The 72,089-nt window shown below is 36.6% G+C and overlaps 2 protein-coding genes and 1 pseudogene across 2 annotated transcripts in view; 2 read left to right on the top strand and 1 right to left on the bottom strand.

Annotated features, from left to right (window-relative positions):
• LOC143604145 (luminal-binding protein-like) overlaps window positions 1–1,036 on the top strand; it is a 3,740-nt gene extending 2,704 nt beyond the window's left edge. The window contains exons 5-6 of the mRNA XM_077080717.1: window positions 1–230; window positions 322–1,036. The exon at window positions 1–230 is cut by the window's left edge and continues 488 nt beyond it. Of these exons, the coding sequence (XP_076936832.1) occupies window positions 1–230; window positions 322–823 (732 nt within the window). The 3' untranslated portion in view covers window positions 824–1,036. The remainder of the gene's footprint in view (window positions 231–321) is intronic.
• An 11,008-nt stretch (window positions 1,037–12,044) lies between these two features.
• Window positions 12,045–17,688, top strand: LOC143604893 (luminal-binding protein-like). The gene is made up of 7 exons (XM_077081232.1): window positions 12,045–12,050; window positions 12,148–12,347; window positions 15,238–15,528; window positions 15,631–15,842; window positions 15,922–16,164; window positions 16,247–16,964; window positions 17,068–17,688. The coding sequence occupies exons 1-7, from the start codon at window positions 12,045–12,047 to the stop codon at window positions 17,564–17,566; spliced, it is 2,169 nt and encodes a 722-aa protein (XP_076937347.1). The 3' UTR covers window positions 17,567–17,688.
• A 41,660-nt stretch (window positions 17,689–59,348) lies between these two features.
• Window positions 59,349–60,467, bottom strand: LOC143604886 (transcription factor MYB123 pseudogene; annotated as a pseudogene).
• Window positions 60,468–72,089: the final 11,622 nt, after the last annotated feature.

The raw sequence follows: 72,089 nt of genomic DNA, 5'->3' as shown, positions 1-72,089 counted from the left end.
CTTTTGGATGTGGCCCCACTTACCCTCGGTATTGAAACCGTTGGAGGCGTGATGACCAAATTGATCCCGAGAAACACTGTCATTCCCACCAAAAAATCACAAGTTTTCACCACTTATCAAGATCAGCAAACCGTCGTCTCCATTAAGGTTTATGAGGGTGAAAGAAGTCTTACAAAGGACTGCAGGCTTCTTGGAACCTTTGATCTTACCGGAATCCCTCCGGCACCAAGGTAATTAATTTGTTATTTAGTTATAGTTATTACATGTGTTAATATAATAATAGTACCTGTGACTAACTCTGTTATGTTTATGTTAATCCAGGGGTACCCCACAAATTGAGGTTACATTTGAAGTAGATGCCAATGGTATCTTAAACGTGAAGGCAGAAGACAAGGCGTCCGGTAAATCAGAAAAGATCACGATCACAAACGAGAAGGGTCGGTTGAGTCAAGAAGAGATCGAGCGTATGGTTCGTGAAGCAGAAGAGTTTGCAGAAGAGGACAAGAAGGTTAAAGAAAAGATCGATGCACGTAACGCCCTTGAAACATATGTTTACAACATGAAGAATCAAATCAATGACAAAGATAAGTTGGCCGATAAGCTCGAGGTGGATGAAAAGGAGAAGATTGAAGAGGCAACAAAGGAAGCACTTGAATGGTTGGATGATAACCAGTCCGCTGAGAAGGAGGATTATGATGAGAAGTTGAAGGAAGTTGAAGCCATTTGTAATCCGATTGTGACAGCTGTTTATCAGAGGTCGGGTGGTGCCCCTGGTGGTGCCGATTCGACCGAGGACGAAGATGAGGACCATGATGAACTGTAGGCTTTTGTTTAGTATGGATTCAGAAGATTTGTATTACATTTACATGAAATTTAGAAGATTAGGGAGATGACAGAAATGAGATCCCTTTTGTCTTTTTGGTTAATGTGAAGTGATAGTTTTGAATGTGTATCTTCTATGAAACATATACAATTTTCGACAGTTTGACAGCATGTTTATTGCTTTTTAGACGTGTTATGTTACTTGTACGATTGGGTCGGGTTGGTCCGGGCCCGGTCTTGTTGAGACCACACTGTACCAATGTGTAAAACCTGATCTGTGGTCTGGTCTTTAAACTGGGTTAAGTCTACATTCCTAAACACATCGGGGGTCTTTGCTGGTTTGAGCTGCAAGTTCAATTGGTCTGGACCAGTTTATGCACGACCCTAGTGTTTGTGACTCATGTAGCACTGGTTCATCGAAACATTTCCAAAAGTATCCGTTTTAGAAACATGCCATTAATAGTTAGATATCACATAATGATTTGTGAAACCACGTAATGATTCAAGCTTATTTGCGCGCTTGATTGATGCGTTGTAACATGACTCAAAAGAATCTCGAATCCGCATTGTGAATGAATCTCATATCTTCATTGTGAATTCTGTCCAAACATCTCTCATAACAATGCATGTTGTATCCGCATTAATTCTTGCGTTAGAATAAATGTATTCCTAAAAGAAAGTAATAAAGTTTTTCGTTAGAATACGATTTGATTAACAAAGTGTATCACTGTACTCACCAAAATATTAAAAATATGAAAGAATCTCATGTTTGTCTTGTGAATTTGCCCAGACATGCTCTTATACAGTATGCTGTATCCACATTAATTCCTTAAGTTTATAACAGATGTCTTCCTAGAAAAAGCATAAGGTTTTCGGTAAGAAATGATTTAAATAACGATGTGTGAATCTATGACTTTAGACTATTCGAAATGGTGAGGCGCTTTGAAGCCCCTCCCCAGTGCCACCTCAGCGCCACATGTGCACTGGGGGCTTCAAGCCCCACCCCAAAGATGCCCCTCAATGGTGAGGGGGCTTCGAAGCCCCTTATTTTTTTTATTTTAATAAACTAACAAATTTATTAAATACAATAATTATCAAATACAAACTAAATTAAAATTAAAAACATATACATAAAAAAATCAACTAATTTTAGTCGTCGGCGGCGGCGTCGCCGTTTTGTTGTTTGTTTCTCCAAATATGTTCAACCAAATGCGCTCGAATACTGAAATTCGTTTCTTTTTTTCGTGTTCTTAATAAAATAGCAAATCTCTCATCTTCGTTTAGTGTTGTCATCGGATCCGGCGCATCGTCGTACTCGCCTTGACATACTGCTCTACCCGAGTCCTCCAGTATCATATTATGCAAGATAATACAAGTGTACTTTACATTTCTTAACTTATCCATGTGCAGAATACGAGCCGGATGTCTAATTATAGACCAACGTTTCTTTAATACCCCGAATGCCCTTTCGATGTCCTTTCTTTGCCGACTTGTGTTTTTTCTTGTAATATTTTCGTTTATCATCAGTCGGGCACGTAAAGCTATGAACCAACATTGCCCAATCCGGATAAATGCCATCGACTAAATAATATCCGTATTCGTAGTTGACACCATTAGTGGAAAATGAGGTGTCGGGTCCAACCCCGTTTACGAGACGGTCGAAAAGAGGAGACACATTTATCACAGATATATCATTGTTTGCACCGGGCATCCCAAAGAAAGCATGCCATATCCAAAGATCAAATGATGCAGCAGCCTCAAGGATAACCGTTGGTCCATCATGATCACCCCGATGATATTGACCTTGCCAAGCAACTGGGCAAGCTTCCCAAGCCCAATGTGTGCAATCAAGACTACCAAGCATCCCAGGAAAACCGTGCCTCTGTTCATGCACCTCGTATATTTTTTGTAAGTCGGCTTGAGTCGGTTTCCTCAAATATTTTTTATGATATAGTTAAAGAATACCTAATATTAATTTTTAATGTCAGTTTATTAACTTTGCATTTAAATTGAGAGGATTTAGAAATACATATTAAAAAATGATAATACTCACATTCGCAGAACGTGTGAAGGGCTTCACGAGCCATTGTCTCCGACATTTGTAAATACTCTTCCATGGCGTCGCTCGTGGTCCCGTACGCGAGTTGACGAACTGCCGCCGTGCATTTTTGCAATGGAGAATAACCGGGCTTACCTCTCGCGTCATCCCGTTGTTGGAAAAAATCATAATCGCGTTCTAAATCACCAACAATTCGTAAAAAAAGTTGGCGAGTCATCCGAAAACGCCGCCGGAATTGTTCCGCATCAAAAGTCGCGTCCGGCGAAAAATAATCTTGCATCAACCTTTCATGAGCACCGACACGATCCCGTTGTCGATGAGGACGTTTTGTTACTGGTTGTGAGCTTTCGCAATGCTCGACTAAGACTCTGGCAGCATCTAAAATAGCACTAAATATTACCTCATCCCCTGAGTCGGAGTCTGAAATAACGTCGGGATCAGGGTAGTAGTCGGGTGTCGAAGACGAATCGGAAGACATTTTTGGGAGAAAATTATAAAAATTGAGATTGTATGGTTTAGTTTGAGATATATATATATATATATATACATATATCTCAAACGGTCCAAAAAATAGCCGTTGGGAAGGGGAGGGTCCCACACAATTCATCTTCCGTGCCGGCCGTTTGAACGATTTCTCCATCGTCCTTTAGCAAGGAGATTACTCACTACTACACATGATTACAAGTAGAGAAAGATAGGTAAGAGTGCGACTAAGAATGAGATGCCTAAACTTAATAATCATTGCGCCTGGACAAAAGACAATTAAACTTTTAATAGCCTTATCTTCTGTGTAAATGTGCTCGGATTCAAAGTCATTTTGACTTAAAGACCGCGCTTTAGACCATAATGATCTAAATTCATCAAGAGATCAAAAACTAGCCTCCGCCATTAGCCACCAACAATGAGTGTTAATAACAACTGAAGAAACAGATCCAAAATGAAGGTTAACACAAATTAACAACCTAGAAGACGACGCCGCCGCCGGCGTAGGCATTCAGATGAACCGAGCCAACGAATCAAAGCCAGGGTCAGTAGTTATTCCTCGATTTCTGTCACCCGATCTTAGACACGGCATTTTTTAAACCGTTTAATTGAGTCCTGTGAAACCCTAGAACTTGAATCGGCGATTGGAGGTTTTAATTTGTGTTTACCCTAATTTTGAATCGAAACCCCAGGTGGCTTCTACTCCTTAAAACTTATAGCCGTCGTTGGTGTGGTGGTAGCGGGCTCAAACAGCGGTGATGGTGGTGGTCACGGGGTGGCCGGATTCTTTGGTTGTCGGGAACGGGGTTTGTTTGGTAGCCGGATTTTATGTTAGTACGAGATGGGTTGTTTTTGTTGGCCGGATTATATGGTAGTCAAGTACTCATTCAATTGAGCATAAAGAGAAAGAGAATATAACAATCGAAGATATATTCTCAAAATTGGAACTGTCGAAGGAAGTAAATTTTTTGAACCTTCACAGTTACAAGAAGATTGGGCAATTAATATTGCTCGCAATAAACAACCTCTAGTGTCCCGACCTAGACACAGTTTTACTGGAAACCCTTTGAGAATAGGAGAATCCAGTTTTACTGAATCACAATTAATAAGATCTATGTCTGAAAAGGTTGACAGATATGGTGAAATTCTTAAGGAAATAGCTGGGAAATGACTCCATCACAGCCAATCCTTAAAAATTTAGAAATAGGTATCATAAAAATTGATTGTATCTTTGACCTTAATCAAAGAAAATAAACAATCGACAAATGGAATACCGAAATCAGTTTGATTATCCAGTCTAATCTAGAAGAATTTTCCAATGCTAAAGCCTTATTGTTATTAATAGAACATAGGTCCGCAGGAATAGTCCAAGATTTTATTAAAAGAACAAATTGGAAGGAAGAGTTACATGGGGAAGATCTTTTTGATCAAATTATTAATGCCATGTATATTATGTTCTTAGGTCTTGATAAGGATCATAAGAACCAAAAATTGCTTGAAAAAGCAAGACAAACACTAACTCAATCACAACTTTGTGATATAAGTCTTTTAGATGACTTTACTTGTCTTTTTGAACAAAACTTATATAAGCTAGGCACAGGTGAATATCATTCTTGGATAGAAGTTTACCTAATGAAAATTCCTATTATTGGCGGAAAATCCAAAGAACGATGGAATAAGGAAAAGAACAACTTAACAATGCACTCTCTAGGATTTGCTACAAGAATTGTTAAAGAAGAAATTGCTATTTACTACAAGCAAAAACAATTAAGGAAATTTAACAAAAGTTGTTGCAATAAACTTAAAAGTTGTTGCGATAAACTCATTAAAAATCTCAACTATCTTTTGATAAGGAGAAAAACAAAAAATATTTCAAAAGAAATAAAAGGTATGATTCATCTTTAGATAATAGTACGAGATGAATAAAATAAAAACTTTTAAATGGGGGGATGAAGATGAAGACCCAAACTATATACCTTTTTGCAAAAATCTTCAAAAGAAAAATGAATTAGTTTATTCAAATGTAACTAATCCAAATTCCATTTATATCAAAGGAAAAATTTTCCTAAAAGGATATAAAATAATAACTCTACACTGTTATGTAGATACAGGGGCAAGTCTCTGTATAGCAAGCAAACATGTTATACCTGAAGAGCTATGGGAAAATACTCCCAAATACATCAGCGTAACAATTGCAAATCAAGATACAATTAAAATAAATTAGGTTTGTAGAAACCTCATAGTGTATTTCTCAGGAGAACCATTCCCCATTCCTACAATTTATCAATAGGAAACAGGAATAGATTTACTCATTGGAAATAATTTCTGTCAACTATACGGGCCTTTCACCCAATGGTTAGATAGAATATCTTTTCACCTTAATCAGGAAATGATTTTGATAAAAAAGATAACAAAAGCTTTTCAAATTAAAAAACCAGGATTTCTAGAATCAATGAAAAAAGATTCAAAAACAAAACAAATCCCAGGTTCTAATATAAGTAAAGAAATTATAAAACCAGAGGAGACATATTTCCTAGAAAGATATTTTCTTGAAATACAGAAATACCAAAAGATAGAAGAATTACTTGAAAAAGTATGCTCAGAAAATCCTATTGATACGGAAAAATCCAAGAAGTGGATGAAAGCATCAATAGAGCTTATTGATCCTAAGACTATAATCAGGGTAAAACCTATGAAGTACAGCCCACAGGACAGAGAAGAATTTAGCAGACAGATAAGAGAGTTACTCGACTTAAAACTTATTGTCCCAAGTAAATCACCTCACATGTCTCCAGCATTTTTAGTAGAAAATGAGGCTGAAAAAAGAAGAGGAAAAAAGAGAATGGTAGTCAACTATAAGGCAATTAATGCAGCTACCAGAGGCGATAGCCATAATCTTCCTTGCATGCAGGAATTAATAACACTCTTAAGGGGAAAAACTTATTTTTCTACTTTCGATTATAAAAGCGGTTTCTGGCAGGTACTGTTAGATGAAGAGTCTCAGTTGTTGACAGCATTTACATGTCTTGATGGTCATTACCAATGGAAGGTAGTTCCTTTTGGACTAAAACAAGCACCAAGCATATTTCAAAGACATATGCAAAATGCATTAAGAGGTTTAGAAAATTATTGCACCGTCTACGTTGACGATATCATAGTTTTCTCTAACTCAGAAGATAAGCACTATTTTCATGTTTTATCAGTCCTAAAGACTATAGAAAAATATGGAATTATCTTATCAAAAAAGAAAGCTAATCTTTTCAAACAAAAGTAAATTTTTTAGGTCTTGAAATAGACCAAGGGACTCACTGTCCGCAAAAACATATTTTAGAAAATTTACACAAGTTTCCAAATGTTTAAGAAAACAAAAAACATCTTCAACGATTTTTGGGAATTTTAACTTATGCGGAAAGTTATATTCCTAAACTTGCAGAGTTTAGAAAACCACTGCAGGTAAAATTAAAAAAGGATTATGTATGGGAATGGAAACAATCCGATACAGATTATATTAAAAAGATAAAGAAAAACTTAACCAGTTTTTCAAAACTTTATCTACCAAAAGAAAATGATTTTTAATCATCGAAACAGACGCTTCTCAAGATTATTGGGGAGGGGTGTTGAAGGCTAAAACTGCCGAAAAAGAAGAAATATGTAAATACACTTCGGGAAGCTTTAAATAAGCAGAACGAAATTACCATAGTAATGAAAAAGAATTACTAGCGGTAAAAAACACTATTTCAAAATTCTCCATCTATCTAACCCTGGTAAAATTCCTGGTGAGGACAGATAATAAAAACTTTACTTATTTCCTTAAAACAAAAATTTCTGGAGATAATAAGCAAGGCCGTCTAGTCAGATGGCAAATGTGGTTTTCTAGATATTCTTTCGACATTGAGCATCTCGAGGGAACCAAGAACGTGCTGGCTGACTGCCTGACACGAGACTTTCAATAATCGTGAAAAACTATTCACACCTTTTTCACCTATTTAAGGAGCTAAAAACCCCTCAAATTGGTATAAACAATTCTATAAAAAGAAAAAAACTCATGGAAGAACTAAAGGCATTACGTCTCAAAGAAAAAATTCTTCTTATAGAATTAAAGTCGATTAAAGAAAAAATAGCACTCTATGACGAAAGTCTAGAAACAACTGCTAATTCAGAGCAGGAATCCGAAAGGAGACAATCTAAATCTATTCCCTTTCAAACGGCAAAGGGTAAAGAAAAAACAAGTCCGTTTACTCCTGTTGCTTTGGAAAAAAGCAAAAGAAAAGTTAATGAAGAACTAAGATCTTCATCTAGTCCAGAAGCAAACGGCTCTGGTAAAGACAAATCAAATCCGTTGATGGCTGACAATTTGCCAAAAACTGAAGAGGTCTCACTAAGACCAAGTTACTTTCAAATCACACAGAGACCAGAAAATCCAAAAACAAGGTTCTATGTTATCTTTGACAGCGAGCATAGAGGGATATACGAAGACTGGTCAACAGTCAAAAGTTACGTGGATGGAACCAGCTATCCTTTCAAAAAGTTTGGGACGTTAGCACAAGCCCAACAAGAAGCCACTCGCTATTCAGCAAATCTTGGAAAAAGAGAAATACCTTTGAAGGTAACAATTTTTCCTGAACCTTTAAAACCAGGAAAACAAGAAAAACCGTTGAGTTCAGAAAAGTTTCCCCATTTCCTTCAAAATTAAAATTTACTGAAGAGAAATAAGAAGAAGAATCCCAAGATATTGTATCTCTTGATGAATTTAGATCATTATGGTCTAAAGCGCGGTCTTTAAGTCAAAATGACTTTGAATCCGAGCACATTTACACATAAGATAAGGCTACTAAAAGTTTAATTGTCTTTTGTCCAGGCGCAAGCCCAGAACTTATCTCCTTAGCATTCTCTGTTGGGTTAGTTAAGTATATTTACCCTTCCTCTAATTTACAAGAAATTAATTTAATGACCGAAGGAATGAAGAAAGCAATCAAAAACTTTCGGAAAAAGATTGCAGCTGCAAAAGATGCTAACATCTTCATCAAGTGTACTTCTACACTCCCAGATTGGCATCAAGGAAAATCCTTCTAAAGCTACCATCATTTGGAAATCGGTCTTGCTAAAACAAGAACCGTGAATCCGTCCAAAGTCATGGAAGAAAAGTATGAAGACCCAGGCAACTGGGTTGAAATAAGAGTCAAGAGTTTTCTAAAAATTCTTGAAAACTTGCAAAAAATAAAAGCTGGAAGCTTTAATAAAGTGAACTATTACAGTCACCACTGTGTAATTACCAGCTTTAGTAGTCTTCCACTACCAAAGCACGAGAAAGAAGCTTTAGAAAAGATGGAGCAAAGAATCATCTTTAATAAAGTAAAGAATCATCTTTAATAAAGTAGAAGCAGGGCCAGTCACAAAAGAAAGACTATGTCAGGAGCTTTAGCGCAATTATGAAAATCATAATTGCGAATACTGTTCAGACAGTACAAAAGAAGATAATAGCTCTCAACTTTACAGCTATTACTCGGATGAAGACAACAGGGAACTGGGCCCAACACTTGGATATGTCGATTAAAAACGTCATGCATAACGAAATTAGAAGGGCATTTTAGTCCATTATATAAATCTTCTCCTCTATATAAAGGAGAATGATTCTTAAGTTTAGGCATCTCATTCTTAGTCGCACTCTTACCTATCTTTCTCTACTTGTGATCATGTGTAGTAGTGAGTAATCTCCTTGCTGAAGGGGAGTATTATGTAAGAACCAAGAAGTTCTTCCCTCGGGAAGAACAGTTGTGAAATAAATATATATCAGTTCTTATTATCCATCAAGTTCATCTTTAAGAATTTTGCAAAACCTGGAGCCCTGGAGCCATAAGAGTACCGTTGAGGCAGGAGGCCGTAGGGAACAGATTGGTTGGGTTGGTCACTTGAAAAATTCAACTTAAAAGATTCACTTGGCTGGATGAGAAGCAGAGGTATAGTTTATTTTATGACTGTTAATTTACTTCAAAAGTATTTATTATAATCTCTCCTTAAGCATTTTTACAAAAATTTGATTTCTCAAAATAAAACTCGATTAATCTTTGTCGAAACTAAATGAATTCTCATTGGGAACTTAATAAACCTAAGAAAATATATAAAGACTTCATGTCTTTCATGAATCTAAAGACATATACACATGTCTTACAAAAATTAATAAACAAAGAATTGTTGTCAAATAACTTTCATGCAATTGAGGACTTTTGTATGTCTTTCACAACCATGTCTCTTACAAAGACAAAATCAATAAACGAAGAGTTGTCAAATAACCTTCATACATTTGAGGACTTTTCTATGTCTTTCACAAATAAAGAATTCACAAATAAAGTATTCCATAAACGAGACAATTCTACATGTGTTTGTTACATATCTTTCATACACAAGTTGAATATAAAACCCATTTTCAAAAATTGGTTTACAGACATTTATAAATTGCTTAACGGCATAACAGATATTTTTAAATTGCTCAACGGCATAACAGACATTTATAAATTGCTTAACGGCATAACAGACATTTATAAATTGCTTAACGGCATAAAAGACAAAATCAATAAACGAAGAGTTGTCAAATAACTTTCATACATTTGAGGACTTTTCTATGTCTTTCACAACCATGTCTCTTACAAAGACAAAATCAATAAACGAAGAGTTGTCAAATAACTTTCATACATTTGAGGACTTTTCTATGTCTTTCACAAATAAAGAATTCCATAAACGAGACAATTCTACATGTGTTTGTTACATATATTTCATACACAAGTTGAATATAAAACCCATTTTCAAAAATTGGTTTACAGACATTTATAAATTGCTTAACGGCATAACAGATATTTTTAAATTGCTTAACGGCATAACAAACATTTATAAATTGCTTAACGGCATATATATATATACATATATCTCAAACGGTCCAAAAAATAGCCGTTGGAAAGGGGAGGGTCCCACACAATTCATCTTCCGCGCCGGCCATTTGAACGATCTCTCCATCGACGCCCCTGGGCCAACGGCGCCCCACAATGGTGTTCGAAGCCCACCGCGCCCAAAAAAGGGGCCCAACGACGCCCCATAGCGTATAGTCTAAGATAGTTACAGAACAAGAAAATAAATTAATATTGGTGGTGGCCAGAGAGTCCAAAAGAGGATCATTTCAAAATGAGATATGAAGGTCCTTTATATAAAAGACTCATGGCAACCATCATGAACCCTAACCTTATTGGGCCAAGCCCGGTTAGGGGTTACCTCCACAATCCCCCGGCCCATTGGGCCTTAGTTAGTAACCAAATAATAACATAACAATTATAAATGTAATAAGTAAATGGTCGTACCGGGGGTTCGGGGCCCTACCTCTACAAGTCCCCCAAGTCTGTAGTTGCCATTTTAAAGAAAGGGGAGCTATGGACTTATTTGGGTGCTTGAGGGTTAAAAATAATGGGCTTTAAGAGGTTTTAAAATCATGATGGTGAATTTTGGTGGAGTGTGTCCGGGGCGCGTGGGAATCGTGTCCGTCTTGAACATGACATGTCTAGGGCGCGTGGAACGAATCGTGTCCGACTTGAGTTATTATTAGGTTCCCCAACCTTTATGTTTTGGCACATGGCCGTTTGGGATATTATTTGGTTCCCGACCTTTATGTTTGGCGCGTGGCCGTTTGGGATATTATTTGGTTCCCGACCTATATGTTTGGCGCGTGGCCGTTTGGGATGTTATTTGGTTCCCGGCCTTTATGTTTGGCGCGTGGCCGTTTTGATCGGAACGTGTTCGACGCGGTGGACCGGAGCATGTCCGTTTAGATCGGAACGTGCCCGACGCGATGGACCGGAGCGTGTCCAACGCGGTGGAACCGGAGTATTTCTGGCGCGCGTTAAAATAAGTATTATTTAATTAACGCCAATTTAGATTGCCAACAATGGAGTATCGTTTTTATTAATTTTGCGGCTCTTTGCCTGCTTTTATATAAAATGAAATCGATTTACGTATAACATTTCGCAGCTACACTGTGTTATAAACATGCGTGCCATCGAGTTTGTTCAATGCGTACACGTTGTACGTCTCGTTGTTGCGAATGTCGTAATCTCCTTGTCAATCTTAACTTTGGCGTTTTTGGCGGAGCGTGCTCCTTTTGAGCGGATCTTGCCCGTCCTTAGATTTGGCGTGTAGCCGTATGTTTTTGCATTAATATGCGTTAAAACTTTTTATTTTGTTTATTATATAAACAAAATCAATATAACCAAAAAGTTTGAGGTTTTTGTGAAAAATAATTCACTTACATGAAAGATATGTAGCCATCCGTGCTTTGTTTGTAACGCATGTTCCGCATCCGCCATTCATAGTCGCGGTCTACGGCTTTTTCTTGTACATGCAACTCATGTTTTGAGTTGTTTATATGCCATACTTGAGGGGCTGTGCTGGAAGTTTGAAAATTAATTCACTTTCTTGATGCAAGAGTCTGTCACACTATGAAAAGGTGTGCTTCCATCATGCAACATAATCATATTCTGGTCCTTCATAGTAATGGTTTCAAATAGATCTGAGCACAGTTGAGTTCCGTTGTGCGGCGAAGTTGAATACGTCGCCGGATTTAGTTCCAATGCTCACCATAGTGCGGAGTTGACTCGCCGTAGCAAGCACGAGGTCCGCTATGGTGTAGTTTGAATCGTCGATGCAGGTATGTTGTCAGCGGTAACCGGATTTGTACCGCGCCACTCCGCGGTGACAAGTTATTGCCTTTTACTTGTGGTTGGTTTGCACGTTGGGCCAACCAGGTTGGAACTGTGAACCTGCGGTGGCGGAGTTTTATCCGCCGGAATAAGGTGGCGGAATGTGATGCTACTGTGCAGATGCATCATGGCGGCGCGCATGTAGGGTGGCGGAAGGGTGATCCGCGACCGCGCTTGTGGAAGGTGGGCGGAGTGCTGATCTGCGACTGCGCGCATTCATGGTGGCAGTATGTTGATCTACAACTGTGCGCATGCATGGTGGTGATGTATTGAACTGCGGTGGCGCATGCGTGGTGGCGCTCTGTTGATGTTGCTTTAAGGTGGCGCAAGCTCACTTGTAGTGGCGCACGCATGGTGGCGGGATTGTTGTTCCGCCATCTCGAGCATGTATGGCGGCGAAGTGTTGATCCTGAGCAAGCAAGCATGATGGCGGCGTGTTGTTTGGCGACAGTCATGCATGGTGGCGAGGTGTCAAATCGTCAGAGCATGAATACTTCCGCGGTGGCGAAGCACGCTTGCTTCGCGGTGAGGCGCGGACTCTACCTGGCCGGCACGTTTTTTTCTGGTGAGATTTGTAAAAGACACTCTTGGATGACAAGATTGAAGTTGGGACCCACATATCATGTTATTGTCCCCCTCTTACACGATAAAGTTGAACAGGAAATGGAACAACTCCCACCATTTTCTCTCTCTCTTTGTTATTTTTCTTTAGCAGATTTGAAAGCTCCTTTTCTTTGGACGGATGAGATTTTTGAAACGGATCTTGGCTGTATTGTCGAAAAAAAAAATGCAGATCTCGCACCGTGATAATTTTTTGGCAACCAAAATAAAGTAGATCTGGACGTCATAATCAGATCTCGTTAAAACCATCACAGATCCGGTGGTTTACCGTATGAATCTGGTGGTTTTTTTTTAAAAATTCTCAGATCTGAAAGGATTTTCAGATTTATTTCACCCTCTTGTTCTTCCAAAAAACAGATCTAGAAGTCAAAAAGAGAGAGTCGAAGATGAGGTTCGTTTTCGTGTCCCACGGATGACGCCAATGAAGAAACACAAAACCACTCCTCAAGATCTAACACGTTAGTCCGAGGGTTATGGTTAAGTATTTCCCACGATGGGTTATTGAAGGAACATGAGATCTCACCCCTCCTGGGTAAGATGGATGTTGCTCTTCGGTTTTGGAACTAACGAAGCCTCATCTCGATCTTCTTCTCCGGTTGCTTGAGACCTGCCATGGAAAAACCGGGGGGAGTGGAGGTGACTGCTAAGAGTAAACTCTTATTTACAGACATAAAAATATTGGTGGTGGCCATGAGAGTCCAAGAGAGGATCCTTTCAAATGAGATATGAAGGTCCTTTATATAGAAGACTCATGGCAACCATCATGAACCATAACCTTATTGGGCCAAGCCCGGTTAAGGGTTACCTCCACAACCCCCGGCCCATTGGGCCTTAGTTAGTAACCAAATAATAACATAACAATTATAAATGTAATAAATAAATGGTCGTACCGGGGGTTCGGGACCCTACCTCTACAAAGAGTGTGTGCACATTTACTCTCTTAAACACTTGGTACATTTTAAGGAGCTCTCCAATATGGCAGTCGATACTAGTGATTTCTCAATCTTTAAAACAGACAATAAAATATCTTCAAACGATTCTAGTCCAACTACTTCATGATTGTTGTCACATTAACCTCAACAACATGAAAGGCGAAAAACCCAGAAAAATCACAACGCCGTCCGAGAAAAGTAAAGGGAAGCAACAAACAAGATCAAACGTACCCGATTACACTGAAAATATTAAATTAATGAGTAGGACGAGACAACTTAACAAACTTCAAATGAAAAACTTGAGATCAAAACACTCAGGTACAACATATATCATTTGACAAAAAGATAATGGTTAGTCGACCGAGTTAGAAAAATACTTTATAGTTTATACATCTTGTACTATTTTTAGAAAAAAAGAAATCTAAATGTTATTATTAATTAATGTTCAAATATAAATTATATAATTACTAAATTATATTAAAGTAAAGGAAAAAAACATTTGACGCCTACGTGGCAGTGCTCTTGACTCGCCATGATCAGCATACCACGTGCCTTCTCAGATTGGCTAAAAAAAACTCACACCTGAAATACGATTGGTCCACGTGAGCAGCGATGACACGAAGCACCCAACAAATTCCACGTAAGCCATACCCCTATATAAACACCACCATCTGCACTTTAACAATCAACTTCTGAAATCAACCTTTCATTTACATACAAAAGCTCAAACCCTAAAGTATCACATTATTATTATTATTATTAGAATATTTGTTATTGAGTGTACGGCGGCGAAGAAGCATGGGGCGAAGCGGCGTCGTTTTAGCAATCGTATTAATCGGTAATGTTTTCATTTCAGCTATTGATTTGATTCTGTTGCTGCTACTGTTTTTGCTTAATTTATGTATGAATCTAGTGTCGATGGAATAATGTGTGATTTAGGTTTATAATCTCTGCGTTTGGATCCGCTTTCGTGTTGAGTTTGCTTAATTTATGATTCGTTATGTTATGTGATAATTAAGAAAGTAATTAAATGTGCTTGATCTGTTATTTATTCCTGATTAAGCCTGTAAACGAAGTTTGTTTATGTTCGTTCATTTATGTTTTAAATTTTTAAAAATATATATGTAGTTATGTTTATATCAATTTGTTTTGCTTTTGTGTATGAATGTAGCTTAGATTAAATAATGCATGATTAGGTTTTAAATCTATGCGATACCGAAAATACCAAACCGAAGGTACTGATGCTGAAAACATGAAAAATCGGGGTACTGATTGTGTTCGGTTGGTACCGGTCTGGTTTCATTTTAGATCTGAGAGGTTTTGTGTTGTATATGCTTAGATTCTAGGTTTTGTAGTACTGATATTATGTATGTGATAATTAAGAAAGTAACTGTGCTTGATCATTTAATGTTGATATGGTAATTAGCAATTACGAGTTTATCAATCGGTGAAATTGTTATGATTTTCAATTAATATAATCTGGAATTGTTGTTACCTTGTAAATATGGACATATGGTGCATGGATCAGTGTTGCCATAATTTGAAATATTTGATAAGTGTGCAATTGATTATCAACATCCAGTTATAATCTACAATGTGTTACACGTTGCTTATCTGCAATATCGATTGCAAAAGAAGAAGCGACCAAATTAGGAACCGTTATTGGGATTGATCTTGGAACAACTTATTCATGTGTTGGTGTCTATAAGAACGGTCACGTTGAAATCATAGCCAATGACCAAGGAAACCGTATCACTCCATCATGGGTGGCTTTCACCGATACCGAGAGGTTAATCGGTGAGGCAGCAAAGAATCAGGCGGCTGTTAATGCCGAACGCACTATCTTTGATGTTAAGAGACTCATAGGAAGAAAGTATGTTTTTTCTATCTGCTTGTGCATATATATTGGCATTATGTTGGTTTACAATTTACATTATTAAATACATTATTAAACATTGTTATCTTTATATCACAGGTTTGAGGACAAAGAAGTCCAGAGGGATATGAAGCTTTTCCCTTACAAGATTGTGAACAAAGACGGGAAACCGTATATTCAAGTTTCACTCAAGGATGGGACTAAAGTCTTCAGTCCTGAAGAGATTAGTGCTATGATTCTTACCAAAATGAAGGAGACTGCCGAAGCATTTTTAGGGAAGACGATTAAGGATGCTGTTGTCACAGTTCCTGGTAAGGAAACTGCAAATTACATGATCTGTATTTATGTACATTTTAAAAATGTTTGTTGATTACTTGATTTTTTGTGCAGCTTACTTTAATGATGCTCAAAGACAGGCGACTAAGGATGCTGGTGTGATTGCTGGCTTGAATGTTGCCAGAATAATCAACGAGCCCACGGCTGCTGCTATTGCATATGGTCTTGACAAGAAGGGCAGTGAGAAAAATATTCTCGTGTTTGATCTTGGTGGTGGAACTTTTGATGTCAGTATCTTGACAATTGATAACGGTGTATTTGAGGTTCTCGCCACAAATGGAGACACCCATCTTGGAGGTGATCATAATATTTCTTACTAACTAACCAACCAACCAACTAACTGTTTGCGGTGCTAACAGGTTTTGTTTTTATTTTTCAGGTGAGGACTTTGACCAAAGGATTATGGAATACTTTATCAAGTTGATCAAGAAGAAGCACAGAAAAGACATCAGCAAGGACCACCGAGCTATCGGAAAGCTAAGACGTGAGGCTGAGCGAGCCAAGCGAGCCTTGAGTAGCCAGCACCAGGTCCGTGTCGAGATCGAGTCACTCTTTGACGGTGTGGACTTCTCCGAGCCTTTGACCCGAGCCCGGTTTGAAGAGCTGAACAACGACCTGTTCAGGAAGACCATGGGACCTGTTAAGAAGGCTATGGAAGATGCAGGTCTTGAGAAACGCCAGATTGATGAGATTGTTCTTGTTGGTGGAAGTACCAGAATTCCAAAGGTTCAACAGCTTCTTAGAGATTACTTTGATGGCAAGGAACCAAACAAGGGTGTGAACCCTGATGAGGCTGTCGCGTTCGGTGCTGCGGTTCAAGGAGGAATATTGAGTGGTGAAGGTGGTGATGAAACTAAAGATATCCTTCTCTTGGATGTTGCCCCACTTACACTGGGTATTGAAACCGTTGGAGGCGTGATGACCAAATTGATCCCAAGAAACACCGTCATCCCCACCAAAAAATCTCAAGTTTTCACCACTTACCAAGATCAGCAAACTGTCGTCTCAATCAAGGTTTATGAAGGTGAAAGAAGTCTTACAAAGGACTGCAGGCTTCTTGGAACTTTTGATCTTACTGGAATCCCTCCGGCCCCAAGGTAGTTATAGTTATAGTTATAGTTATCATTGGTGTTAATTTATAATATCAAGTTAAAACGTGTTAACATTCGTGCTAATTATGTTCTCTTTCTGTTAATTCAGGGGAACCCCACAAATTGAAGTGACATTTGAAGTAGATGCGAATGGTATCTTAAACGTTAAGGCGGAAGATAAGGCGTCTGGTAAATCAGAAAAGATCACGATCACAAACGAGAAGGGTCGGTTGAGTCAAGAAGAGATCGAGCGTATGGTTCGTGAAGCAGAAGAGTTTGCTGAAGAAGACAAAAAGGTTAAAGAAAAGATCGACGCACGTAACGCTCTTGAAACGTATGTTTACAACATGAAGAATCAAATTAATGACAAAGATAAGTTAGCCGATAAGCTTGAAGCGGATGAAAAGGAGAAGATCGAAGAGGCAACAAAAGAAGCACTTGAATGGCTGGATGATAACCAGTCAGCCGAGAAGGAAGATTATGATGAGAAGTTGAAGGAAGTTGAGGCGGTTTGTAATCCGATTGTGACAGCTGTTTATCAGAGGTCGGGTGGGGCCCCTGGTGGTGCGGATTCGACCGAAGATGATGATGACCATGATGAACTTTAGGTTTTTGTTTAGTATGGATTATGTGTATTGGTATTGCATTACATGAATTTAGAAGATTAGGGACATGACAGAAATTAGATTCCTTTCTCTTTTTGGTTAATGTGAAGTGATAGTTTTGGATTTGCATCATTTATAATATTTTAAACAACTTTGACCATATATTTATTGCTCTTAGATGTCTTATGTTGCTGGTTCGCCTTTTTTGTTCTAAACTGTATTAACCGAGAAACGGACCTGCCAACACATTCTGAGCTGGTCATTGTTCTGGCTGCATGTTCAGCCCGTCTGGACTGGTTTATGCGCAACCTATTATCTGAAACCGAAGTGACTGATTAATTAATAAAACATAGATTTTAAGGATATGGATCAAATACTATCGTGTTTGGTAATAGATACGCTGTGTTTTGTGTAAACCCAACTTGTTACACCCTAAAACCAAGGTGAGACCAATAGTTAGATTTACCCAAAACACGACCTTTTTATTATTACACACAAAGAAAGTCTTAAGATCCTTTGTATTATTAACTACATAAATGCTCAAGTGTACGAATGCACCATTAAAAGAACATTACATTTGTAGAGATTTTCCAAATTATTTGTGTGTATTGAATTGAAAATCAAACAATATTATCAGACATGAATGATGAATCCACTGCTACAACTCCTTTTAAGTTTTATCAAATGTTCAAAAGCCACAAGTGTTGACATCTAGAGGCCCGCTTTCGGATCTGCTGAATCCACTGCTACAACTCCTACACCATTTTTACCAGATGCATCGTTTTTCAATACTAACTTCGCTCACGAGTTCATCGATCTTCTTAAACTGATACTCTGCACCATAAATAAAACAGACTTAGTTGCGTCATTAACTAAATATTTAATGTAACATACTGTCCTTAATAAGTCGGTCGAGGGTTTAAATCCGCATGGCAAGTTGTGGTGTCTTTATCCTAACACAAAATCTAAAAATTGATGTTAAAAATATAAAATAAATAATAATTATAAGTTCGCATAGGGCTGTTGACGAACCGAACAAGGCCTTGTTCATGTTTGTCCGTTAAGTCTTTATCAGACAAGCAAACGGTTCACGAACACCTAACCAAACAACAAAGATCAGCACGACCGTATCTCGTTCCACGTTGGCATAAATATTTTTACCTTAAAATTGATATATTTATGTTGGGAGCCCAAAGAGATGAAAAATCAAATATGTTGGGGGCCCAAAAGAATGATAACTAGCATTTTTGAAACAAAAGTGCATCAATGGTAAAATGGGTAAAGATTTGAACCACTCAACAAATACATATCATAAAAAACTAACAAACAAAAATAACCATGCCATCTTATTTATCTTAATATACAGAAGTCATCACAAATCATTAAAATTATATTATCATAAAAAAACTAACAAACAAAAAGAACCCTGCACCTTAATGCATAGAATCATCACAAATCATTAAAATAGGAAACAAGAATCCGACAAAATGAAAACGAAATAATTTTAACCAAATAAAAGATCGATAAAAAACTTCTAGCTTGTTTCACACTTTAATGTCTCCATGCCGGTAGCAGATCAGGTAGGGTTGAATTATAAAGTCGGATACTCTGCATCACACTCCCCATCTTTAATAAAACTCCACCTCGAGTTATGCTTGCGAACCAAAGCCCCCTAGCTCGAAAGAAACATCCACCCTATTTTTCTTTATTATCATCACGACCTGCCAAACAGTTCAATTTCACAAGTCGTCTCAACCAACTCTAGACTTGAACCACCTTGGTCTATTGGGTTCAATTTCACAGTTCAATGATCATTGGCATGCACAATTTTGCTTTTCTTCAAAATGTGATCTTTTGGTATATGCATTTAACTAATTTAATTATGATTTATGAACATATGGTTATTTATAATTACCACTTGTATAACATGGTCTTAGTTTTAATGAGAAAATATTGATCCTTTTATATATAACACAAACCGAATTACATCTGGATAATGGGTAAGCGAGCAACAAGCTGCGCCGCTATCCCCTTTTGAATCGCAAAGCCTATTCTATTAAATATAAATCCTTGGTTCCTCGGGCTCTGCGAGTCACTGTGGACCACCTTCTGCACCCGCTCCAAGAAGCGAACCGCCTCGGGAGCTAGGGATCCAAAAGTGTCGAAGGCAAATGGAATGAACACGTGCTGATTCTCCAAACACAATGTCTCATGCTTAGCAACCTTCCTAGACTCCGCTCTCAAAACCGTCTGTCCTGGTACGAAGCCACTGTCTCTTAGCCTCACCAACGGGGACACCCCAGTGAGGTCAACACACGCATGCTTACCCCCTGCCCAGCTAAACACAAGAACATCCGCAGGATGCAGGGTAGATCTTCCCTCACGCGGATCAGTCAAAAAGTTAACAGGTGCCTCTTTCTTGGCTGAGATCCCGGCACGACTAAGCACATCCCATAACACATCTCTAACCCAGTCATGACGATACTTGAATCCCGGCAATTCCTTACAGTGGAGGACATGCTCACCGAATCTATCCAAACAAGCTTTTTTACAAATGGGGCATAATTCATCTGGAGGGAAAAGGGGAATCATAAGCCGGTATTTAAGGATGACTCTGTATTCAACTGCCGACATCCGTTGCCCAAGACCTTCAATGGGCATAACAGTCAAAAAATCCTAGGCATGAGCCCCCTTGAGACAAGTTAAACTGCCTTTTGTCTCGGGGTCATATCGAATCGCTCCTCCAAATCATGTACGTGTTTACCATAAAGAGCACTCGCCAAGGTTTGTTGAGGTTTCTTGGGGGCTGTCTCCTTATCAGTAAAACCGCCTATATCAAGGTTCGGGAGAGTTGTTCCAATATTACCAAGTGCAAAAGAGTAGTCAGGATCTACCCCTGTAACACCAGCGTTTCGCAGGACGTGGTCTTGCAATAACACCATGTTATAAGGTGTGTTAAGCCTATATGAGAAATTACAAGATTAAGGCGTTTTTCCAAGTTGTTATATGTCAACAGTCATGTCAATCAGAACAAATTCACATTTATATTATAGTCATGAGATACACAAATTTATAGTCACGTATCTATCTTTAATTGTGTATAATTTTTATGATCTAAACATAGTACACATATTATGAGTTACAAGAGTATAGAAAGTAGATATGTGAATTTGTTTCACGTGTCAATTATTATGTGTGACGCGAGCATTTTTAGGGATATGATGATACAACTTACAAGGATACAAAAGGAAGATACTTGTAGCTAGTTTGTTTAACATTCATTAATCGTATGTTTTATGTATTTGTTACTAGTCATAAAGAAAAAGCAGACTTCGACCATATTAAAATTCGTGTATTTCACAACTATATATGTTATAAAACTATTAAAAAATAACTAAACTGTAGCATACCCTACCCCAAATTTCAACATGTTAAATTATTGCAACTTTGTGTCACTCATTGGGTCCAGAAAATGTGTTGTACGTGACTAGTGGTTTTCTATGCAACAAAACGTGACAAATGTTGCATGCAGATTCAACAAGAAACCTATTTATGTCACGGACATTGAAGTCACAAACACAAATCTCCACTTTATGTCATGACACTCATCATTCTAGTGTACAATTGTTTCTTCCATCAGTGAATAAACAGTACTCTCTAGATATATGAGAAGGAATCATATGATACAGATCTCTTTTATCATTTTCTGTATTATTCAAATTATTATTGTACTATCGTTCTGGAAATAAGGTAAACTAGTATCGGATTTAGTGGGGGCTTCATTTAAAGGTGGTGGTAGAATGAGGCAAGTGTGCATGTCGTCACTTAGAATTTAAATGTCTCGACCGAGCCGAAATAGAAATGCCCGTCGGCTTTAACAAGTAACGAAACAAAAAGTCATGTATGCCCAATACCTCAAATGGGTTATGGCTAAAAAAAAAAGATTGGGCCCAATATCTAATAAGAAGATTAAGATTTGCACTTATATTATAAAATCTTTTTAAAACAATATATATGTATATACAATGTTGTGCCCTCGAAAATTAAGTGTCTCGGCTGGCCCGCGGTCGCCAACCCACCAGACAACCTTGGAATGAGGACACCCACATGGCCGTCCGATAATCACTTAAAATTTTAGGGCTTGAGAGTTGGGATGAGTAAAAAAAAGTCACTCTAATAAATCATATTTTTAATTATGTGACAAGTAATCTGACACTTTTGTCAATTATATTGCATTTTCAAACCCGGTATTGACTAAAGAAAAAAATAATAATAATAAGATACAAGATACTAAAATGTTTCATATATAACATAAAGTAAAAAAGAGTTCTTGAAGAATCGTATTAACAAAGAATTGATTTTTGACAAAGTTATTTACTTTTCTTTTTATCGGTACTCGAGTAGGAAAAAAAGGTTTTAAGTTATCATGGATAGATTGGTTGGAAAACCTTCTTTTAGGCATGTAAATTTTTTTATTTTTGCACGTCTAGTTTCTGTCTAATTTCCTGCTAGTCGGTGTTTTCTAACATATCACCACCGTTCAAAAAAAACAAAGGAATTTTTTTTATTGCCTGCCTACCTGCTATGTTGATGTAATATCTATATTTCTATATAATGAAAGAAATATTTTAATTTGCACCAAAAAAAAAAATATATATATATATATATATATAAAAAAAAAACCACAACTCATGGGTATTGGGCCCATTACCTTTTGTTTCATGGACATACACTTTTCTTTTACACAAATAAGTTAATCTCTCCGTCTTATTAAAAGTGTCCGTATTTCCTTTTTTATTTGTCATGTTACAAATGTTCATTTTCAAAATTTATTAACAATTTTCATGTTTACCCTTAAACACACACAATTAACATTAATAAACAATATTGATGGACTCAATTTTCAATGAGATTATTGTCATTTGATAAGCAAAAAAAAGTAATCATTAAACCTACTTTAAACTTTGTGTTTTAACCATGACACTTAAAGAGGGATTTAGTATTTTGTAGATTTTTGTTTTAAAACAAAACTATATATAAAAATATACTTTCTTTACAATTATGATGGACATCTCAGAAGACTTGGGCTGGTCCAATCGCCCTCCCTTTGGGCCGGCCCTACACGCTGTAAACCATTTAAAATGGTCTCAGGTCATAACATATTTCTTCGTTAAGGTGAGTATGGGTCTTGAAGCACTTTTTTATCTCACTATGAAATTAGATGCACGTCACACCACCAATATTGTTACTAACTACATATTCGTGAAAACCAAAGGCCGGTACTCTCTTAAAAGAGCACTATTGAGTATTCATAACGTCAAATCACTTGGTACAAATGATTGAACCTTGAATCATTAAGCCGTAGAGCTTTAGTTATAAAATTTACACATGTTCCGTCATAAAGTTAACTAGAATTTGCCACGTGGCCCACTCTTGTTTTGTTTTATTATTGTTGATCTCTTATGTGTAGTCATAATGTCTCATCCCTGAACGTTACACGTCATGTGGCGTCCAGTCAGAGTTATGATTGTTTATAAAAAGAGGGTGTAGTCATAATGCTCCATCCCTGGGCGTTATGCGCCACGTGGCGCCCAATCACTTTTACACTTTTTTGTTTTTAAATAATAATTCATTACATTTTTAAATATAAAATTAAATTAAAATAACATAAACCCTCAAAACTTGTATTATGTAGGAAACTCCTTGTTCAAAAAGCCATCCATAATGCCTAGGGGGTGGGCGGTGTTCCCAGGCATTATGACACCAAAACGCCACCATAAAACCACCACTACGGATGGTCTTATAACTTTGAAAATATGAAGCTTTATAAAAGGATAAATTCCCTAAATAACCCTTTTGAGGTAAGAGAAAGTGGAAAATAGCCCAAAATCACTTTTACACTTTTTTGTTTTTAAATAATAATTCATTACATTTTTAAATATAAAATTAAATTGAAATAACATAAACCTCAAAACGTGTGTTATGTAGGAAACGTCTTGTTCAAAAAGCCATCCATAATGCCTAGGGGGCGGTGTTCTCAGGCATTATGACACCAAAACGCCACCATAAAGTCACCACTACGGATGGTCTTATAACTTTGAAAATATGAAGTTTTATAAAAGGATAAATTCCCTAAATAACCCTTTTGAGGATAGAGAAAGTGGAAAATAGCACAAAATCCCTATATATTCCCAAAATAGCCCACTAAATTTGGACTGATACGACGAGATCTGACGAAATATTTAAACCAATAGAAATCTGACAAGTGTAATTTTTTTTGAAAGTCCGACGGGTTATTTGAAAATGTTGGGGGACCAGTCCATATTTTCCACTAAATGTTATTCTAATAAAACAGTATTGTCTGATGGTTTAATAACGTTTCTTACCAGATCTCTTCAAATTCCAAAAACTTGAAAAATTGTGCCTTTATACTTAGTTTTTCAAGACGCATTTGGGGTGAATTTTTACCAAGAAGACGAGCTAGTAGTTTATTTCTTACGTGTTGAAATCTAGTCCACATCTACGATATTAATTCTTAATTCGTCTACACCGACTAGATTTTATGTGATTTTGTCTACTCCGACATGATCTTCCAATGAATATTACTTACATTACTTTTCATATACATGTGTTTCTTCATCTTCCTCCTTCATCCATTGAATAATACCACCCTAAACCTTCAACTTTCATGGAATTTGATAATGTTGTTGTTTGTTATGGTGGTAATTGGCAAACCGAACGTTGAGATTATGTTACCATCGTAATAGGAACCAATGAACCCGGGACCCATATCCATAACCTCCACATGATCTCCCCTCTTAAAGTTCATGGTTTTGATTCAAGAACAAGTGTTAGAGTTGATTGTGGAAAAGTAGTGAATTATTGAGGAAGATGAGATTCTACATATAATGTAAAATATGGACGGACCCGTAAGAATTTAACTAAAATATCATCTCCATGGTACAAATTTAAAAAATATGTGTCTTGAAAGACAAAATTGAAAGACACATTTTTCCATGTGTTTAAAACTTGTAGGGTCAGGTAGAATACCTTAATAAACCATCTGGCAAGAAAGCTTCTGAGAATAAGATTTAGTGAAGAAATATTGACGAGTCCCTCGATATTTTCAAAATTATGGTATTATTGGTACAAATTCACCTCAAATGTGTCTTGAAAGACTGAGTTTAAAAACACAATTTCCCAAGTTTTTGGAATTAGAAGAGATCTTGTAGGAAACATTATTATGTCGTCGGACAAGACTGTTTTATTAGAAGAACATTTAGTGGAAAATATGGACTGGTCCCCCAACATTTTCAAATAACCCGTTGGATTTTCAAAAAAAAAATTATACTTATCAGATTTCTATTGGTTTAAAGATTTCGTCGCCCCAATCCAAATTTAGTGGGCTATTTTGAGAATATGTAGGGATTTTTTTGGGCTATTTCTCACTTTCTCTCCTCAAAAGGGTTATTTAGAGAATTTTCCCTTTATAAAATTCTAAAACATCGTCCTAGCGCGTTTATACTTATCTAAGTTTTGGTGTAAGTTTTTATAAAACGTAGTTGTACGAAATGTACATGTCACTGAAGAAAAACCATACAAGACATTAAAGTTTCTTCAAGTCTTCGTTTTCTTTTACGTTTAATATAATGTTTTATAAAATTATAAAAGGACACCCCAAATCACCATTGAAGGGCAAGTGGTTCCGCAGGTAACGAAGTTTAAGTATCTAGGATCATTTGTTCAGAGCGATGGGGAATTAGACAGCGATGTGACCCATCGAGTTCAGGTAGGATGGTGTAGATGGAAAGCAGCCACGAGTATATTATGTGACAAGAATTTCCCAACTAAAAATTTTATAGGGTAGCAATTAGACCTGCAATGCTATATGAAACAGATTGTAGGGCCATCAAGAAGGCACAGGTGCGGAAGATGGAGGTAGCAGAGATGAGAATGCTACGCTGGATGTGTGGGCACACAAGGTTAGACCGAATAAGAAACGTTGTGTTTAGAGAGAGATTAGGGGTAGCTAACATATTAGATGTAACAACCCGACCAAAGGCGGCGGAACATGCCGGGGTGCAACGGATTGCCCAAGAACACAAGACACTATTAAAGTGACAATATTTCAGCTCATTAATTTCATTCAATCATCAAAGTAACACATATTATTCATATAAATAAACAACAAAATATAAAAGATAGATATTGTTCATTCTTCTAATATCCTAGCCATATCAAATAGAATGACGTCTTCGAACCCCAACTCAAGTAATAATCAAACCTGTAACAATGCTTAAAATAACATTTGTCAACACGTATGTTGGTGAGCAATTTCATAGTTTTGAGTATATATAATATGAGCGAAATCCACAAACGTATATGAGACTATAAATAAAAGCATCAATCGGGGCATATAAAACATATGTAAATGGGGATCCTTTCTACTCGGTAACAACCGACATACTCGGATAATGAGGCCCTATTCTACTAGCACAAGGCTAAGTAGTTAGGGGAGCGTATGATCATACTTAATGAGGCTCAACAACAACATAAAAATAAACACTCGCGCAAGTAAAGCATATGAGACATATAACACACAATAGAGCAAGTATTCTAGCATCATACACCCTAAAGTTTGTGGTTTGAGAAATGAGTATAATATAAATCATTTTTGTTGAATAAATATGCATGTTACCCCCAAAAGATAAAAGTGAAAACGGGGGATGAAATGTACTCACATTAACTAAATAACTCGAAAGATTGATTCGTGAATAATCGGAGATCGGGTTTAACGAGCAAGACCTAGATTAAATGGGTCTTAAGTTAGTAGGTAGTCTTGGAAGGGTTTAAAGTAAAATATGACAAGTATAGTAAATAAATGAAGTTCATGGTTTAAAAATATACATAGTTGGGAAATTAAAGACATGTTCTAAAAAGTAAGTTTACTCGAAACCGGGTCTTGGTATTCCATTCATAATTATTACTCAACCTATGTTAAGTAACTTATGTGGGTTGTAATGCACTAATGCAAGACCCATGGGTGTATGAATACCAAAACAAGGTTTTAATCGAGTGTTCGGACTTGTTAATTTGGGTCTAGATAATTAACTAAACTCAAAGTTAACTTTCCAAAATATTTTGAGATAACTCAATAAAATCAAAAGACTTAACCAAGTATATAGTTCTATTGTGAAGAACCTTAACGTCCGTTAAGTGAGTATTTGGTTTCACCGGTCCAAGCTTGTTATAAGATCAAGTTGGATTCCGACACAACAAGTAAGTTGATAAAATACTTAAAATTAGTTTGAAATACATTCTTGAAAAAAAAGATGAGTTTCGATGACCAAAAACACACTTGTGTGTCTTAGGCAAGTGAACTCGGTTTAGTTCGGTTTTGGTTCGGTCCTTGACTCGGAATGATACCAAGGATGGTTTCCACATACCTAAACACCATAGAACTATCAAAATGGTTTTAGAAGTTACAAAGTTCAAATAAACATGTTTCTTTAACTATTTTAAACAAAACTAGTAAACAAAACTATTCAAAACTAAAGCTAGTAAACAAGAGTTCGATCTTGGTTCGGTCTTGATTCGGGTCTAATCTCGGGATAAAACCGAGACTAGTGACTTCATACCCAAGACCATGAAACTCTTTAAACATGAATTAAAACTACACATTTTAACTATTTTAAACAAAACTAGTAAACAAAACTATTTAAAACAAAAGCCAGTAAACAAGAGTTCGGTTTTGGTTCGGTCTTGATTCGGGTCTAATCTCAGGATAAAACTGAGACTAGTGACTTCATTCCCCAGACCATGAAACTCTTTAAACATGAATTAAAACTAAACTACTTACAATATAAACAAGACTAGTAAAGCATTAAAGGAAAATAGTATAATCAAGAACTACAAAGAGTTCACCATGAAGCCTTGCCTTGTAGCACATCACCTCCCGAAGAAGATGAAAGCCGAAGGAAACAAGGGGTGCATATTATATATATGTTGTGCCACAAGATATGAATTAACAAGTAACAAACAAGAATTAAAGAAGGTTATTGCTTGATTATTAAGAACCTTAGAGGTTAGAGATATGAAATTTGTTTGGGAGAGAAAGAAGATGAATGAGCAAAGAAAAATGAAGAGGATGGGGTTGTTTATATAGGGAAGGATTCAAACTTGTTTTTCTTGGTTTATATCAAAGCTTTCATGTGTTTTAAAAAGGTTAACTTAGTCAAATAATACAAACAAAATGGCCAAAAATCCGAAATGTGTGCAGCTAGGGCGTGGCGGCGCGCGACCGGCTCCCTCCCTTGAGTCTGCGTGGCGCGGCGCCTCCAGGGGGGCTGGTCCAGTTTGGTTCGTGATTTGTTTCGGGCCGTTTCGAGTCGTTTTCGAGGCGTTTTTAGTGTTTTAAAGACCGTTAAAAAGTGTTTTCGAAGACCGACAAGTGTGAGGTGATTATGAAACATAAAAGTCCATGATTTTATATTTTCGAAAGATTCGGTTTACAATCGGGTCGGGTTTTGATACAAATACATATACAAAAATAACCGAAAAAGACGAATGTTACATCAGACAAGATAAGAGGATGGAGATTGAGATGGTTTGGACATGTGAAGAGAAGACAGACGACGAATCCGGTTAAATCCGTAGAAAACATTAATATAGAGGGGAGGAGGGGTAGAGGACGACCTAAATTGACTTGGGATGAGAGGATTAAGCATGATTTGATAGACCTAAATCTCTCCGAGGACATGGTTGGGGATAGAAATTATTGGAGAAGTAGAATTAAAGTTAAGGAATTTTAGGGAGAAATGAAAACTTTAGGGATTTCTATTTACCTTATTTTTGGTCACACACCATTATGATATTTTATTTTCATATATATATATATAGTACTATCATTTTTATTACGTGCTATTGTCAACTATATTATAGTTGAACTTTGATTTCATTTTATATTGCCTCATACAAATGTAGTCTAGAGTTGATGGTCTCTCTAGGAGCCACCTCTCTATCCCGTTGGATAGAGGTATGGTGAGCCTACATCCACCCTCCCCAGACCCTACTTATAGCTTGGATATTGGTGGGACTTCACTGGGTATGATTGATTGATTGATATAATGTTTTATAAAATTACTGATTTGGAACTTGGACCCCTCCAAGAGTTGTTTCTCTATGAAAGACTATCACATGAATTTAAACAGATTACCCACTGAACAGTGGCGAATCCAGACGAAAATCTTAGGGGTAACGTTCAATTTTTTATACCGTATTTCATACAATGTAAACGAATATTGTTTATGTCACACCCGACTTAGGGCCTAGGCGTGAGACCAATAGTTGGTACCTGTTTTGAAAATATATCAGAGTTTTATCGGAAGTCTTTAATTTATAATAAAATATTAATATATATTTTGAAACATTAGTTTATTGTAAACTTTTATTTAGTATAATAAAATATTTGATTTATTAGAAAGCTTCTCGAATAATAAATATTCGAGGGATTGATTTATAAATCTTGTTTGATTTTAAAACTTGTTTAAATATTGTTTGCAATATTTTAAGAATTTAAAACTAAGTCATCTCTACCTTGCAAGCATCATCTTCTTGGATGGCTATAATTCCTTGCTACATGTGCTAACTTTAATTCCTGAAACATTTGGGGGGGGGGGGAACGTCAGCGATATGCTGGTGAATCGTTGAATCTAAAAACATTTTATAAATCTGACTGACAAGATAGTTTTCCTTTGAACAATCTCAGCAGATGTGTCTATTATTTCTGGGATTGTGCCACTGCCATACACACACAATTCCGGTTCTCCGGGAATTGACGCCCATTGGAGAACTTTAATTATGATTCTAGTCTACGGCCACGTAGCCTTGTTTGATAGACTAGATTAATTATGTTTGGATCCAGACACATGTGTACTCGGTCTGAGTTGCTTTTATTTTCTATCTTGTATTTTAATAGGGATCACGTAATCCCATAAATATTTATTTGACTGTCTTTGTTTAAGATAAACAGCCCGTTTATCTTGACTGAAAAAGGTTTAACGTATTCACATGTGACTGTCTGTTCTGAATGATGTGGTTATCTCGTTTGAAAACCTTTGTGAATGATTGAATGATTGACCTATAATAAAATAGGTTTATATAAATACCCGGATCGTCTCTTAATCCAGCTACAGACCTTTAGTCTGGTTTTGATAGCTTAAACCTTGATTGATCATTTATTTGAATAAAACATTTTGGACATGAATTCTTTCTCTTTATTTGCCAATCATGTACTATGTTTCTTCTTCAAGAAAAATGTCATTGTCTATAATCTCTGTTTATAAAGTCTTATGTTTCTTAATCATAAAAAAACATTATTTTGACTATAACATTTGTACGTAAAAACTTAGGTTTCTTAATTATGAAGAAACCATATTTTTGTTATAACCTTTGTTTATATTATTTTGTATTTCTTAATCATAAAGAAATCTTATTTAATTGTACCTTTTTAATTTAGATTAAGGTCTAGGCTATACCCATGACTAGAGTCTAAGTCTTTATTATTTTATTAATATTTTATACGGGCATTATGCCTACCTTGCTTGGCTTATAATTTTCTAGACTCTCGAGCAGCACTTCGACGCTTATACGTATATTGAGAATCTTGATCAACAACTCCTCGGCACGTAAATCGAGGCACGGCGGTCTTCGAAACTCGTTGGTACGCACTTTGAGGCGGGACGTCGGGTCGTCTTGATTCGACACGATTTATGAGGTCAACACGCGTCACGAGGTCGGCACGCAAAACGAGATGCGCCGGTCGTCGAGATTATCGGCACGAACATCGAAGTGTCGTAGGTATATGGTACGAATTACGAGGTGATGATTGTCGGGTCGATAACATGGAAACAGAGGTGGAGAGAGAAAGTATTTTCTAGAGAGAGAGAGTGGGGTGGTGTGAAAAAGGAGTCATGAACCCTCCTATTTATAGCTGAAAATTGGTCCCATCGTGATACGCGATGGAACCTTTCTTTTGGTCATCGCGTATCGCGATGACATATGTTACTCAGAGAGCGCCATGTGTTTCCACGTGGCATGACACATCTGCCATGTGTCGCCACGTGGTGGACACGTGTCATCTTTCCATTATTCTTAAACAAATTCTTTTTTTACCATATTTCATATAATATATATATATATATATATATATATGGGATGGATCATGCGAGAAGTGATATTATAATAAGAATTGCGAGAAGTCGATCTCAACAATTGATTATCTCCTAGTTGTTCAAAACATTAATTCCCCTAATTACTCCTAAATTATTCTCCATATTAAATCTTGTAGAAAGTTACAAATTTTAGAAAAGATAAATTGACTTCTTCAAAAAACATCGTCTAGAATAATTTTAATGAAATATAATCGAGAGAAATTTTTTTACATTCATGGTTTCATAAGATTTATTTGAATTTTGTTTTACATACCTACATATGAAAATAAATGTACATGTAGATGAATTGTAATTAATTGATCACCGTACACATGTAACACATTGTAACATCCCGAAATTTCTAAGAATAAATAATTAATATATTATTTATTTAAGATGAAAAAGTTTACTTGAGTTAATAGAAAAATAGTAAAATGATAAAGATGGAAGGATAAGTAGGCTAATATTGTGACATCCCACATCGGTTGGGAAGGAGAACTAAGCCTTCTTTATAAGGAGGTGGATACATTCCCCATCATAGCGCATTTTGGGCGCTTAATGGTAGTGGATGAGAGGAGAATTCCACAGTTAAGCGTGCTCAGGTGGGAGAAGTATGAGGATGGGTGACCACCTGGGCAACCAAAAGCAAATCCGTGAGGCGATGGTGGTACGTCCCGGCCAAAGCGGACAATATTATGGTGCGGTGGTAGCTGGGTTGTTACAAATGGTACCAGAGCCAGGGCCGGACCGGTGGTGCCAGGTCCCGCGAGGACGTTGGATCCCTAAGGGGGGTGGATTGTGACATCCCACATCGGTTGGGAAGGAGAACTAAGCCTTCTTTATAAGGAGGTGGATACCTTCCCCATCATAACGCGTTTTGGGCGCTTAATGGTAGTGGATGAGAGGAGAATTCCACAGTTAAGCGTGCTCAGTTGGGAGAAGTATGAGGATGGGTGACCACCTGGGCAACCAAAAGCAAATCCGTGAGGCGATGGTGGTACGTCCCGGCCAAAGCGGACAATATTATGGTGCGGTGGTAGCTGAGTTGTTACAACAATAATCTACATATAGCTCATTTTTAATTATACAAATTGTTTAGTTATTTTTATTTTGATCAAAATGTAACTCGTATTACAAACACAACTTATTTTCATCTACATAAATTTTGTTTCTTTTGTTTTCACCAACACATAACTAATATTCACCTACACATAACTTGTATTCACCTACACATAAGTCGTATTTCCTACACATAAAAGATAGATTATAGAATAATTAAAAAAAAACATGATGTGTTCCTACATTGCGAATATTTTACAAGTTTAGGCTAATACTATTAATTGTATGTGATATCATGAACAAGTTTTGTTTGTGTATGTTAGTTTTGTGATCTCCGTAGGTAAATACAAATGGGTAGGCTATACCATGAAGTAAATTTGTATATATAGGTTAATATTATGATTTGTGTAGGTTACTATGAACTAGTTATGTGCATGTATATTAATATTGTGATCTGTGTAGGTGATAATATGAACTAGTTTTTTTATGTGTAGGTTAATATTATTATTTATGTAGGTATTTGTTTTTACGAAGGTCAATGTAATTTTTTTTATAGTATGAGTATGGTGGTTTTGTTTTATGTATTTTTTGATGATTAAATAAAAATAAAAAATAAAAATAAATGTTTAGTCATTTGGTCATTTCTAACTTAACATTACTTAGTATTAATTACCAAAAGAAACTCCTAAACTTTTTACTAATATACTTCTACAATTAAACAATCCAAAATTAAATAGAAAACTTTTGATTGGTTAGAATCTCTTCTTGCAATTCTCACCATAAGAACACTTCTGAAATGAACCAAATCCAATATATATATATATATATATATATATATATATATATGTGTGTATATTAATTTGGTGTTAGATCAATATCATCATTTTTTTGGAATTTTCGTTTAAAAAGATTGATAATAAGACTTTGTTGTTTCATCTTTCAAGCTCCCTAATTTTCGTAGAAATAAAATTTAAACCATAAATCCATAATCAATTCTAATTTACACATAAACCTTAAATCCCTAATCAGTTCCAATTTACATTATTAAAATCTAACTATACCATTAAAACAAAAGAGTTTAACTCAATATGGCCTCTTTCTATTGGTGTATTCTTAAACTTTACATTTTTATCTAACACTTCTCTATTTTTCATGTGAATAAAAAAATTCTAAAATAAATAAAAATACTAGAAAATCAATGATTATTAATAATACATGTGATTTTTTTTAAAATAAATTAAAATACTAGACAATCAATGATTATTAATAATTCACGTGAATAAAAAAATTCTAAAATAAATTAAAATACTATACAATCAATGATTATTAATAATTATTAAATATTTTTAAAATCTGGTCAAACATCATAATTAACCTATTAGTGTAATTATGATATTAATTATTCTAATTATTATAAGAATTCAAAAAGTTTACTAAATCATATCATTTACATTATATAAATCTCAAGATTGAAAACCTAACCATTTTAATCTGTCTCTCTCTCTCTATCTCTGTGTGTGTGTGTGTGTGTGTGTTTCCTCTCTCTTCGGCTAACTCCTCCACCGTCTTCTATATTCCGGTAATTGCCGATTTTGTTATATGTTTTTCCGATAAGGTTATATTGTTTCCCGGTAAGGTTTTCCGGTAATGTTTTATATTTATTTTAATTTTTATATGATTTTTTATAATCTTTTTAGCTTGTAAATCAAAAACCAAGATTGAATTGATATGTTGAAGTTATTACGGTTTTCTGATAACGCTTTATATATATTTTAATTTTTATATTACTTTGTTATAATATCTTTAGATTCTATATCAAAATCCAAGATTGAATTGATATGGTGAAGTTATTACGGTCTTCCGGTAGGGTTTTATATTTATTTTAATTTTTATATGATTATGTTATAATCTCTTTAGGTTGTATATCAAAATTCAATATTTAAGTTATATGTTGAAGTTATTACGGTTTTCCGGCAAGATTTTTATTTGATATCTATCATATTATTCCTAATGTTATTCCGGTAATTATATTTCATACTCTATTTGATACTCTTATCATATTATTCCGGCAAGGTTTTATATCAATTACAATTATTTTTGTTTTCCGTTTTTGTTTGTATTTATATTAACTAAAATCAAAAACGAGCCAGTCATGAGCAGTATTTAACGAAAACTAGTTCAAAAGAAAGTGTATGGAATATGTATAATTTACCGAAACAAATATGACCTTTTAAAGTTAAAAGTTAGACATTTTAATTAAAAAATGATTTTTTTTCTTGATGGTAAGTTACTAACTATATATTTTTTTTTCAGTTTGACATTTGTTAGAAATAATTCGAATTTGCAGCAACCAAGTCCAAGAGATTCGCAATACAAGTTTATCATTAATTTCAAATTTTATACTGTTTGGATAAATGAGACGAATGTTGTGGGTTATTAGTTTACTGGTAAGCGTCTTTGTATTTACACATATAATCTTAGATATTCACTATAATTGATTATTTATGCTAAATAATCATCATCTTTAATTTTAATGATACATTCCAATCATTTATACATTTATTTATTTATGCTTTTAAGAATCAAATTTGACAACTCTTTTGTAGTTTTTAATAGTCTTCAATCTCAACAAAGTTTTCATTTTTTATATTTGAACAATTTTTAATTACGCATAAATGTCAAGATTATTGTATATAACTGAAAAAAGACTTATATAATGAAATTAATTTTAAATAAAGTAATGATGCTAAGGAGTTTGAAACATAATTTACTCCAGATTGCAGTCACTTTAATAAAATTTTGATTAGGGAATGACTTCTTTGTAATAAAATTAAAATTTAACGGTTTAATTTTAATTATACTTAATTAATGAAATTAGTATAATAAAACTTTATTGGTTCGATTTAACTTAATACATTTAACTAAAAAGTTTAATTACAAAATAATTTATAATAAAATATACCTTTATTTATTTATTAATGTTGAAATGAAATTCATAATAACTTAAGACTTTAGTTGTATATTTACTCAGGTTGCTATGATTTATTTTGTTTTTTATATTGTGAAGCAAAATGATTTTTTTTATGAAATGTCGAAGAAGTTGATGGTGGGCTAATATGATGATAACATGTTCATGTCTTCGTTTGGGTTTTTAATTTAAGTGTACAGTAAGTTTTTGTAAGTATTAACTTTTTATGTACATAATCTAAATGTTTAATATTTTGGTTACAAACTTATGTTAAATATTTGTGTTTGTTTAATATGTTAGTTATGAAATTTTATGGTTATCTATATTTATATGGTTGTTTTTATGTTTCCAACCCATGTGTAACATAGGCTACTATTATAGATATATATTGGTAGATTAGATACTTTTACATAAATGAATTTCTGATCATCTATGTCGATTCAAATTAGCCGATAGTCTTCATATCCAGTTGTGTAACATCCTAAAATTTTAATGATGAATGAAGGAAGTTATGTTTAGTGATTTCGCGTAATTGATTAATGTCGGGGAAGGAGCGGGTCTTGGACTTGGATTAATTGAGATGGGTTAAATGAGAATGGGATTTCAGGGATATAAATACCCCCAAAATCCCAAAATATCTTCATTTTCCCCCACTCTCCTAAACACACACATACACACACACCAAGCACACCCAAAACCGCCGCCGGCCGGGCCGAGAAAGAAGGAAGGATCGAGCGAGGTCCGGGTAAGAGAGAAAGATTAGTGGTGATACCAAGATAAACGAGATCCAAACAAGCTCAAAAGGTATGATTCTTGATCTTGGAAGTTTAAAGATCCGAGCTTTTAGTGTATAAACGACCGAAAATGGTCGGGAAGTGTAGTGGGTGGTATTGAACCTTAACAAGGGTGTTAAAATCGCCCGAAATGTTGATCAGAAACCGAAACAGCGGACATCTGGGCAACTTCGCCTTCATCTGGGCAACTTCGCCTTCAAGCGACGAACTTCGCCTGCAAGCTAAGTTCGCCTGATGAACTTCGCCTGCAAGCTAAGTTCGCCTGATGACAAGTTCGCCTGAGGTTTAAGTTCGCCTGATGATAAGTTCGCCTGAGGTTTAACTTCGCCTAAAGCTAAGTTCGCCTGAGGTTTAACTTCGCCTAATGCCAAGTTCGTTTAGAAAATAAATTTAAAATCTAATGAAAAATGTGTTAAGACAGTTAATGGAAATAAAATTTTTCCAAGCTGACCTGGCAGCTCGACCCCAGCCAGGGGCTCTGCCCCTTGGACCCTGCTAGGGGCTGCCGCCCCTAGACCCCGCTGCCAGGGGCGCTGCCCCCGGACCCCCGTTCGTTGTGGGTCACATAAAGATAGAGATACATTATGAGAAGTGATAGTTAATTGATACGTAAACTTGTTATACAGTCAGCCGTGCACAACTGAAGAAAGGGATTACGATTAACGGTGAACGTAACCGTGTTCAGGTGAGTTTCTAGCCCCATTTATGTGTTACGTTTTCGGGGCTGTGTGCATACTCAATATGTTTGTTAATACACTTATCCTAAGAGATAAGTGTATGCCTTATGTGGATAATGTGAAATGTATGAATGATTGCTTGATGGTACGTGAACGATCTTCGGATATTGCACGTACTGTCAGGTTGTAACGCTAAGTTAAGTAAGTATGATATGTATGCTTATGTGTATGAATGTGATAAAGTTAATAAAAAAGGAAAGGATGGTTGTAGGGTTACGAAAAGGGTACCGAGCCCTAATAATACTCGAGGTACGATGTATGGTTGTATGGTAACGAAGAGGGAATCGAACCCTACTAATATTCGAGAACTAGGGAACCGAACCCTACTAATATTCGAGGAAAGAGGGAAACCGAGCCCTAATAATACTCGTGGAAAGAGGGAAACCGAGCCCTAATAATACTCGTGGAAAGAAGGTACCGAGCCCTAATAAAACTCGAGGAAGGAGGGTACCGAGCCCTAATAATACTCGAGGAAGGAGGGTACCGAGCCCTAATAATACTCGAGGAATGTAGGGCGTAATGCTCTTTATAACGTAAGATATGAAAGTAAGTTAATACAAAAGAAAGTATGAAAGTAAGAAAGTAAGGAAGTATGAAAGTGTGAAAGTATGAATGAAAGAATATAATGTTATGTGAATGGTATGACTATGTGATTATCTAGAACTCACTCAGCATAGCTGACTTTTAGTATGCACGCAGGTGAGTAGGATGAGGCAGCTCGCTTGAGGAGACACACGGCACTGAACAAGAGTCTGGCATCTGAAGACTTATGATGTTTTAATTTTAATGTTTTAATGTGAAAGACAAAGGATGTTTTGAGACAAGTTATGAAATATTGTAATGTTTTATGAAAGTTTTATATTCCGCGTAAATGTTTTAATTAACTCTGATATTTAGAACTGTGTTTATGAGTAAATCCAACACGAAAGTAGGGTTACCGGTAACGGGGCCTTACAAGTTGGTATCAGAGCAAAGTTCGAGAGATTTAAGCATCCTACATGCTTAGACTCGAACAGAGTATGGGATATAAGTAAGAAATGAAAGAAGATGCCAGTCCAAGAATGCCATGTGTCGCTCAAGCAAGATCAGTAAAGGTAAATTGTATGATTAAATGATATATGTTAATAAGAAAGAAAATATATGTGAACAAAAGGGATAGGAATAATTGATTGTTTGATTTGACTAACTGCTTAAGTAGAACCAGCACAAATAGACTCATAAAGGGAAGTGTATAGGACACGGAAAGCAACGTGATCAGCTAGTCACAGCTGGCCACTGTTATTACCTGTTAGCCTTGCTATCCTTGTACTGAATGGTTCCTTGAGTGATGATGTTTGTGTTTTCCCCTTAGAATACAATGGCTGGAGCTGGTGACATTGTTGGAGCTGGAGGTCGCACTGGACGACGCGGCAGGCCTCGTCGTGTCCAGCAACCTTCGGTTGAGACAGCTTCCAACACCGAAGCTGAAGGAAGCGCAGCTGGAAGAAACCCGGAAAACAATGAAGGAGTTCAACTGGATCCCGCCATTCAAGCAGCTATTGTTCAAGCTGTGGCCACTGCTGTGAAGAATATTACCCCGGGAAGGTCTGCTGGAAGCCGAGAAAGAACTGTTGAAGGGGCCGGTGGTAATGGTAGAAAGGATGACGAGAGGGAAAGGGGTGACTCAAGTGAGGTAAGGTCTGTGAAAGATGATGATAGGAAGAGGGGCCGAGGCGGTTGCAACTATAAGTCCTTCAAAGGTTGTGACCCGCCTAAGCTGACTGGTTTAGGAGACGCAATCGCTACTCTTCAGTGGATAACCGCCATGGATAAGGTTATCCGCATTAGCGAGTGCCGTCCCGATCAAGCGGTAGGTTATGCTACTCAATCATTCGAGGATGAGGCTATGTATTGGTGGGAGAGTGTGGAGCAGAGGAAGACCCGTGAAGAGATTAAGGAGATGAAATGGGACGATCTGAAGGAGTTAGTGATGATGAAGTTCTGTGCTGACGCCGATGTTGAAAGGGCGGAGATGAAGTTCCTAAACTTGAAAGCTGGAACAATGACACATCGTGAGTACACCACCGAGTTCAATCGAATGTCTAGGTTGGTGCCCGATATGGTCAACACTGAGGCTAAAAGGATCAAGTGTTACGTGAGGGGATTACCACAGAGAGTCCGCATGTTAGTCAGGACAAGTAAACCTGCTACTTTCGATTCTGCTGTCGAACTCGCAGAAATGGTCTATGCAGACTTGACTGCGGATGATGTGGTGGTGGGAGACGAGAAGAAAGAAAAGAAATGGGTCACTCCTGCTAAACGACCCGGTACCCAGATGTGGAACCCTAAGAACAAGCAGCACAGAGTTTGGGAGAACAGGTCGTGCAAGACCTGTGGCAAGGCACACAGTGGTGAGTGTAGGTGGGGAAAGGGTTCGGATACATGTCATAAGTGTGGAAAGATTCAAGCCGGAAAATGTAGATTTGGGTCGAATGTTTGCTACAAGTGTGGGAAGGCAGGTCATTATGCTCATGAGTGCAGTTCTAAGCCTGCATGCTACAAGTGTGGTAAGACAGGTCACTTTGCTAGGGAGTGTACCGAGAGTGAAGCTGGAGGTAGTGGAAGGAAAAATGCCGATCAAGCTAGGCCAAGAACTAGAGCCTACATGCTGACCCAAGAACAAGCCAAGCAGATTCCGGATGTTGTCACAGGTACGTTTCTAGTGAACGGTGTTTCCGCTACTGTATTATTTGATTCGGGCGCAAACAAAAGTTTCGTAGCCACACCATTTAGTAAACTAGCTAAAATGAAATGTTGCCGAGTGTCTGAGACCCTTATAGTAGAAACCGCTAGTGACACTTCGGTTAAAATAATGAAAATGGTTAAGGACTGTAGGATAGAATTGGAGGGACATGAGTTCCCTGTTACCTTGTACGTTATGACCTTGGGAGGGTTCGATGTGGTTTTGGGAATGGATTGGTTGTCTGAGTTTGAGGCTCAGATAGTATGTAAGAGTAGGATTATAAGGTTAAAGTCATTGGATGGTAGCGCGGTAACGGTCTATGGTGATAAGGAAAGTTCTGGGCTTAATGTCATTTCGATGATGAAAGCCGAGGGTTTGCTAAGGCGAGGGTGTTGTGCCTACTTGGCGTATGTCGTCAACGCTACGGCCGAGACGAAAGAAATGAAAGATGTTCCTATTGTGCGCGACTACCCAGAAGTATTCCCTGAGGATCTTCCGGGGTTGCCACCAGAGCGAGAGATAGAATTTCAGATAGATTTAATACCAGGAGCCCAACCTGTCGCGAAAGCGCCTTACCGTCTAGCACCGTCCGAGATGAAAGAATTGATGTCACAACTGCAAGAACTCCTCGACAAAGGTTTCATAAGAACGAGTGTTTCCCCGTGGGGCGCACCAGTTTTGTTCGTGAAAAAGAAGGATGGAAGTATGAGAATGTGCATAGATTATCGTGAATTGAATAAGCTTACGGTAAAGAATAGATATCCTTTGCCACGGATTGATGATCTGTTTGACCAACTGCAAGGTTCAAGTTGGTTCTCACGAATAGATCTCAGATCAGGCTACCATCAGCTGAAGGTGAAAGAGGTAGACATCCCTAAAACAGCGTTCTGAACGCGGTATGGACACTACGAGTTCCTCGTAATGTCATTCGGTCTAACAAATGCTCCTGCAGCATTTATGGACATGATGAATAGGGTGTGTCGGCCGATGTTGGATAAGTCGGTTATCGTCTTCATTGACGATATATTGATTTATTCAAAGAGTGAGTCTGACCATGCCAAGCATCTGAGAGAGGTATTGGAAGTTCTGAAGAAAGAAAGGTTGTACGCCAAGTTTTCGAAGTGCGCGTTCTGGTTAAGAGAAGTGCAATTTTTAGGTCATGTGGTTAATCCGGAGGGGATTACCGTGGACCCAGCTAAGATTGAAGCGATAACGAATTGGAAGACTCCGCAGAATCTGACTGATATACGAAGCTTCCTAGGGTTAGCTGGCTACTATAGGAGATTCATCGAAGGTTTCTCCAAGATAGCCGCACCGCTGACCGGCATGACCCGAAAGTCGATAGTATTCAGTTGGGGAAAGTTTCAGGAGGAAGCCTTTGAAGAATTGAAGAAGAGACTCACGCAAGCTCCAATCCTTACTTTACCCGATGGTGATGAGGATTTTGTTGTTTGTGCTGATGCCTCGCATCAAGGGTTAGGTTGCGTGTTGATGCAACGAGGGAAGGTGATAGCCTACGCATCTAGACAGTTGAAGGTCCATGAGAGTACTTATCCGACGCATGATTTGTAGTTAGCAGCTGTAGTGCATGCTCTTAAGATATGGAGGCATTATCTGTACGGCACTAAGTGTACTATCTATACCGATCATAAGAGTTTAAAGTACTTCTTCGAGCAGAAAGAACTGAACATGAGGCAGAGAAGATGGTTAGAATTGATAAAGGATTACGACTGTGAGATTAAGTATTACCCCGGTAAAGCTAACGTGGTCGCTGATGCGTTAAGTCGAAAGAATGAGGAAGTCCTTGCAACGGTGAAGTCATACAAGTTGATCATGAACCCGAGTCTTTTTGAAGAAATCATCAAGGTGCAGTCAGAAGTGTTAGTAGATGAAGGGTTAGTAAAGAAAGAAAGGATTTATGGCCAGCAAGATGAGTTGATGGAAAACACTCATGGAGTTAAGACTAGGTTCGACCGTATGTGGATCCCACGCCATGGTGATCTTAGAAGTCGAATCTTAGATGAAGCTCATAAGTCAAGGTACTCAATCCATCCAGGAGCTACAAAGATGTACCAAGACTTGAAAAGAGATTACTGGTGGCCAGGAATGAAGAACGATGTAGTGGATTATGTTAGTAAGTGCTTAACTTGCTTACAAGTCAAAGCCGAGCACCAAAAGCCTTATGGGATGATGCAACCGCTAGAGATACCTGAGTGGAAATGGGAACACATCACCATGGATTTCATAACTAAGCTACCTCGTACAGCTAAGCAACATGATACCATCTGGGTGATTGTGGACCGTTTGACCAAGAGTGCTCACTTTCTGCCCATACGAGAGGCCATCTCGTCAGAAATGTTAGCAAGCTTGTTCATCATGGAAGTTGTAACCAAGCATGGAGTACCATTATCGATCGTGTCCGATAGAGATACACGGTTTACTTCGAGGTTCTGGAAGAAATTCCATGAAGCTATGGGGACGAGGTTGAACATCGGTACGGTGTATCATCCTCAAACTGATGGACAGTCCGAAAGGACGATCCAAACCCTTGAGGATATGCTACGTGCTTGTGTTTTAGATTTTGGTGGAAGTTGGGATGATCATCTGCATCTGGCAGAGTTCTCCTATAACAACAGTTACCATTCAAGTATTGGTATGCCACCGTTTGAGATGCTTTACGGTAGACGATGTAGAACCCCGGTGTGTTGGGGCGAGATTGGTCAGAAAGAAATGGGAAGCCTAGAAGTAGTTCAAGAAACGTCTTCAAAGCTCGATCAGATCAAAGCAAGATTGAAAGCCGCGCAAGACAGACAAAAGTCTTATGCAGATAAGCGGCGACGACCAATTGAGTTTAACGTGGGTGACTATGTGATGCTCAAGGTCTCGCCTTGGAAAGGAATTATCCGTTTTAGGAAAAGAGGAAAGTTGAGTCCGAGGTACATTGGACCGTTCAAGATTGTAGGTCGTGTGGGTGAAGTAGCTTATAAACTGGATTTACCCGATGAGTTAGAAGGAATTCATTCAACCTTCCATGTTTCTCATCTGAGGAAGTGTCTAGCTGATGACACGTCTCACGTGCCATTAATGGACATTGAGGTTGATGAACAATTGAACTACATCGAGCAACCGATAGAGATCGTTGATCGCAAGGAGAAGCAGCTTCGTCACAAGATTATACCTTTGGTAAAAGTAATATGGAAACACCGCAAGGGATCAGATGCTACTTGGGAAGCCGAGGATAAGATGCGCAAGTTTTACCCTAGTTTGTTTATGTAATAGTTAGGTTTCGGGGACGAAACCTCTTTAAGGGGGGAAGACTTGTAACATCCTAAAATTTTAATGATGAATAAAGGAAGTTATGTTTAGTGATTTCGCGTAATTGATTAATGTCGGGGAAGGAGCGGGTCTTGGACTTGGATTAATTGAGATGGGTTAAATGAGAATGGGATTTCAGGGATATAAATACCCCCAAAATCCCAAAATATCTTCATTTTCCCCCACTCTCCTAAACACACACATACACACACACCAAGCACACCCAAAACCGCCGCCGGCCGGGCCGAGAAAGAAGGAAGGATCGAGCGAGGTCCGGGTAAGAGAGAAAGATTAGTGGTGATACCAAGATAAACGAGATCCAAACAAGCTCAAAAGGTATGATTCTTGATCTTGGAAGTTTAAAGATCCGAGCTTTTAGTGTATAAACGACCGAAAATGGTCGGGAAGTGTAGTGGGTGGTATTGAACCTTAACAAGGGTGTTAAAATCGCCCGAAATGTTGATCAGAAACCGAAACAGCGGACATCTGGGCAACTTCGCCTTCATCTGGGCAACTTCGCCTTCAAGCGACGAACTTCGCCTGCAAGCTAAGTTCGCCTGATGAACTTCGCCTGCAAGCTAAGTTCGCCTGATGACAAGTTCGCCTGAGGTTTAAGTTCGCCTGATGATAAGTTCGCCTGAGGTTTAACTTCGCCTAAAGCTAAGTTCGCCTGAGGTTTAACTTCGCCTAATGCCAAGTTCGTTTAGAAAATAAATTTAAAATCTAATGAAAAATGTGTTAAGACAGTTAATGGAAATAAAATTTTTCCAAGCTGACCTGGCAGCTCGACCCCAGCCAGGGGCTCTGCCCCTTGGACCCTGCTAGGGGCTGCCGCCCCTAGACCCCGCTGCCAGGGGCGCTGCCCCCGGACCCCCGTTCGTTGTGGGTCACATAAAGATAGAGATACATTATGAGAAGTGATAGTTAATTGATACGTAAACTTGTTATACAGTCAGCCGTGCACAACTGAAGAAAGGGATTACGATTAACGGTGAACGTAACCGTGTTCAGGTGAGTTTCTAGCCCCATTTACGTGTTACGTTTTCGGGGCTGTGTGCATACTCAATATGTTTGTTAATACACTTATCCTAAGAGATAAGTGTATGCCTTATGTGGATAATGTGAAATGTATGAATGATTGCTTGATGGTACGTGAACGATCTTCGGATATTGCACGTACTGTCAGGTTGTAACGCTAAGTTAAGTAAGTATGATATGTATGCTTATGTGTATGAATGTGATAAAGTTAATAAAAAAGGAAAGGATGGTTGTAGGGTTACGAAAAGGGTACCGAGCCCTAATAATACTCGAGGTACGATGTATGGTTGTATGGTAACGAAGAGGGAATCGAACCCTACTAATATTCGAGAACTAGGGAACCGAACCCTACTAATATTCGAGGAAAGAGGGAAACCGAGCCCTAATAATACTCGTGGAAAGAGGGAAACCGAGCCCTAATAATACTCGTGGAAAGAAGGTACCGAGCCCTAATAAAACTCGAGGAAGGAGGGTACCGAGCCCTAATAATACTCGAGGAAGGAGGGTACCGAGCCCTAATAATACTCGAGGAATGTAGGGCGTAATGCTCTTTATAACGTAAGATATGAAAGTAAGTTAATACAAAAGAAAGTATGAAAGTAAGAAAGTAAGGAAGTATGAAAGTGTGAAAGTATGAATGAAAGAATATAATGTTATGTGAATGGTATGACTATGTGATTATCTAGAACTCACTCAGCATAGCTGACTTTTAGTATGCACGCAGGTGAGTAGGATGAGGCAGCTCGCTTGAGGAGACACACGGCACTGAACAAGAGTCTGGCATCTGAAGACTTATGATGTTTTAATTTTAATGTTTTAATGTGAAAGACAAAGGATGTTTTGAGACAAGTTATGAAATATTGTAATGTTTTATGAAAGTTTTATATTCCGCGTAAATGTTTTAATTAACTCTGATATTTAGAACTGTGTTTATGAGTAAATCCAACACGAAAGTAGGGTTACCGGTAACGGGGCCTTACAAGTTGAGTAAGTTGTGTTATTGTTGTTTCCTGTGTAATATTTCTAATTTTCATGTATTTAATATCTCCGTGAACACCAAATATAAATAACCTACAATTGTCACTAAAGTTAATAGTACTTGGTTTCCCGGCTTTCTAATTTTTATGTTTTGTGTATTAAAATCGTTCATTAAGTCAGCAAAATTGAAACATCATGCTCTATAAAATTCTGTTTTTAGATTTATGTTGTTCATATTATTCATATACTAACCATATTATATTCTATTATAGATGTCTTCAAAATTAAATAAAACGTAATTTTTGGTCAATCAACGTCTTCCAATAAAAGGGGTAATTCAAAACCGTTAGTCATTTTAATATTTTTTAGTTACCCTTTAAATGTTTTTTAAGAATGCATTTTTTTTTGTAAATGTGCAGCTTCAATGCCATAAGAACTACTTACTAGCATTTTGAACGATAACATTTTATTTTAAACGCGTTAATACACTATATTGTATTAAAATATAATTTTGTTATTAACTAAAATATAGTAAATAAAAATTAATATGTTATTAACTAAAAATTTGGCACTTGTAACAGAAAATTATAAATGATTTTTAATATATTTATTATTAACTACATTATACCTTTTTGATAAACAAACTTAATAACATTGAATGTATGTTTACAAATTTCTGTTTTCTATTTTCTTTTTTAGAAATGATACGAAACATAATTTTCAGTTATCTCATACTATTTTATTTTCTTAAAACAAATTAAAATATATGTTTTAATTAAATGTGTATACGAATTAATTTATGTTAATTAGAGGCGCAAAGATATTTCTTCATTATTTTTTTTACTTATCTTTGGTTAACTCAATTTATATTGTTTCCATACTTTGCAACAAAATTCACAAATTTAGTTGTGGTCCATATAAAAAATCAGTTTTTTTGGTTTTTAAGTAAATTCTCACCATAAGAACACTTCTGAAATGAACAAAATCCAATATACATATATATATATATAAATATATATATATGAATTTGGTGTTAGGTCAATATCATCATTTTTTTGGAATTTTCGTTTAAAAAGATTGATAATAAGACTTTGTTGTTTCATCTTTCAAGCTCCCTAATTTTCGCAGAAATAAAATTTAAACCATAAATCCATAATCAATTCTAATTTACACATAAACCTTAAATCCCTAATCAGTTCCAATTTACATTATTAAAATCTAACTATACCATTAAAACAAAAGAGTTTAACTCAACATGGACTCTTTCTATTGGTGTATTCTTAAACTTTACATTTTTATCTAACACTTCTCTATTTTTCATGTGAATAAAAAAATTCTAAAATAAATTAAAATACTAGACAATCAATGATTATTAGTAATTCATGTGAATTTTTTTTAAAATAAATTAAAATACTAGACAATCAATGATTATTAATAATTCATGTGAATAAAAAAATTCTAAAATAAATTAAAATACTATACAATCAATGATTATTAATAATTATTAAATATTTTTAAAATCTGGTCAAACGTCATAATTAACCTATTAATGTAATTATGATATTAATTATTCTAATTATTATAAGAATTCAAAAAGCTTATTCAATCATATCATTTACTTTATATAAATCTCAAGATTGAAAACCTAACCATTTTAATCTGTCTCTCTCTCTCTCTATCTGTCTGTGTGTGTGTGTGTGTGTTTCCTCTCTCTTTCGGCTTACTCCTCCACCGTCTTCTATATTCCGGTAATTGCCGATTTTGTTATATGTTTTTCCGATAAGGTTATATTGTTTCCCGGTAAGGTTTTCCGGTAATGTTTTATATTTATTTTAATTGTTATATGATTTTTTTATAATCTTTTTAGCTTGTAAATCAAAAACCAAGATTGAATTGATATGTTGAAGTTATTACGGTTTTCCGATAACGCTTTATGCTAAATAAAATCAAAAAGACCAAAATTATTTTGACTCATAGATTGGTTCTAAAAGTTGGTGTGCCAATAATGTTACTAAGGAATATGGATCAGAAGAACGATATGTGTGATGGAACTAGATTGCGAGTAATTACTTTGGGTAGACGTTTTGTTGTAGTAAAAGTTATTTCAGGTACGAATACTGGTTATTGCACTTATATAATTCGTTGTGGTCTAACACATTCAGATAAGAAACTTTCTTTTAAATTGAAGAGAATTTAGTTTTTTTCCAGTTGTATTATGTTTTTCAATTACCATTAACAAAAGTCAAGGTCAATCTCTAGCAAGAGTTGACATATATCTCAGAGACCCGGTGTTTACACATATACAACTCTATATGTAGCTTTATTAAGAGCGAAGAGTGGTGTTAAAATTCTTATATTAAAAAAGAAAGACAAAGTTACAAATAAAGAATAAATATGGTTTATAAGGAAGTCTTTTTAGTAGCTTATGAATTTTATATTTTTAACCTTTGATTATGTTTTCAACAATCGTAATTTGAATATTGTTTGGGTTTATCTTTGTATTTTACAATAACTGGTTTTCGTACCAATATTATTTACAACTTAAAGTATGTTGTCGTCCCGAATAAGATATAACAACTTATGTTGTCCTTTCAAATGACATATGTTTATTCGAAAATATAAATATTTCCACCCGTGTCATACACGGGTTAATAACCTAGTATCCAATAAAACCATAATCAATCAGTCAAATAGTCAATTGCCCATAAATAACTCCAAATTAACAATTTATCTAATAAAATTAAAATTTTACAATTTTAGATAAAAGTAGAACAATACCTAAATTGAACAAGTAGAAGTCGAACTGTGGATGATGGACTGAGGGTTCACCGGCCGTCAACTACTGGTCTTTGGCGTGGAGATCCGGTGACCGGAGGAGGGCAGTAGGGGGTCGGGTCATCGTGGGGTGGATAGTGACTGAATGAAACATTGTTTTATTGAATATTGATGTCCGACCTAAATCAAACGTCCACACATGAAGGAACAACGAACAATGGTTTTATTTAGTTTGGGCTAAAGTTTGGTTAGACTTTAAACTTTAGTTGGGCTTTAATAGGTTTTAACTTTTGATTTGGTTGTGATTTAAACTTAGAGGGGTAACATTATATTTTTTCAGGGGTGGCGAAATACAAAACCATCAAAAATTTAAAATTTTTGCACTGCCGATGAAAAGTTAAGGGGCAGCTTACTAGCTACATCCGCCACTACCACTAAAGACACGCTAATATTAGTCACTAAATAGGGTGTTAGCGTGGAAAACGGATGATGTGTGTTATATCGGTGTATGTTACATCATACGAGAGTCGTGCGATGCCAAATCAAATTTGAATATCGTAGATTTGAGATTTTGTATTTCAGTTACATGATAACTTTCTAAATTAAGTACATCACTTTTAGGATAAAGTACGGAGTATTAATCTATACTATATAATAAACAAAAGTTTTTAAATGCCACTTGTCATCACATTAGAGTGTTTCTTACCAATGTTTCCCTCCTTTCTCTCATATTAACTACATCCCTTTCTTACTAATAGTTTTAGATTTCATTTTTTTCTTTTTAATCTATCATTTCTTTTTCTTAATAATTATTTCCTGATTTAAAAAAGTTAATACCAGCATAAATTTATTATTTTGTTTTACATAAATATATTGTATTAATTATTAATATTAAGATTTTATAAGTAATCAACTTTCACATTGATTAAATAATTATTTGAAAAATTAAGGTTTAAATATATTATATTAGTTATTAATATAAATGTTTAAGAAATAATATTATTGGATGAAGAGCAAGCTTAATTAAAAATTAAAAATTTCAATAAACATTAACTTATTAAATATATGATTGTTTACTAAATTACAAGTTTTTTCATTAAAACCTTTAAAAGATCATTTCACTGTTTATGTATTCTCAGTGTTTGTGTTAATTTAAACAAGCGGGTTTCTTTAACCGAATAAAGGATCAAACATGGTTCAGATCAAAACACACTATGATTATAATGAGTTTTGGTCCACGGGTTGGTTTAAAAAAGTATCCATTTACAGTTACTTTTATTTATTTATTTATTTATTTAATCATGCCATCATTTATGTTTCCTCATCTTAAAAATCCACAAAAAATGTAAACATTAGACTACATGTTTTAGTTTTTCAGGTGATTAAGACAAATTTTTACCCTAGAAATATAAATGTTAGACTTTAGCACACTTTTAGTCAGATAATAAATTGACTTTATATATCCTTTTATTCTTGAAGATTTAAAAAATATAGATTTCTTTAGTGAACGAGTAATACTTGCACCAAAAAATGAGTTTGTTCAAGAAACTAATAACCGTTTACTATCCATGTTTCTGAGAGATGAAAACCATTACCATTGTTCAGATGGTATATGTTAGAAATAAAACTATACGTTAAAACAAAGTATTACTTAAAACAAAATGAGTTTGTTCAAGAAACTAACAACCGTTTACTATCCATGTTTCTGAGAGATGAAAACTATTACCATTGTTCAGATGGTATATGTTAGAAATAAAACTATACGTTAAAACAAAGTATTACTTTTGTAATGTTTTAAATGGTTTCAAAATTTAAGGTTTGTCATAGGTTAGTCCTAAAAGCCGATGTTGAAGTGTTACTACTTAAAATATTAACTAGAAAAGTGACACATGTAATGAAAATAAAATACATGTGAAAATACAATATGGTAATCATGTTATACAATGTGAAAATAAACTACATGTGAAAATAAAAATGAACTCACATTTTTATTTTAAAAAAAAATCATATACCTTTAGATATAATAATCAATTTTAAATTTCAAAGAATGAAATTTTCACCTTATGTTTGTTTCGCAATAAAGATAAATAAAAATTGACACCAATCACTATTGGTTTGTTTTTTGGACAACCTGTTTTAACTTATAGTCAGTTATGTATTGCATTATCTAGAGTTAAAAGAAGACACAAAGTGAAACTATTAATTTAGGATATAGAGGGTAAAGTTATAATTAAAATTACAAATATTGTTTACAAAAAAAACATTTAGAGATTTATGAATTTCAACAACTCTTTATTTTCATACTGTGTAATGTGTAATTAGTCTATCATAAACTATATCTTTATATCTGTTCAACATATTTTTTTTTTGTATTTCACATCATGTTATTTAAAAAAAATTTATTTTAATCCGTCTTTCACACGGGTACATAACCTAGTTATCTAAATAAATGAAATCAATAGTCGAATAAGATAGAATATATACAAAGAACGACAACTTTATTTTAAGGATTTTCAAATGCTACATTTTAATCTGAAAACTATACCGGGTAATTAACCATAATAACGTTTAAATGATTAATGACAAACAAATAACAAAAGTTAATAACATAGTTTTGGTTTTCACGTGTCACGTGATGCCCTTGTTCTCCGAGGGACGCCGTGTTAATCATGTTTTTGGTTTTGTAATAATACAATATTAAAAGTACTGCACATTTACATTGGAGTTCAAAATTCCAGAAACAAGTGGAGAAACAAGTGGTTATTGGTTAATGATGTGTTTATAGTTTAATACTCAAGGAGATAGCTATTAATCTATTAAAGTATCATAATCCTTATTGGTTGATTCCTTACTGTTTCAAACTTTCAATCTTGACAGTTTCTTTACTCCAAAATCCATATTTAATTGGCACTTCAACTTCACATTAAAGGATAAGGTAGTTTCATATTTGGTTTAAGTTAGTCAGTTATGTTGATTGATTCTGTAAATATTAATAGACAACAAGAAAGTTATGAAACATGTGTACATGTTAATCTAGAGATCACAGATAAGGAAGACAACATGATTATGATTTGATCGAGTTTCCGCTTAGGTGTATCATTTTGATGGTGTTAGATGAGATAGACCTTAAGATTTTAGGAGAAGAGGGGGGGGGGGGGGGGGCGAATTTAGATGCCGGTGGCTAGGTGATTTTTTCGTTCTTTCTCTCAAGTTATGACAATAAAGAAAATTACGTCAATTAAATAATTACCAATCATAAGGATATAATTAGTTAAGTTGATCTTTTTTATAATTAGATAAATGATAATAGATAAATAAATATTAACTAAAAGTCATACAACCAATGAATTGATAAGAGCATTCACAATGACACAAACCTATAAAAACTTTCATATCATATTTCAAACTTTTTTTTTAAATTACTTTTTTTTCAACACCAAACCTCCAAAACCACATTAAAAATTATTAAAATTGTATATATATTATATACATATATATATATATATAATATATATATATATATATATATGATTGATTTCTTTTGAGAACCGCTTTGAGTTTTAAGAACCCGAAAGAACTCAATGTAACAAATTTAATTGTTTGAATTTTTATACACATGTGTAATACGTAAGTGTAAGTAATGTACAAAAATTACTGTAAATTTTTACACACCGAATCAACTTTTTACACATGTGTAACTAAAGTTCAAACTTGTGTAATCAACAAAAATATTTATTCTCTCTCCTGATTCATTTTTTAATTAAATTTAATCTCAGTCACATATTTTAACTCATATAATTAAATGTGTGGTCCAAAATTGAGTTCTTAAACTTCTTACAACTCACAAAGTTCTCAAAATATCCCTCCCATATATATATATATATATATACAAGGCGGGCTTCGAAAAGACGAAATTTTTTTGGGCCAAAGGCGAAACTTTTTTTTGGGCCTTAAGTAAAAGAAACATTTTGGGTGGGGGGGGGGGGGGGTTAAACAATTTAATTTTAAGTGTGTTTACTTACTACTTAGTTATGATTTGAGTTGTGTAAAAAACTTAGGTATAAAAATAAACATAAAAATGTCTCAACTAAGACTAGAACCCACAGCCTTTTGGTTAGATGTCATACCTCTTTGCCACTAGACCAAGCTAGTGATTATGAAATTATGTTGAAACATTGATTATACATAAATATTCTTTATAAAAATACATAAAAAAAATTCTAAATTTTTTTTCGGACCTAGCGGGGTGTCGGGTCTGTGGCCGTCGACTACCCTGCCACACCTAGATTGCTTCTTACACTTTCTAAAAAAATTTCTCTTTTTACAATAACCCATCCATATATATATATATATATGTATGAGAGAGAGAGAGGAGTGGGTGACCCCACCACTTTTGTCCATGTCATGTTTGAAGCCCCAAACCCACCATCATGGAGGAACGGCCACAATGTGGATCGTATGCCCCCTTGTTTATCGGTCACCACATCCACGAAAGTAATGTTGTGGATGCTCTTAGAGCATCTCCATTGATGGTTTTTGTTTGGTGCAAACCAACCTAAAAACCAAGAAATCATTGGAGAGCTTGGTTTGAACCAAAAACCAAAGTTTCAAGTTTGGTTTTTCAAACCATCAATTGTGGGCCCCCAACATCACATCTTTCACCACACACACACATATATATATATACATACACACCACATTTATATTTATAAAATATATTAAAATATTATACATATATACAAATATGTATTTTTTTGTATTTCTATTTTTTACGTAACAACAAGTTTAACGGTTAAATATATTCTTGTGAATCGCTAGTCTCTTCGGGTTCATATGCGTGCGATCCGCAAAAAGTATGTTCATATCTTGATTATATATTTTATAGTATTGTGAAATTCTTATTTAAAAATAAATGTAAAAGTACTTGATGATGTGGAAATGTAAAGATGGTTTGAGAATGTGTATTGTTGGAGTAGAAACTGTGGTTTTTAAGAAAGCTGATGTGGCAGTGATGTGGCTGGTTCGAACAAAACACTGTTGGAGATGGTCTTAGATGATAGATTCAAGACTAGTTATTGATATATCACGTATAGTTATGATCGAAATACAACACATAACTAGTTAGGTTTCAACTTTCACCTTCATATAATTAGAATATGATAGTACTATATATATTCTCTAAATAAAGAAATTAGGATTTAAGGTACGACGAAGAAAATGACTGTTGTATTTCTTAATAGGTATAGATACCAGTAAAGGCGTGAGTGGCGAGAAGATAAGGTCCGACCACGTGAAATGTAAACGTACGTAATGAAACATAATGAGTATGACAATGTCACCATCATGTTTTTCACACTTAGGCTAGTCGCTATGGGGCTCCAACGGATGATGTGGCGGGCGCCGATGGGCGCTCAACATCACCAAGAGGCGCCCTTGGTGATTGGGCGCCAGCGGTCAAGGTGGTTGTGAAGCTGGGCGCGGATGGGGCTTGGATGGTGGGGCCCTCTCTCTATCTCTCAAACACACATACATACATATGTATATGTATATAATGGGCGTCTTTACCATAGCGGGACATTATTGGATAGGGCTTCGAAGCCCCCGATGCTTACGTGGCGCTGACGTGACACGGTAGAGGGGCTTCGAAACCCCCCACCATAGAGGACAGCCTTATTATTACTATATGCCAACTTTAATCAAGAAGTTTATCATCAACTGTTATAAACATATTACATCATTATCATATTATCAAATGCTTAGCTCCCGACACTTCAATTAGAATGATCAAATTTTATCTAATGCATTTGGAACAATGTAGATGAGTTAAAACTATTAGGATTCACATGCATGATTTTCCAAGAATCCTGCCAGTATCAGTTTAATTGGTTACACGTACTACTGACACTCACGCGTTATACCCACTGAAAGATAAAATCCATAAAACAAAGTCTTGATATGCCCAAAAAGATATTACCATATGTTTTAAATCGATCAAAAACCATACGAATATCAATGCCTATTTCGATAGACCGATATTTGTATGACTTTGGGGAAACTCACACATGCAATATATTCATAAGTACATATAATTATATAAAATTACTCAAATTTTGAACTTTTATCAGTATCTGGAAAGAAATTTATTTTATCATTGTCAAGAAAGAATATTAATATTTGTTTTAAATCGATAAAAAATTATAAAAACGAAAATATGTATAGGTTCCGATATTGATATGTATGATACTGGGAAATTATATAGCTTAGTACCAATTAACTACTAAGAACTTACTAAAGTTTTACTATTATCTATTAAGTCAACAAATCGAGACACTCTTTCTTATTCTCAAAGTTTGTGTCTCTTCTAGGATACAATACCTGCGTAGATGCTTTCAAACACTTGTCCTTACATTAGAATGGTAAAATACTAACATCTATCCTAACATATATGCTAATATTTTTTTTTTCTTTCAATTTTTTAAGTTTTCACCTTAAACGTAGGTGTAGGGGTATGGTACTAAACCCGGCTTACGACCTTAATTTATTATGTTTGGCTTAGGGTTATGGTACTAAACCCGGACTAATACAATATTATTGGGCTGAGGGGGTTTTGTGGAGGTAACCCTAACTGGGCTAGGCCCATTAGGGTACCATGATGGTGGCCATGAGGCTCCCTATATAAGGATGTCTCCACCTCCTTATTAAGGGTTGTTCTCAATAAGAGCCACCACCATAACCATTTTTGTGTCTGTAAACAAGAGATCCTCGAGATTTCTTAGCAGTCACCTCCACACCCCCAAAAATCATTGCAGATCTGAGCGGAGGAGAGCGAGATTTGGTTACATCATCCCGTAGAAGACGATCCGAACTATGCCTGGTACGTTTCGTGTTTCTTCATTGGCGCCATCCGTGGGACCACATCGAAAACTAGCCGCATCTTCGACTCTCCTTTTTTGACTTCTAGATCTGCTTTTTGGAAGAACGAGAGGGTGAAATAAATCTGAAAACCTTTTCAGATCTGATAATTTTTCAGAAAAAGCTACCAGATTCGGACAATAATGCTCCGGATCTGTGACGGTTTTAATTAGATCTGACTGTGACGTCCAGATCTACTTTATTTCGGTGGCCAAAAATTCTCACGGTGCAAGATTTGCATTTTTTCCGGCAATACAGCCAAGATTCGGCGCAGAAATCTTCATATACGAGTTCATAATGCAAAAAATGAGCTTTTAGATCTGCTACCTTACAAAAAAAAAAGGATGGTGGTTGTTTCATTTTCTGTGCAATTTTGTCACGTAAAAGGGGACATTACATGACATGTGGGTCCCAGCTTCAATTGTCTTGTCATCCAGGGATGTCTTGTACAAATCTCATCAGAACAGTGCTGGCCAGATAGACTCCGCCTCCTTCTTCTATTCAGCTCCGTCGGGGCTGTCTCCGCCATCAAGGCGCCATACATGTGTGCCGCCGCGGATCTGCACCGCGCGGCCATCCATGAGCCCTGGCGTGAATCAACACCGCGCGTCATTGCGGACCATATAAGCGCTTTGGCTTTCCAACACCACCACTGTGACGTCCATTCCGCGCCCATAAGCAACAGTGCGCCATCATGCATGCGCACAGTCGAACACCCCGATACAATATATGAGCGCCACCGCAGATCGTCGCCGCGTCACCATGCATGCGCGTCACCACGGAAGAACAACGCAACACGTATGTCTGCAACCGCGGCACTACACTCCGCCACCACGCATGCGCCACCGTGGTTCGATATACCGCCACCACGCATGCGCCACCGCGGCACAACACTCCGCCACCACGCATGCGCCACCGCGGTTCGATACACCGCCACCACGCGTGCGCCACCGCGATTCACGGTTCGATACATCGCCACCACGCATGCGCCACCGCGGTTCGATACACCGCCACCACGCGTGCGCCACCGCGATTCACGGTTCGATACATCGCCACCACGCATGCGCCACCGCGGTTCAATACATCGCCACCATGCATGCACACCGTCGCGGATCAACATTCCGCCACCATTCATTCGCGCCACCTTGAGGCAACATCGCGCCGCCATAAAGCAGCAGCGCGTCGCCGCGGATCACGATGCGCCGTCGCGGGCCAATACTCCGCCACCATGCATGCACACCGTCGCGGATCAACATTCCGCCACCATTCATTCGCGCCACCTTGAGGCAACAGCGCGCCGCCATGAAGCAGCAGTGCGTCGCCGTAGATCACGATGCGCCGTCGCGGGTCAATACTCCGCCACCATACATGCGCACAGTCGTGGATTAACATTCCGTCAACATTCATGCGCGCCACGACAAGTGAACCTCGCCACCGCGTAATGTTATTGCGCCACCACGCGTACAAGCCACCGCGGATAACCATCTGGCCGCCATGGTGCATGCCACCATGCATGAGTTCCACCGCTATGAAGCAGCAGCACGCCATCACGCATGCGCGCTGGCGCCGAGCACCGCACCACCGCGATCCAACACCTCGCCGCCGTGCATGCGCATCGCTAAACAACACACCGCCATCATACTTGCGGATCACCACTACGCAATCACGTCACAAAAGAACACTGCGCCACATGCGTGGGCGCCGTCGCGGAACAACACCGCGTCATTATGGATGGGCGCCTCCAAAAATTTGGTTTCTTGCATCCGCATCACTGTTCAAGTGGGAAGACATGAAGGCCGCCATCACGAAGACCACCATGCTTGTTATTTGTAATCCGTTCACGACGTGTCAACCGCTTTCTCATGCGCGTAGGCGGACAAAAACAGGTACGGCGGATTAACACCCGCCACCGCAGATCACATACATACTAGCATACCAACAGCGCCATTGTAACGCAGCAGCGCCACTATAGCAGGGTGGAATACAAGCCACGTCGCATGCGCGCCACCGCGGATCAACATTCTGCCACCGCAGTCGCAGATCAACCCTTCCGCTACTCTACACGCGCACCGCCATGATGCTTGCGCGCAGTCACGTATCACATTCCACCAACTTGATACGGTGGGTAAAACTCCGCCGTCGCGGAATGCATGCGACCTTCTTGAAGTTCAACGCTAACTCCGGCAATTACGAACTCCATGCAACCATCCCAAATGTTCAATATGGTGGCAGGAACGTGCAGAGGCAAAAAGATTTAAAAGAGGAAGGAATTATTTCCAATTTTTCATAACAGCCCCTCATCCGCCCATGTGATTAAAACTTTATTAACAAGTTTATTATTACAAGTTCAATGCTCCTAACATTATTTAGTAGCATTGAACTGGGGGACTATCGTGGTATACCACCACTACATTATCGCGATGGAAGACATCCGAATCTTAGGTCGGGAGCCTAATAATATCCCACATGGCCACGCGCCAAACATAAAGGTCGGGAGCCTAATAATGTCCCACATGGCCACGCGCCAAACATAAAGGTCGGGAGCCTAATAATGTCCCACATGGCCACGCGCCAAACATAAAGGTCGGGAGCCTAATAATGTCCCACATGGCCACACGCCAAACATAAAGGTCGGGAGCCTAATAATATCCCAAACGGCCACGCGCCAAACATAAAGGTCGGGAGCCTAATAATATCCCAAACGGCCACGCGCCAAACATAAAGGTCGGGAGCCTAATAATGTCCCACATGGCCACGCGCCAAACATAAAGGTCGGGAGCCTAATAATGTCCCACATGGCCACGCGCCAAACATAAAGGTCGGGAGCCTAATAATATCCCAAACGGCCACGCGCCAAACATAAAGGTCGGGAGCCTAATAATATCCCACATGGCCACACGCCAAACATAAAGGTAGGGAGCCTAATAATATCCCAAACGGCCACGCGCCAAACATAAGGGTCGGGAGCCTAATAATATCCCACATGGCCACGCGCCAAACATAAAGGTCAGGAGCCTAATAATATCCCACATGGCCACGCGCCAAACATAAAGGTCGAGAGCCTAATAATATCCCAAACGGCCACGCGCCAACGTAGGTTGGGCACACCTCATAATTTGCCCGAGGATGGGAACCTTGTAATACATCCACTTTTAGTTGATATGTTTTTGCAGGTTCGGCTACGAGTCGCACAAGCACCTATGACATTATTATTATTATCTGGCCGTTTGTGCCTCCATTATTATTTTGAAGACAAGCCGGGATAGTCATCCTGCGTAGAAGAGGCCCTTGTGGGCCAGTCATTATCATCATATTATAGCTCATAAGCCGCAACTCGCGCATGCTTCATTATTTTATAGCTCGTAAGTCGCCTCGCGCGCAAGGTTCATTATTTTTATAGCTCGTAAGCTGCCTCGCGCGCAAGTTGCATTACATTATTATCGAGATGCGCACTCTATCTTTTATCAGGCCCCGCGCCACTATTGTTATGATGCGTGCTATATCTTATTCATGCCAGTGCACCATTATTATCATAAGGATCACAACATGTCACCATCATGGAGAAAACCTCTCAAAACTCAAAGACAATAAAGACAAGGCCGAAGAAAGGGGAAAAACCGCCTCATATCCTAACACACCTTATGAAGTCCAGCGCTCCACCTAAACGCTTGCACGCCTAGGAGCAACACTGGACTTGGGGGGCTTGTAGGGGTATGGTACTAAACCCGGCTTACGACCTTAATTTATTATGTTTGGCTTATTTTATTATATGGATTAATACAATATTATTGGGCTGAGGGGGTTTTGTGGAGGTAACCCTAACTGGGCTAGGCCCATTAGGGTACCATGATGGTGGCCATGAGGCTCCCTATATAAGGAGGTCTCCACCTCCTTATTAAGGGTGCTCCCTATTAAGGGTTGTTCTCAATAAGAGCCACCACCATAACCATTTTTGTGTCTGTAAACAAGAGATCCTCGAGATTTCTTAGCAGTCACCTCCACACCCCCAAAAACCATTGCAGATCTGAGCGGAGGAGAGCGAGATTTGGTTACATCATCCCGTAGAAGACGATCCGAACTATGCCTGGTACGTTTCGTGTTTCTTCAGTAGGAATATTCAGTTTTGTAGAGTAAAGAAACATTCACTTCGACATAAAAAAAATTGAATTTGATTGATAACATGACAAGTTATAGAAGTTTTAGAACCTCAACAAGATTTCTTAATATTCTAAGCATATACACCCTACTTATCTTTAACGACATACAATATACTTTTACTAATATTACACTGATGTTCATCACTGGACTAGTAACCTCAACTTTCAATCAAAGAATATCTTACAACACACCTATACCGTCGAGTCAAATGCCCCTTAGTGCACATGATGCACATGAGAAGACATATTTCCATGAAAAGGTATCATGAAGGTTACAAATAAAAAGTAACGTTTTTAAAATCGGAATGGTGATTAATCGGTTACACCACTAGTTCACTTCTCGAACCTAAAAATTAGGGTCGCTGAAGAAACACGAATCCACCCCTCAAGGTCTAACACGTTAGTCCGAGGGGTTAAGACAAGTATTCCATACGATGGGTTATAAACCTTCCTGGCGCAAATGAGTATATCTTGCAAAACAAAACACCGTGAGCTCGTTACGAGGAATAGGGTGCGGTACCATTCCCTAGGCGTCAAGGGATATGTATTATTTTAAGGAACCACCCGGCGCATGGCGGTTACTTTCACCTTTTGTTCCGCCTGGCACTTTGGTTTGGGTACTATCCTTGTTAAATGGTGGGCTTAATACCGTACCTCTACAGACGCTATAAGTAATAATTACAAAAAAAATTTATACAATATATACAAGGTAAATAGTATATTCTGTGGTATTTATATCTTTTTTAACCCTAATAAATCAAAGGTCGCTCGAGTTTTAAGTTTCGAGGGTACTCCGCCCTTAGACTAAATGCTAAAGAACAAAAAGATGTGTAATAAGATGCAAACTCGTCGCATCTTTATATCATTTGGCTACTCTTAAAATAACTAACAAGTGAATATATTAATTGAACTCCCTGTTTAAGGTCATGTTGTTAAGTGTGTTCATTTAACCTTAACAAATGAGGATGACATATTTGGTTTACTTACACAATAAAAGTTATTATTTTTAACGTGAGCCTATATTATTGTAACCCATTATTCCGACAGTTAAATAAAAATGCGAAGATTGAAAGAAAAGAATAAAAATATCAAGATTTACACTCTTTTTTTTTCTATTTATTATTTTAACTCATGAATATTCACATCTATATCTTCCTCATAATTTAGCAGATTTAGGTACTCATCATAAAGCTTCTCAAACATTAAACTTTCTTCTTCTTTTGTCATAACAATATCACAACCGTCCATTAAAAAACCATCGTCTTGTTGACCATTGATTGTGCTTACGCCTTCCGGTTCCACCTCAAACAAAGTCTTTCCATCTAACAAAAAGTCAAAGTCAACATCTTCAAAGTCAACCGTACAGCTCGACGATGCACCACTCCCCATTGCATCCTCCACAGTCCACACCATCATTCTTGCTCATTGATAAAGACTTCTGATCGTCCAATGTTTTCTTTTTCTTTGAGCCACGGTTGCTCGTGTTTTCAGTTTTTTTCCGTAGGTGAGCGTTCCAGTGGTTCTTGATCTCATTGTCTGTTCGTCCAGGTAGCTCGCTGGCAATGAGGGACCAACGGCTGCCATGAAGAGAATGCAGCCGGATAATGACTTCGTTCTCCTCGGAGGTGAAGTTACCTCTCTTGATGCCTGGCCGGAGATAGTTCACCCATCTCAACCTACAACTTTTCCCGCATCTAAGCAACCCTAAATTCATAAAATTAGTAAGTTGTCAGTTACATAATTACATTTTTTTAAGCTCGAGTTGAGCCTTGAGTCCAAAAAACAACAAGTAACGAGGTGAGCTGGCCCGAGCTCTTTTAGGCTCAACTTATTTATTGTTTATTAATTATTTTAATAGCTATATATTTAATATATCAAATAAAAATTAGATCATGAGCTGGCTTGAGTTCGACAAGTGAAGCTCAATCTTATTTATCAAGCACACTTATGTTTAAGCTGGAGCTCTTTTCACGAGTGGCTCGACTCCTTTACACCTCTAAGAAACACAATGATCAAACTTATATTCAATAAGTAATAAGTTAGATGATTAATGTACCAGCTTTTGAAGGCAATGCACGCCATTGACCTTCACCGTGAGCTTGAATGTAATCGATGAGGAGTTTGTCTTTGTCGGCGGACCAGGCGCCTCGGTGTAACCCGACCTTAGCACAGCACGGTGCTCTTCCCATTTCAGGCACTGTACTGTTGATAATGGCAAATGCGACTACTTGGTGGCCTTTTAAAGCCTTTCTGAATATTTTATTTATTTGCACGTTTTTATTTCAAGGCATGATTAGTAATCAAGATATATATAATATAAGTTTTTTTTGGGCTCAATGTAAACAGTATTTTTTTTTGTTTATACGTAGGATACCAAATATTTTGGTGATATGGTCATTGTCACATGTAGTCACGTGTTCGGTGTATTATACATTTGTATGTATACTTCAAGAAACATAACGCCTACGCGTGTAAGATAATATTATAGAACTATTATTTAAAGAATAAACATACCGGGGCGGTCAAATACAGATGGAGTGGGACCACACACCTTGTATGGTTAGTCCAACTTCCAGTTTTTTATATAATATAAACCTAAATATTGGCATGATTGAATGAACATGTGAATCATTTGATTTGTGAATTATAATAAAAGTTAACTCTTTTTTTTTTGTTAACTACGACGTTTGAGAAGTGATTTTGAGCAATTAAACATGTAAATTCTTGAGGTCGTATTGATGGTGACTTTCATATCTTGGCATCCCGAGTAATTATATATGAAGTTCTGCATGAAGAAGCAAGGGCCGCAGTAGCCGAATCAACCCCTTTTATTGCACCAAAGATCTTACCATTTCCGAAGAAACTGGATTTCCATCATTTTGTTTGAAAGGAGGAAAAGAGGTGATGTCTATACCTAATATTAATCCGAATTACAATGAATCTCAATGAACAACAATTGCGATACTGCTATGAAACGACTTATTAGTGGATTTATTGAACACTATGGAATATGATATATATCACATATCCTGGATCAAGTAAAGAATACTAAATGGCCTTGAATCAAGGTATTCAGACAAAGAAAACCATCTACCACCATCACAATCCACCACCACCCACACCCACAAGCATCCCCTTCCATCACCATTACAATTGTCCTCAACACAACCACAACAACCTGCCACGGTATTCCAACTTAAACATTGTCGAGGTCATACATAGCATCTTACAAGACTCAAACGAATGAAGCTAATAGGTTACATGTATTCCGACTCAACCACAATTACCTGCAACAGTATTCCGATTCAAACGAAACTGGCTAGTAGATTACAAGGGTCAGACATAGCATATCTAGCGGCGGCTGATGTCTAGGGTTCTGATTTGTGGCTATTTTTGTAAGATATTATCCAAATCTAGAGAGTTGCAGATAGCTAGGGTTTCAATCTGGGGCTTTTTTAGTGAGAGGTGATCCAGGTCTACCAGCGGCGGGTTTTTGGGGTTCCGATGTAGGGGTGAATGATGGTGGAATTATGTTACAGTGTAGGTGGTTGGGTGTGGTGGTGATAGAGATGATAAATGGGAGGGTGAATCAAACGGCAGTTTTGTCAGTTGCAAAGGTACGGTGGTGGTTGTGGTGGTCGGGGAACGGGAATGGTGGCAGGAAGGGATGAAGAAGAAGGGGGGGGGGGTAGGGTGGGTTAAATTAAATATATATTTAATTTGTTTTTTTGTTATTTAAAATGTTTTTAATTAAATAGGTAAATTGACGAATTTGCCCTCATGTGCAACGCACATGATCTAACTTAACGAGAAAACTAATAGAGTTAGGCCAAAAGGACAAACGGTGTAACATGTCGAAACATAAAGTACAATTTATGTTACTTTTAAAGATAAATGACAACCACTGAAATTTGTTACAAACATAAAGGACAATTTATGTAATTCTGTCTTTATTTATGGGGGTGTTATGTGGCTTTGGTAGTTTGGCAATATTTGAATAAGTTGTCTAATATTTTAAAAAAACATGATCTAATGAGACTATATCTAAAGATGGCATTTATAACAACCTACTCATCCACATTATAACGTTTCATAATATACTTTTGGATTATGATTAAATCCTGGTTTAACATATATTAGGATTCATAAATTGGCAGTAAGTCGAGGGGAGCTGGAGGAGAGTCATTTAAATGTTCAAGGCAATCCAAACTAAAGCTTGAAACATATTTATAGAATATAAAATAAAAATATAGATCATTAACATTTTTTTAACCTTGAACGACATTTTGGAGATAAAAACATGTTCGGCCGGGCGGATCGGTTGAACCGGTGAACCGGTAGTTTGTCTGGTCCGTTGTCCGATCCGATTATAAAAACATTGATGTCAATACAATCAATCCTTCATGATTCATTTGGTGTGAAGAAATAAAAAAATGTACCCCGTGAGACATCACCAATAGTAAATCAATAATCAAACACTAAATGAAAAATGTTATGATTAAGATTTAAATTCAAAATGATTGGGCCACGAAGATTCAAATAGCAATACAAATAAATTGTGAAACATGTTTTAATCATAACTTGAAAAAACACATACCTACCAAAAATGTTGAAAGCAAGGTACTGAACTCGACCTGTTCCCTTCTCACTTACTGGAATAGAAAGAAATTTCATAATAATCATTATACCAAAACCATGGACAATCCCCAAAGCATACAAAAACAAAATGGGTAGTGCACCCAGACACATTATGCCAACTTCCGACTCGTTCCCTTCACTTTATATTTCATACAAGTTTTTATTTTTAAATTGTCACCGAGGTTGTTTCAATTCAATTAATATACAATTTCTTTCTCCAAAAAAAAAAAATATTGGATGCGTTATTCATAGATACCATTTTCAGCATGTCCCATCCACAGTTATCTAATATGTGGTCAAGAAAAATAAAACGGATAATTATACGTGTATTAGATTGACAAAAAAAAAAGAACAATAACAATATTGTTTAAAATTTGAGATCGAGATGCATAAAGGAACTAATCCGTCTATCTACTTACTATCTAACTAAGAGAATGGTATTTACTGAGAGAAGTAGTACGAGGAGCTAGATTGTTGCTGTCTTCTTTTTGGCAGTGGGATAGGAAAACTGCGAGGACTGAACTTTCACTTTCTTACTTGAACTCATAGCTCTTTCTCTTTTTCTCTTTTGAGAGCTGTATGTAACTACAGTTCAATTTAGTTCGTGTTGATACAAAAATATGATTTAATTATTTCATGCAAATTCTAAATCAAATTTTAACTTGTGATATATTTGATCTCAAACCGATTTTGACTGCATTCAAAACCGAATAGATTTTTTGCCTAATTTTTCTTTCGTTTTTTTTGCTCCGGACATTAGCTTTGAGTATCGAATGTGCAATTATATATATAACTTGGTTATTCGGCCCAATTGTCTAACAAACCGATTGCAGCCGAATTTAATTGTTTAGTTTTGGTTAAAAATTACTAAACTTAACTGAATTCGAAACTAAACATTAGTTTGTGTATCAAATGTGTAACTAGATGAGTTGATAATTTGGCCCAATCGAGTTACATCATTAACAATCATAGATCCTAGTTACAAAAAAGAAAAAAAAAATAGGTATTATTAGTCAGTCTGTTTTAACTGAATAACCCGAGTTGTGTCCGGGTTCTTATGTCTAACAATTTGTGAGCTCATGCACTCGTGCAGTTACAAAGTATTATTGCAAATTCATGAGCTCGTGTCAAAATGCAAAGTCGTGTTGCGTCCGGCTTCTTATGTTTAACAATTTATAAGCTCATGCTAGATCTGACCCGCGTACACGACCCATTTAACACCTCTGCATGTATATATATTATAGAATGAGGTCAAGTACCTAGAGTAGAGAACTTGGATAATATATATAAGGTCGTGATGCATCAAAAGTTGCATATATTTGACTCCAAATCAAAGCTGATATGTTTCTGCAAAAACGATTGATTGATTTGCAGTAAGAAACAAATTAATGTTTAGATATGTATAAACATTCACAACAAGTGTGAGAGAATTAAATAAGAACAATTACTTATACATTTAGGGATAATCCAATATATATAAACATTAAAACGACTAACGATAGCATATTATTAATGGATGATGCGAGCATAAAAATGTATTACTGATTGTATCTTCTCACTAAACTTTCCAACAATTCAGTGTCTATGTTTCATGTCATCTTAATAGGCATGCAGTTAACATATCAATTTTTACAATAATCGGAAAGATTAAACATTCAATTGACGAACAACAATAAAAAGTCCACTAAAAAGATGTACTAATTCTAGAACTTGAGATTAATTTATCTAATAGTTGAACAGTAGCATGATGTGTTGGTTTTGCAAGGATTCTTCTTTCCTTTAATTTGATACAAACATCACATGCATTGCGGTGGAAGTTTCGTGTATGTGTTTGGGTATTGATACAACAATTGTTGTAACTTTGTCTAGCAAAACGCTTTAGATATTACCTGCTTCAATCAAATGTTTAAATAAAAATTCCTGACGCATATATAAGAAAAAGGGATCTAAGGAAAGTATTGCATACAAATACTGAAATACATACAGGAAAGATCAAAATTATTTCGACCCGATGAGATCGCAGGTTGACCTGGTTAACCAACTATTTTTTATTTTGTTTTTATGTGTTTATGTGAAAATAATAAAAAAATAAATAAAAACTTTTTGCTTAAAATGGTCGTGTTCGGGTAAACTCGTGTATCTGTGAGTCATGTTCGATTTAAAGTGTCTACGTGATATTTAAGTTCAAGTGGAGCCCGCCAACCCGTGACCACAGCTCATTTAACATCCTAATTATTATCTATTAGCAAATTAAAGCAATAATTGTCTAAATATACGTTTCTCAATGAAATTGTGACCCAAAAACACTTTTTGTCCGTATTTAGATAAAAACAAACAAATGATTAATATGTTCATTAGACTATATGGTATAGATACCATTTTATTTCTTACTTCACAATGTCACGTCAGCGCCATATCATACCTCACTTCATTTCAATTTCTTCTATGGAAATGGGTACCAATTTACCAATTCACCACTTTTCTTTTTTTTTTTTAAATAAAATAATAATATTTATATAACTGAAATTAATTTAAGATAACTAAAATAAGAAATTAAATACTTGGGTAACACTATTATAACTAATTATTAAATTTAAAAATTTTTAAGAAACACTCTTAATTCTCAAATTTGTCCATTCTTTAACATTATACTCATATTTTTATATTTTTATGACAACCCCATTAAAAGCCCAATTCTAAAAAAAACACATTAAAAGCCCAATATAAAAAAAAAGTAGGTTTAACTCCATACGCAGCCACAGTGTCATGTTCATTTAAAAAAATCAAAACCCTAAAATTACACCATGCTCTATCTTCTTCTTCTTCTTCTTCCTCTATTATTTATCTAAAACATTCAAGAAGAAAAAATGGTTGAATAATGTGCAACCAGAGATGCCAGCGGCATTTTAGTCGGTAATTTTTCCACATCATCCTCGCCGATGGGCGGCACCGATTGGCCTGGGGCGGTGTTTGCCGCCGGCACCGCTGTCCAGGTCATTTTTTCAACGGCAAATTGACATCTATACCTGATAGCCTTATGATTAGAAAGCAGTTTAATGCAATAATAATATAAATTTAGAATAAATGATTTAAAGCCTTGTATGCAATAAAATAGGACTTTGGTGACTTTCAACTAGAGGTGCACAAATCGGTTTTTTTAAAAAAAACCGGTTCGGTTATTAACCGGACCGGTTTTTTTTGGCCCGGAAAAAAACCGGTTCGGTTAATAACCGGACCGGTTAATAACCGGTTTTTGTCTTTCAAAACCCTAACCGGTCTAACCGGTTAGGACCGGTTTATAAACCGCTTAGAACCGGTTAATAAACCGGTTTTTTTATTAACCGGTTTTTTTTTTTTTTTTTAATAATCATTATTTTTTCACAGTATAAACAAACCGGTAACTACAAGGCAAACCGGTAACTACAAGGCAAAACGGACTGACCGAAGCCATTCTTTGCTTTCGTTGTTAGGGTTCTTTGCTTGGAAGATTAAAAACACATAACTTTCATTTATAGTTTTTACATTAAAAATACAAACATTAAATCGTTATCGCATATTCGTAACTCAAAAATACAAACATTAAAGAATGCTTAGACACGATTACATGAACAACTTGTTGTTTCTTACTCATTATTTGCCTCCATGTTTGCTGTTTCTTTAACTAATTTTCTTCGCTACCCGATCCCGAGCTATTCCTTAGGTAATCGTCGTACGCGGCTTCTTCATCGGTCATTGGTTGAGTGTGTCCTTCATTGACCTCGTCTTCATACAAGCCCGCCTCATACTCCATTTCCCCCTCGAGTGAGCGTTGATGTTGTGCCCTATCTAAAGAGTCCAAGTAATCCTTGTAGCAAATCGACATCTCTATAGCTGGTGGAGTGAGTCGAGTCCTCCTAATCGATATAACCCTGCCAGAAACAGAAAAAGCAGACTCCGAAGCTACCGTGGAAGCTTGGACCGTTAGTAAATCTTTGGCCATGGCGGCGAGGATCGGAAACTCATCCTCCTTACCTCTCCACCAAGCCAGCAAATCAAGACTTCTAAATTCATCCGGAGTCATGTGTTTCACAAAGTTGGTACCACCATACCTTCCAAGTTCACTGCTTGGGGTGTTTACCTTTTGACGTTTACCGGCGTCTTCCCAAATCATGTAGTACATCTCCATTTCAAGGTCGGTTTGGGATTGGGATTGGGCAACAGCTCTTAACGAGTCATGAATTTGGGAAGACGACCCGTATTTTGTAAGGTAAACATCATACATGTTTGACAAGGTGGTGTTGAAAGCATTCTTTAAAGTTTGGCTATAATAGGGGTTTTGATCGTCGTTTAACTCTAGCTCATCACAAATTTTTTCTATTAAAGCTTCAACACCACCAACATTGATGCAAGGGTTTAACGCAGCAGCACATGTCAAAACAGCGGGTAGTTCTTGAAAATATTTTCTAAATTTTTCTTTCAATTTTACACCCATATCAAAATAAGGTGCACCCCTACAATGAAGTTCACTCAACTTTGTGCACATGACAGCAATTTTTGGTAAAGCAATGGGGCTTGTTGGATAGTAAACCCCGGATAAACTAGTTGTGCAAGATTTAAAAATTTGAAGGACCTCCGTAACGATCTCAATCAATAACCAGTTTCTAGGATCGTACGGTGCACATTTACCCCTACTTGACAAAGTTTGATGAAACGCAATTAATGATTCTTTTTGTTGGATGGTTTTCTCAAACATATCACAAGTCGAGTTCCATCTTGTTGGACAATCCCAATTTGGCCCCAACCATTGACAATTAGCTTCTACACAAAATTTTTTGTATCTTGAAAATGTTTTATTGTTGCTAAAAACATCTCGTAACATTCTTTTAAAATTGTTTCTTTGCGTTTCGATCACGTTTAACCCATCTTGCACGGCCAAGTTGATAATATGTGCAATGCATCGGCTATGAAAAAACGCTCCATCACAAATAGGTTTATACTTTAATTTTAAATGGTCAACCGCGGCCGTATTGTTGGACGCGTTATCAAACGAAATTGAAAAGATTTTATGTTCAATCTTGTATTGTCGAATGACTTTATCCAAGAGTTTAAAAATATTTCTACCCGTGTGCGGGTAATCAAACAATTGAAACGCAACGGTTCGTTTCATCATTTGCCACGACTCGGGGTCAACCCAATGAGCCGTCACACAAATGTATGAGTCGGGCGAACCATGAGGTACCGACCACACATCCGTTGTTAAGTTTACACCAGTTTGTAAGTTTGAAAAGTATGAAATTAGTTCGGATTTAGCGTTTTTCCATGCTTTAAGACAATCTCTTCTAAGGGTCGAACGACTTACGTGTTGGTAGCGTGGTTGAACATACTTTTGCATCATCTCCGTGAATTGAGGGTTGTCGAAGTGGTTGAAAGGAAGTGTTTGTTGAATCACAAAGTTTGAAAACTTTTGATGTACCGCTTCAAGGTCGTACGTAAACACCGCTCCTTGATTCGTCATCTCCGGCTGCGAACTACTTCCCGATTCGTCCTTCAAGGCCTTGCAAAAGGGCCTTTGTACATGCGCTTTTAAAGTGGATTTTGCATCTTTGCCATAAAACTTCAAACAATGTTTGCATCGAGCTTTTTGGCTACCGTTAGACATTTCGCATAGGTCGAAATGTTGCCAAACATCATGGTTTCGTTTCGTGGGGATGACCCGAACGACCGTTTCTCCCGTGTTCGAGGCACCCATGTTGACGGATGAAGCAGCACTTTGGGAGGCCATGATAATCGACTACGAAATAAGAGCGTATGGAGTGGTAATGTGGTATAATTGAGCGTGAGATAACAAAATAATCGCGTATGAAATAAACGTTTAGAGCATTTGGAGTTGTATAATCGAGTGTGATCTAACCAATACCCAACCTAAACTATATATAGATGTTTGTGGGGGTAAAATGGTAAAAAAAAAAAAAAAAAACGGTCAAAAAAAAAACGGCCATATAGCCGTTATACAACGGCCAAAAACCGGTTTTTAACCGGTTAACCGGTTATGGAGAAACCGGTTAACCGGTTTTTCCACAACGGTCAAAAACCGGTTTTTTATAAACCGGTTAACCGGTTTTTCCAAAACCGGTTATTAAAAAAAACCGGTTTTTTCATTAACCGGTTTCGGATCAAAAACTTGTAACCGAAATACGAACCGGCGGTTTGTAAACCCGTCAAACCGGTTTTTAAAAAACCGGTTTTCGTAAAAACCTGTTTCCGGTTTAAACCGGCAAACCGGTTCCCCAACCGGTTTTTTTGACCATCTCTACTTTCAACCCGTTTAGACAATTTGACCTATCCTATTTTAGCTAATTTTTATTTGACCAACTTGCCCTCATTCAAGAATTTTAAAAAAAAAAACAAACAAATCAGTACTTGCTTGAAAATTTGATACATAAGTTTAAAAGAATTTTTCTCCTGTATAGACTTAAAATCACCAGTTTTAGTTTTGAGTTTTGACTCGATCATAGCATGTTTCGACTTTTGACCTGAAATTAAATCTGGTCCCCCCAACAGCCTATTCACAAGTGAAAATAAGGTTGGGTAAACAAGTGGGGTGGAAAGGTTGGGTAAAGGGCTTGAATAGATAAGCCATAACCAAAATCAACCATTCAAAAGCAAACGAATTTAAATTGTAGCCTCTAAGATTATGCATACATGTAATAATGCTCTAACAACATATCAAACACCTACAAAGCCAATTTAAACTCATATATTTATATGTCATTTAAAGAATGAGAACCTTAAAAACATGAAATCATTTGACCTACTTATGTTCTCCACCGGTTTTTTCAGTCAACTCGATAGCCTTATGTTTTCGGTTAGAGAGGGAGGACTTATGAAGGATCTTCAGTGTTCTTTCAGCCTATTAATCATAAATAAAAGAATATTACAAAAAAATGAAGATGAATTTACAAAGAAATCTAACCTTAACTCTGAATCTGTAACTTTTGGTGAGCCGAATATACTTTGAAATATGATCCTTAATAATGAATCAACACAACAAAATGCTAAAAAATAATATGTATACTATGAGTATGTTTATGAATTAAAGCCTATGTTGCTCTTAGAAATGGATTTTTATTCTAGTGAGGTAGAAATGGCCAAAAAAATGATTATAGCAATTTATAAATTTGATGAAGAGATACAATTAAACCTATTAGACCTATTAAAACATATCAACTAAAAAACAAAATTAAAAAGCTTTTAGAATGTTTTCATTCTATCCGTTTAAGATAACCACACTCGTATCAAACCCGTATCCCGACTAATAGCCCGCGAATTTTCAATTTTAGAATCCATGAGAGGGCTTTATTCCCAAATGGAGGCATATGATAGCTAGAGAAAAATTTGGTGTGACGTGAGAGCTTGAAGGGCTTTCAGTTTTATATAGTTATGATTTATATTTTATAGATGTTACCTTTATTTGGGGCCGACCCAACAAGTCTACGCCTAACCGATTAAGTAGCCCAACTATCTCGTATAAAAATGGACTTGGCCTTTTATTTTTCCTTGAAACACTATCATATGACCCGACCTGTCTCCCCCCCCCCCCCCCCTCTCTCTCTCTCACTGAACTTTAAAGGTACGTTGAATTCAATTTCTTAGGCTTGTTTCCTCGATTCCTTCATGAAACTCAGCAATGATAACTCCCTTCGTATGATGTTATTCGGTGACATCAAGCTTTCAAAATTTCTAACCTAGAATTTTGGATTCAACCTAACTAAAATTAAGTGAACTAAATAAAAAGTATATGAATTTAGTTGCTATTTAGCAATATTTCACTAATGTTAATTAAGTGAACACTAATTGTCAAACCTGTTAATAAAAAAATTTGAGAAAAACTGTAACAATGCCCAAAGGGGTGTGATGTGATGTTTATTTAGAATATTAGAAAATTCACTTTCAATCTATCAAAATATATGAGCGAATTCTTTTAGAATGTAGGAAGTTGTTTAGGGTGTTATGGGTGGAGAAGAGGGAAATACAATGGTTTTTTAATATATTTGAAAATATATTGCTGATTCTCTATGATTTTTTAATATATTTTGAAATGGTTGTGAATGAATGAAAAAGAAGTTGTAATAATAAAAATATAAAAAATATTATTTAATTGAAAATGAGAGAGAAAATGTAGTAATTTTTTAGTGTAATTTTGAATTTGAAGACATGGGATTAGATGAGGTGCAATTTTTGGGATACATTGTATTCTCGTATTGCAACAAAAAGTTGTGAAGAGTTGTTGCCGCTTGAAACGTTTCTTTCCGAGTGACCGGTTCCAAAGTTACTGAATGTACATGGGAACTTTAAAGGTCATTGTTTCTGTTTTATCCAAATAGGTAAAGTGAACAAACATGAAAATTTTGAAGGTCGACACATTAATTTGATAGTTGTTTACAAATATAAGCAACCCTTTAAATTAATAATTATTAATTTATCGATATAAAATATCTCGTTAATATAATAAAATATTCTAGTGCTAACATTATGAATTTATAAAAGTTTTACTTACTTTTAAGACAGAATTACAGAAATTGTTTTTTATGTTTACATCAAATTTCAGTGGTTGTCCTTTATCTTTCAAAGTAACATAATTTGTACTTTAAGTTTCGAAATGTTACACCGTTTGTCCTTTGAGCCTAACCCAGTTAATTTTTCTCGTTAACTCAGGTCACATGCGTTGCACATGAGGGCAAATTAGTCATTTTACCCATCTTTTTAAAATATACTAATAATTAATTAAAAGATTATATATATATATATATATAAACACTCTCTCTCCTCTCTCTCTCTTCTACATTCCCACCACCACCATCAACATAGGTCCTCCCCTATGTTACCAGGTCCACCACCTTACCTGCGGCCGCCACAAACCCTAACACCGCCATCTACCTATATTTCAACAATTTAAGTCTAAATTCATCATTACAGCAGTGAACCTAAACTTAACAAAAATGCAGGTAAAACCCTAACCTGTTCTTGCTTATCAATCTGCTCCACCGGCGACCACAACGAACCCTAAACATGTCTGTCGGAAACCTAATCAGGGTTTCTTCCGTTGGAGCACCGTCGCCGCCGCCGTTAGGGCTTGCAATTAAACAACGGTGGAGCAATTAGGGCTTGCAATCAAATCCCCGTACTGATAGAATCTCGTTGCAATCAAAACACCGGTGGTTTTGATGATATATCCAGAGAGAG

Source organism: Bidens hawaiensis, unplaced genomic scaffold (genome assembly GCF_021521415.1).
Source record: "Bidens hawaiensis isolate Kalapana, Puna unplaced genomic scaffold, B.hawaiensis_p1.1 tig00001961_1, whole genome shotgun sequence".
Taxonomy (NCBI): domain Eukaryota; kingdom Viridiplantae; phylum Streptophyta; class Magnoliopsida; order Asterales; family Asteraceae; genus Bidens; species Bidens hawaiensis.
Note: the sequence above shows the minus strand (reverse complement) of the source record. Positions and strands in the feature narration are given on the sequence as shown.

What these genes read in the sequence shown, in the direction of transcription:
- LOC143604893 (XM_077081232.1), top strand. An exon ending in AAGAGACTCATAGGAAGAAA is followed by an intron (nt 15,529 to 15,630) that starts GTATGTTTTTTC and finishes TTTATATCACAG; the next exon opens with GTTTGAGGACAAAGAAGTCC. An exon ending in TGCTGTTGTCACAGTTCCTG is followed by an intron (nt 15,843 to 15,921) that starts GTAAGGAAACTG and finishes TTTTTTGTGCAG; the next exon opens with CTTACTTTAATGATGCTCAA.